Source organism: Pinus tabuliformis, chromosome X (assembly GCF_031772625.1).
Source record: "Pinus tabuliformis cultivar Carrire ecotype Pingquan chromosome X, CPIR1, whole genome shotgun sequence".
Lineage (NCBI taxonomy): Eukaryota > Viridiplantae > Streptophyta > Pinopsida > Pinales > Pinaceae > Pinus > Pinus tabuliformis.
This window is the reverse complement of record NC_142308.1, coordinates 1,747,774,903-1,747,846,991: the sequence shown is the minus strand read 5'-3', so window position 1 is coordinate 1,747,846,991 and position 72,089 is coordinate 1,747,774,903. Positions and strand designations below refer to the sequence as shown.

At 37.1% G+C, this 72,089-nt stretch overlaps 1 protein-coding gene across 1 annotated transcript; it reads left to right on the top strand.

Annotated features, from left to right (window-relative positions):
• The first annotated feature begins 58,333 nt into the window (after positions 1–58,333).
• Positions 58,334–58,915, top strand: LOC149146789 (uncharacterized). Its single transcript, XM_089449994.1, has 2 exons — positions 58,334–58,500; positions 58,584–58,915. Exons 1-2 carry the CDS (start codon positions 58,409–58,411, stop codon positions 58,876–58,878), a joined length of 387 nt encoding a protein of 128 aa, XP_089306120.1. The 5' UTR covers positions 58,334–58,408; the 3' UTR covers positions 58,879–58,915.
• The last annotated feature ends 13,174 nt before the right edge of the window (positions 58,916–72,089 follow it).

Sequence of the window (72,089 nt, the reverse complement as noted above, 5' to 3'; positions counted from 1 at the left end):
AACCCTTGTTTGATTGTTAAGTTGAAAAAACTATAAATGTGAGTGATGAGAATAGATCCTACATTTTTGAAAAATTGTCCTTAATAAATTTCAATATTTATATTTTTGTTATTGGTATGATTTTATTAAAAAATAATTTCTAATAAAGTGAATTAGAAAATAGATATGAGGGTAGGTGAAAAGTCATGGAAGGTGAAAATCCGCCTCACTTTTGTATAAATATAACCTTTTAGTAAGAATACAAGGATCTTGGTTTTTGGACTCTTGAAGGATCTTTGAAAGGAAGAAGCTTGTAATCACCTTGAGGACTATTTTCTAGCTTTATGCACTCTTACTATTGATATTTTTGAAGAAACTGTGATTTGGCATTGAATGTTCAACTGTAATATTTAGAAGCACGAAGGACCATGACAAGGACTTTTATATCATGTGTTATAAACTATTGTAAGAATTTTCTTTATTGTGGTTCATTAATGCATGCTTGTTGTATATTTAGCAAAAGTTAATGAACCATTTTATTAGTTGTAAACTCTTATCATTTTTGGGTCACTAATTTGTCATCATTCTCACTTGTCTTTGTCATTCATTAAGTCATTACTTCCAACCATCCATTGCACCATTTTACCATAATTCTTTATTATGTGCATCTATATGCCTAAGTGGTTAATTAACATCTTTTTCCATTATTTTTAATAGATTAAGAAGAATTGTGCATGGTTTACTAATGACAGTTTGGCCAATTCAAGCTTTTGCAGCTTAGTTAAGCTTTTGTAGCTATCTCCATGGTTGAGGTAGTAGCATCATTCTAGAAGAAAATCTAGCACATGGACATTGTTTCTAAAGGTTCCAATATGGATTTGTATTGGTCAAATTCCACCCAGCGTGCATGTGTGGACCTCTAGCAAGAAATCAAAGGAAAAACGCAACAATTTTGACCAATCAACTTCAAACACATTTTCTAGGCGAATGAAAATGGATTTTGAAAAATGAAAACATGGGTGTTTTTTAGCACAAGCCCAACTAATTTCTTGAGAGCAGTTTCCTTAAATTCAATACCATTTGGGAGATTTTTCGGGTTCTTTGGAACCCTATTTTCTAGATTGTGTGATCAAACAATGTGCCAAAGTGTCAATTAATGCTCAGTCAAGAAAACAGAGGTTGGAATGGACCGTGCTTTAGTAAATTCTTGGCAATGAGGTGTCCTTTCAGTTCTAATTCTTAGCCATCATGATCTAAATGTAATTGTAATGCAAAAAGGATAAAAATTCTTCAGCAAGAAGCAAATGACAGTCAATGTATTAAGTTTAGATTGCTGCTATCATTCTTGAAGGAAGGATCCGTTTCAAATAACACAAACACTTTGTTTCATAGCATAATTTTGAATATTTTATGATTTAATACAGTGATCTAATATTCCTACTTCCTCACACTCAAGAGGAGCCCCCCCTGCAGAGTTGTGAGACAATGTATTTGTTTTTTTTTTGTTTTAATTTAATTATTTCATTATGCGTTCATTTTTATTTAGTTTTTGAAATAGAAAAATGTTTTGATGCTCTAATGCTTTGTTTCGAGCACAATTTACTCATCAATATTTTGTCTGTAATAGAATGAGCGCTCAATATTAAATAAAAAGAAACCACAAAAACATTTACTTTGAATTGTTTTGTTTAGATTTGCTTTTGCTTTCATACTTCAATTTCCATGTTGAATTCATATGATCAGTTTCAATTTCACAATTAGGATTCTTTTCAAGTTGGAATAAATTAAGTTTCCTTCTAGTTTCTTTGTAATTTTGTAGAGTAGTTTTTTCTTTTAATTTCATAGAATAAAATTGTCATTCAAATTTCACTAGAATAGGAGATCTCCATTGTTAGAATAGAATTTGAAGTTCTTTCATTCAAAATAGTTTTCTTTGAAACCACTTCTTAGTTTTGAGTAGAGAAAAGAATATGTGTATGCTTAATTAGATCTAGTCTAGATTTCATTTCCATTTGCAATAGTTCAATCTTCGTTTCCATGATCTTGTCATAAATAAGGTTCATATTCATCTTACAATTGTTGGGTTGTGTTATACTCTTTCCACGACTAACCCACGTAGTTAACCAGAGGGTTAGAAGGGGGGCGGAGCCGCCCCTTCGTTGCGTCGATTGCGTAGTAGGGGGAGTCACAGGGGGTTTGAGGGGTGCAGATAACCCCACTCTATGGGGTCCGGGGTAGCGCCCCAGAAAATTTCAGTTTTAGACCCTATATTAGGTTGGGCGGACCTACCTATGGTTGTGCATGTTTTTCGCACATGGTTTTGGACACGATGGTTTTCGGTCCATGGTTTTGGACGCGATGGCTTTCGGTCCATGGTATTGGATGCTTCGGCATGTATAAATATGTATTGTAACATTGAAAGGAAAATAATGAAAAATCAAGCTGGTAGTTTCAGTTTTGGGATCCAGGGGACAATCTCTGTGTATATGTGTTTTATGTGTTATGCTCTCGCATTGTTTAATTTCTGTGTTTTAGAATTTGTATGCAGGTAAATTTTGTACGAGGTTAAGACCTACATTTGGTATCAGAGCTGTTTTGGCTTCAAGGGGACGCCTTTGATGCTGAGGGGTTTCGCTTGGGCCTGTGGTAGACCCTGATCAGTGGGAGATCTGCGAGATCGATTCTAGTGGGGAAATAAGATAGCGAGCATTGGAAAGATAGAGATCGAGAAATTTAATGGTTAGAGTTTTGAGTTGTGGAAACTCAAGATGGAGGATCTGTTGGTGGATAAAGATCAGTGGATCATGGTAGATCCAGGTACTAAACCAACGGGAGTGTCTGATGAAGAATGGAAGAAGTTGGATCGGAAGGCAAAGAACACAATAAGATTGTGTGTCTTAGATTCAGTATTGCTGAATGTATCAAGGGAAGCTACGACGAAGGCTTTGTGGTACAAGTTAGGGACTTTGTACCAATCTAAGTCTCTGGTGAACAAACTGTTCCTACGGAAAAAGTTGTATAACCTGAGGATGAAAGATGGAGACATGGTGACAGAGCATCTGAATGCGTTTAATACTGTGGTAAGTCAGTTATCATCTATTGATATTAAAATTTTAGATGAAGATAAGTGCATCAGTTTGTTGTGTTCTCTACCACATTCGTGGCATAGTTTGGTTATTACAATAGGTAGCAATGCAACTGCCTTGCAGTTTGATGCAATAGTCTCATCCTTGCTGACAGAGGAAATGAGACGGAAAAATATGGAGAGCCAGAAAGGTGATGCCTTGTCTGTACGAGGACAGTCACAGAACAGAAACAAAAATAAGTCATTGAGTGGGAGATCTAAATCTAGAAGGGGATCTAAATCTCCAGGAAAACTTGTAAAGGTGGTGTGCTGGAAATACGGAAAGGAAGGTCACTACAAAAGGGATTGTAAATCTAAAGCTCCTTATAAAGGAAAGGGATCTGATGATGCTCCTTCTGCAGAGGCGGAAACCACCTTAGGTGAAGGTGGGGATGTGTACTTGACTTCTTCAAGTACACATGCAGATCATGAGGCATGGTTGATTAACTCAGGTGCATCCTTTCACTTCACTCCCGATAGAGAGTGGTTCTGCGAGTATGAGAAATATGATGGTGGTGATGTCTTCTTGGGGGATGACAGGAAGGCTAGAATCGTTGGTTGCGGAAAATTAAAGTTGAAGTTGCAAGGTGGAAGGGTTAGAACACTTCCAGGTGTTCTGCATATTCCTGCATTAGCCAGAAATCTGATTTTTGTAAGCAAGCTGGATGATGCAGGTGTAAAAATAGTGTTAGAGAAGGATACCTGCAAGATGGTTCGGGGGGCACTGGTATTGATGCTGGGAGTTCAAATTGGAACTTTATACAAGCTTCAAGGTAGCACTGTTGTTGATGGGTGCAACAGTTCTGTGGTTCTTGAAAGTGGAGCAGAAAATCTAGTGGTCTCTGGAGAGAAGACCATGCTGTGGCATCAAAGGCTTAGAAATATTGGAGAGAAGGGCCTTCGAATACTTCATGGTAAAGGTGTAGTAGAAGGTATGAGTAATAGCTCTCTGGATTTTGATTTCTGTGAAAATTGTGTATATAGGAAGCAAAATCGAGTGAGTTTCCCCTCTGGTGGTAAGAGGGCGAAACCGATATTAAAGGTTGTGGACAATGATGTGTTTGGACCTCTGAAGGTTCTATCACTGGGTAAGTCTGTGTACTATGTATCATTTATAGATGACTTCTCAAGGAATACATGGATATATTTCCTTAAGAAAAAAATCTGAAGTCTTTGACAGGTTTAAAGAATTTAAGGCTCTGGTGTGAAACTAGACAGAGAAGAAGATAAAGGTGCTGAGGACAGATAACGGTGGAGAATTTTGCAGTAAGCAATTTGAAGAATTTTGTAAGAAGTGTGGTATAGCATGACAGAAGACTACTCCATATACACCTCAGTAAAATGGAGTTATAGAAAGAATGAACAAGACGTTGATGGAAAGGTCAAGAAGCATTCTCAGTAGTGCTGGGTTAGGACAAGAATTCTAGGCAGAGGCGGTGGAGACAACATGTTACCTGGTCAATAGATCACCTTCATCAACGTTTGAGGATAAAACTCCACAAGAGGTATGGGCTAGTAAGAAACCTTCTCTTTCACATCTAAGGGTATTTGGATGTGATGCATATGTACATGTTCGAAAGGAGAAACGAACCAAGTTGGATAGTAAATATGAAATGTGCATCTTTATTGGGTATAAGGATGGTTTAAAGGGTTATAAGCTTTGGAACCCAGTAACAAGGAAGGTTGTGTACAACCGAGATGTGGTGTTCAGAGAGGTGAAATATGTTATTAAACATGAAGTCCAACCAAAGGAACTTGAGAAGATAGAGTTTGAGCTAAAGGAGGAAGAATCAGACTCTACAGCAGAGGAGGAATTAGAAGATGAAGAGCCACAAACTCCAGGTGTGAGAAGATCAGTTCGAGAAAGAAGGCAACCATAAAGGTATAGTCCATTTGATTTCTATTCAAATTTTTCTTTATCTATTACTGATGATGATCCCAGAACTGTGAAGGAAGTAGTAGATTCAGAGGATGGAAAACTCTAGAAAGAGGCCATGGTTGATGAAATGGCATCTTTACACAAAAATGAGGCTTGGGATCTGGTGGAGTTGCCGGCTGGAAGGAAACCCATTGGTAGCAAATGGGCGTTCAAGAAGAAGGCAAATGCAGAAGGAAAGGTGGAGAAATACAAAGCTCGGTTGGTAGCAAAAGGTTATTCCTAGGTGCCGGGAATTGATTTTGGTGATATTTTTTCTCCTGTTGCCAAGGTAACTTTTATTATATTACTTTTATCTATTGCTGCTACTTTTTATTTTGAGGTAGAACAGATGGATGTGAAGACAACATTTCTTCACGGGGATCTGGAAGAGGAAATCTACATGAAGCAACCTGAAGGCTTTGCGGTGAAGGGTAAGAAAGAATTGGTATGCAAGTTAAAGAAGTCTCTGTATGGGTTAAAACAGTCACCAAGGATGTGGTATCAGAAATTTGATACATTTATACGGGGACTTGGATTCACCGGAAGCAAAGCAGATCATTGTGTGTATTTTAAATTAATTGGTGACCATGTTATTTATTTGGTCTTGTATGTGGATGATATGTTGCTGGTTGGAAATGACAAAGAAATTATTCAGGACTTGAAGACCCAATTGTCCTCCAAATTCGACATGAAAGATATTGGTGCTGTAAACTATATTTTGGGCATGGAAATTAAAAGAGACTGGGCAAAGAGGAAGCTCTAGTTAAACCAGAGGAAGTATGTCGAGACAATATTGCAGAGGTTTAATATGCAGGATAGTAAACCGGTGAAGGTTCCTATTCTTGTAGGTGTAAAGTTATCTGTTGAATAGTTTCCCAAGACACAAGAAGAGGAAGAGGATATGTCCCGTGTTCCATATGCAATTGCATTCAGTAGCCTGATGTATGCGATGGTCTGTACTAGACCAGACATTGCACATGCAGTGGGAGTATTCAGTAGGTTTATGTCAAAACCAGGGAAGGAGCACTGGACAACAATGAAGCGGGTTTTTAGGTATTTGCGTGGCACTAGTGATTATAGTTTGTGCTACCAAGGAAGACTAGGACTGGACAAAGTATTGGATATTCATGGCTTTGTTGATGCAGACTGGGCTGGAGATCTGGATCAGAGAAGATCTACAATTGGGTATGTGTTTAATCTATTTGGAGGTGCAGTCAGTTGGATGAGTAAGAAACAATCTGTAGTGGCACTATCAACTACAGAGGTAGAATACATGGCAACCACTCATGCAAGCAAGGAAGCAGTTTAATTGCAGAGATTGTGTTCAAGTATGTGGTTAGTACAGGGAGTTATAAGGATAGAATGTGATAGCCAAAGTGCAATTTTCTTGGCAAATAACCCTGCTTACCATTCAAAGACAAAGCACATTGATGTTTAGTATCACTTTGTGAGGGATATGATAGAAGAAAAAATCTGTGAGCTCTGAGAATTTCTCTTGGTGTAGAGAAACAATGGGCATTGCAGGGTTGGATAAATGACTAAGCTCTCTTGTGGCCCCCTGTGGAAAGAAAACAACAAGTGGTAGAGTGTTGGGTTGTGTTATATTCTTTCCACGACTAACCCACGTAGTTAACCAAGGGGTTAGAATGGGGGTAGAGGCCCCCATTCGTTGCGCCGATTGCGTAGCGGGGGGAGTCACAAGGGGTTTGAGGGGTACAGGTAACCTCACTCTATGGGCTCCGGGGCAGCGCCCTGGAAAATTTTGGTTTTGGACCCCATATTAGGTTGGGTGGACCTACCTATGGTTTTGTGCATGTTTTTCGCACATGGTTTTGGACGCGATGGTTTTCGGTCCATGGTATTGGATGCTTTGGCATGTATAAATATGTATTGTAACATTGAAAGGAAAATAATGAAAAATCAAGCTGGTAGTCCCGGTTTTGGGATCTAGGGGAAATCTTTGTGTATATGTGTTTTATGTGTTATGCTCTTGCATTTTTTATTTTCTGTGTTTTAGAATTCATATGCAGGTAATTTTTGTACGGGGTTAAAACCTACAACAATTAGAATAATTTCCTTTAATTGAAAGTAAATTGCCTAGCACATATATTTCATGTATACTTCACAAGTTCACAGAACCCCAGTTTTGACAATTAATGACAAGTAATTTAACTAACAATTAAATTATCCAACAATCATTCTAAGAATTTCTTATTGATTTTTTTTATATGTTTATGTTGGTCGTTGATTGCAAATTGTTTCCTAATTAATAACTAGTTTACTTTTAGTTGCCATGTAACCTAATTAGAGATTGCTATAGCTCTTTCTTTGAGATATGTGTTTATAATAAATATATTGCAACATTATTTGTACGAATTCATTTAAAGTATTTCCATTAAAGTTGATTTCACTTGCATTCCACCAACGAATTAATTTACGTTTCCTTTCATATATCATTCATCCAAAAATATAACATTCACAAAATCATAAGATAGCATCTAGGTCGAAAAACTAGATGGGACTCTCATCCTAAATGGTGTGAAGTGTAATTTGGCATCATATCGGAGAGATCCCCTTGATTCTGTAAGCAGTGCATCTGGCCTTGTCAAAAAGTGGTTAGGAAGAGCCAATTTGTAAGTAACTTGTCTAATGTGCTAGAGGATCTAATAAGATCCATAGAACTATGGTGCTAGCTTCTGGTGGCCCTTTCCTTTGGGAGATGTATCCTTATATTCCTAAAGGCAAATAAAAAACTAATCTAAATATTCAAATATGCTTGAAGAAATGTTGACATGCTTGTTGCTTCTACCATTTTGAGCCAAAACCAAAATTTTATTTAATGATACTAAGAATGGTTGCTCTAGTGTTAAGTGTGTGATCCAATTTTTGAACCTTGAATGTTCCTAGTCAGTATGAAGTGACTAAGGAAATGTTTTGGCTATAAGAAATTTCATATTGTGACATTTTAGTAGCACAATCATAGATGCTATTTCACACCCTTTCAATAAGTGGTATTCATTGAACCCATTGCCCCTACTAATTTGACGTGAAACATCAAAAATAAGTTTCCAAGATTTTATTGACCATATGCTTTCGATGGTAAGTCATGCTCATTGTCAAGCATGTTCCCTATACTAGTTTAAATAACTCTTGCGAAAATTTGTTGGTGAAGGTGGGATCATGTTCTATTACAATTGAATTAAGCATGGCATACCAACTTAAAATTTGATCCATGAAAACTTAAGCAACAACGAAAAACATAATCAGGTGTTTTAAAGCTCAAAAATAGGCATATTTGGAAAGGAAATCAACTATAGCCACAATCAAGGCTTCTTTGTCAACGTTCAGAAGGAAAAAAATAAAATTCACGGAAATGTCATCCCAAATAGTGGCAAGAATAAATATCTCATAGAATATCTCGAGATTCTTCACTATTCATCCTTGTTCCTTTGACATTTGTCTCATTAAGCCATGAATTTCATTTATCATGCCTCCCCAAAAGGAGTGTTATCTAGTTGGTATGTTTTTAAAATTCTAATTGACCCATTATAGAAGATGAATTCAATTTTTCTAATACCCACTCTTTTAAAGCAAATTTATGTACCAATAAAATATGCTCATTTTACCTCAAGGAGTCCTTCTACCAAATATAGCCTATAGGGGTTGGGGTGTTGATAATGTGTTTCCATTGAAGGTAAATATGATTAATGGTAAAGGCAATGACAAATATTGGAAAAGGAAACTACATTGGTAAATATGTTGTCATCGGTGGCCAAGGAAAATATTGATGGAAAAGGCAATAACAGAGGTGGCACAGGAAAATTCAAAGTCAATGGCAAAGGTGGCTGACGGAAAAAATATACACAGGAAAAAGAAAAGGCAAAGCAAAGAGTGGAAAAACCAATTAAATGGTGCAGAGGCTTTGGAGCTAGTTTTGGAGCAACAAACCATCTCCAATACAGGTGAAATCCACACATATGGAAACAACTTAAAAAAATATTTACGGTGGTATGTGGAAGTTTGAAAATGGCCTCATGGATTGAAATTTGGATCCATTCAAAGTTTTTGAACCGCAATTCAAAGTTAGCAGAGTTATAAGGTGGTTGGATGAGCTTTGATGCGTAGCTAAAGTCAGTGCAAGTGCCAAACCTGGTGGCAGAGCCTCTATGCGAGGCTACAGGTTCACGCGGAGGATAATACAGTAGCGAGAGTGTTTCCCATTGGGTAGGTGGAGCCCACCTGCTAGTAATACCCTAGTGGTATTATTGTTATGCCCCAAGTCTAAGCGACTGGGATAGGTGGAGCAGGATAATGCCATCCTGTTGGAGTTACCCTGGAGGTTATACCCAGGAAGGTTGAAAAGGGAATACAAAGGTAACCTCTCAGGTGGAAGTCATTGGGACATCGCAATAGAGAGCCAACCAATGAGATTTGAGTGGAGGATCCCTCTCTTTCATCTAAGCCCGCTAAGAGCTAGCCCGGAGGAAAAAAAAAGCGGCAGTGCAGTAAGGTGTCGTCCTAGCCGAAACCTATGAAAAACAAAGGAAATGGTTGGTAAACCTCAAAACCAATTAACAACTAAATTACTTGTAGAACAGGTCTCTAGTATCCCCTTTCTCTCTCCTCTAGTAGGATAGGTGGCAGCATGCAATTGGGACAAATGGTGGAGGAAGGTGATGTTAGCACAACTAATAGCAGGGGGACACATGGCAGTGATTTTTGGCATTTTTGGGCACCTTAATGAGCTGTATCTAGGTAACACATGTCACCACTACAGGTTAACAAGTGGAAGGAGTGACGTCATCCCGGTGGTATGAACCCTATTAGGAAACCAACTCACAAAAAGATAGAAAAGATAGATCAACGCCTTAAAATTCAGCCTCTTCGAGGGGGCAACCTCCTTTACATTACACAAATGAAAAATTCTTGGATGATACAAATGACTAAACCTCCCTTATATATATAGGAGTCTAAGGGGTCACAATATAATCAAGCCGACCTAACAGTAATAACATAAGGGCACAACAATAACAATAGTGGGTTTCTATGGGGCACACTAATAACAATATGGGGACAATAGGGGCACAATAATAAAAATAAGGGATACAATAATAATAGTAATCGGGGAATCACTAATATTATAGGGATCTAACATGCCCCTCTCCTTTCAAAAAGCGTTGTCCTCAACGCTTGAGTAATTCTAGATGCTTTTGTATAAAATTCTCATCCTCCCATGTGGAATATTTAGCGGATAAGTTCTTCCAATTGTTGTGGTGTCAACCTTGTAGGTTGTGGAAGGCTAGGGGCAACAACAATTCCATATTTATAGTTGTGAGTGGTAGGCTTCCTGGTTGCCATAATTTTTCTTTCCATTTTTCTTGCTAACCTGAATGCTTTCTCCAATGAATCAGGTTCCCAAAGGTGAACCTCATGTTGGATATTATCCTTTAAAGTCCCTATGAACACATCAATCCTATGTTCCTCTGGAATATCTTTTACCCTTATGTTCAATTTTTGTAAGTCCTCAATGCTCCATCTTTGAACCCTTTTGTTTGAGATTTATTAATTGGCTAAAAAAGGTGTTGCTTTTTGTATCCTCATAATGTTCTATCATTTCTTCCGTAAAAATTGCCCAAGTGACAATTTGTTTATGAGAGCAAAGCCATCGATACCATACAAAATTATTTGGTTCCAAATATAAAGTTGCAATACATATCTTTTGTGTGTTTTGCACATTATGGAGATTGAAAAATTGCTCCATCTGTAGTATCCATGTTCCGGGATCCTTGCCATCATATTTCCTCATATCAATTTTTGGAACATGGTGGGTCTTCAATCAAACATTAGAGTCTATGAAATCATGATTAACATTTCTTTTGTTCTCATCATGAGTTTCCTTTACTACCCTTTCACCATTAGTAACCATTTCTTGTAGCAACTTATTCAAATTTATCTTCAATTCTTCCATATTAGCATCCATGCCATTCATCTTAGCGTCCATGCCATCCATCTTAACTTGAATTCCATTCATATTAGCTTCCACACCATTCATCTTGGCTTCAGTTACCTTTTGTGAGAGTGAAATTTGTTGTACTTGGTCTCGTAATTTTGATATATCATGTTGCATTTCTTCCTCTTCTTCACGAGTCATGCTAGAGCTTTCAAGTTTTTTACTAGGTGTTTCCGTTTTCTTTCTTTGAGACATCAATTAATGCTAATAATTCTTCACTATTGCCTTTGAATTCCTTCAAACTAATTTTTCAAACCAATCTTATGCAAAATTTTAAAAAAACTACACACCTTTTTTTCACTTTGTAAGAGCTAGATATTGAATTTGTTGTATCTCTGTAAATATTGATCTAGAATATCTAAAATCGAATCCTATAGTAGCCCTTTGAGTCCTCTTTCTAACACTGCAAGTTTGATCAAGATTGGATTTTCCAAGGAAAAGTTATGCCAAATCTCCCACAGTGACCTGATTATAATAAGTTCAGTAGAGTGAACTTGTACAAAGTACCATGTGTCACTGTTTCAACCTTAGTACCTTAAACTGATATACAAAAAACTACATGTCATCCTCTTTCTAAAAATTCTTACGAAATTTCAATCTGATGCTCAGAACAAAAGTTATGATAATTTTCCCTAGGTCATTTGTTTGGAATGTAATTCGGGAGTCTGCAAAAACCCTAACTTCCTCAAATCATATCTTCGAAAATATAGCGAGCAAGCTTTGAAATTCGGACCCAAAGTTCAGAATGATTTCGGATAAAATGGGTTTTTGTTTTAGCTTCTGAATCGTTGCAGAAAACATGTTATAGCGAAATGCCACGATGACCTGTTTGGAGCAGCGAAACCCTAGAATCCAAAGCTATGATACCAAATGTTAGGAAACCGGTTCACAAAATGATAGAAAAGATAGATCAACACCTTAGAATTCAGCCTCTTCGAGGGGGAAGCCTCCTTTACATTACAAAAATGAACAATTCTTGGATGATACAAACGACTAAACCTCCCTTCTATACATAAGAGTCTAAGGGGTCACAATATAATCAAGCCGACCTAACAATAATAACATAAGGGCACAACAATAACAATAGTGGGTTTCTATGGGGCACACTAATAACAATATGGGGACAATAGGGGCAAAATAATAACAATAAGGAATACAATGACAATAGTAATGGGGTAATCACTAGTATTATAGGGACCTAACAAACCCCATGGTATGGTTGGTGTGAACTAAGCAAAATCTTTTGGAGACAAGTCTATCGGGACATGGAGGCGTGAAATTTGGTGGATGGCTATCAATCAAAGAGTTGTTGGGACGATCCCACAGGGACATCTCATCCCACTAGACATAGCTTGGTGGTTTATACAGAGGCACAAAATTGTAAGCATCGGGTTTGGGAGTTCCTGGCTCTGCGCCTGGACCCAACCCTTGGGTCATTTCGTGTAGAAATCAACTCAGGGCATGGAGAATAGAGTCATTGAGACTCTTGCGAGATCAAACTTAGCACGTGGACATGCCCTGATATGTTTCACATATAAACAAAGGGTGCGGTGGAATAAAAAGTGATGGGATCTTGCAAGCTTTTTCCTTTGGGCATTATGGTTGGTCATTTCGCATATAAACGAGACCAACAACATGGATTCGTTAACACAGGAAATTAACCCACGAAGGACTTAAAAGGGCTTAGCACCCAAGGCCTAAGTCGGTGGTCGTGGATACGAAGTCTTATGGCAGGAAAGCAAGAAGATGCTAGCGACAAAGGGCCTAAAGGCCAAATTTCGCAAAATTAGAAGTTTAAATGAGTCAACGACATGTTTTAATAACAATTTGGTGGAACTGCCTGTTAAGAGATTGTTTTGGCAGTGAAGCCAAATTAAACATCAGATAAAAATAGAGAAGCACTGCTAAAATCTGTAAAAGCTCCAGATTAACTGAAATAAGAAAAAAAATCAGCAGCTTAACTCATAAATTAAGCACAAAACAACAAATCAAGATTAAATGCAGTCTGAAGGCTAAAAGAAATAGGTGATGCATGCAAAAATCCAAGAAGCCAAAGACAACAAAATAAAAATTATAAAATAAGGCACGATCAAGCATAATAGACACAAATTTGTTTCTAGACATAGCTTTTGGTGCAGCGAGGTGTTGGTATGGTGAAGTTTTTCTCTACAGTGGTGAGAAGCAACATGTGGTTGCAAGGGTTGGGGTGTTGAATGAGAATTCAAGAAGCCGATTTTATAGTGTGCAAAAAAATTTGAGAGTAGTAAAGGGCTACTGGTGGTTGCATGAGAGAGAGAGTTGCATAGTGTTGCAGGAGTAGGTGTGTTCAGTAATGAAAAATTGTTGAACATATTGGTGATTTGTTCAAAAACCAAAGATTGCTAAAGGTTTTTAAGGTGGCTTTGGTGAGAAGTTGTATTAAGCATATTAATTTTTATGTGAGGTAAGTGGTATCTTGGTTCTAATATGAAAATGGATGAAATATGGATCAACAAGGCCAACAAGTGGTAGCTTGCAGATTGGGGGTTGAATCTCCTTCGTGCTAGTAAATGTTCAGGGGCAGAAGTCCCTTTCAGCAGAGACTGATAAATGAGCAGAGGCAAGAGTCGCTTCCAGTGAGTACTGGTAAATGAGCAGAGGTAGCAATACCTTTCAGTGGTAGTTGATAAACGAGAAGGGATTGAAGTTCCTTTCAGTAGCAACTGATAAACCTACAAGTGGTAGCTTGTGGGGCCATGATGTAATCAAGTTGAAGCTTGTAATAAAAAGAAGATCGGGGTATTGTGTATATTTTTCGCATGTGCTTAATGTTTATGATGTTATACATGATTAAGTTGTGTTTTTAATCCATGAATAATTGTTAAGGAGATTAAAAAATGAAATTTGTGAAGAATTATATAATTTGGCCACACTGCTAATTCACCCGCCCCCTCATTAGTGTCTTGGTTTCCATTGTTTCTAACATGGGGTTCTCATTAAGGAATTAAATGAATTAAACCACCCTATCATTAGCCAGTCATTCCTATCTTACCTCTACAACCCAATATGGTACCTATAAGCATAAGGAAAAGAGAGACCCATCCTACTATTTTTGAAGCTAAGCATATGCTACCATATTCTCCTTGCACTTATTATATATGATCACATAGCCATAAGATAACATCTTAGTGACCCAATCCCAGAGGTGTAAATTGTTTGGTGATAAAGTATATTGTTAAGGACCTTTGTGTGACATCACTAGTTCAAACCTCACCTAGTTTGGGTGCCATGCTTGGGGGGTGTGAATTGCACCCTGAAGTTGTAGAGGCAATAGTCAAAATTGAACCCATGTCATACAAGTACATGTATGGCAGATGAGCTAGGTCGGATATGATTAATGATGTCGCATGGAGTTCCTTAACAGTACACTCTATCACCAAATGATCTACACCCCTAAGGGTGGGTCACTAAGATCTTAGGTTATGGCTATATCTATATCTATATCTATCTATCTATCTATATATATATATATATATATATATATATATAGATAGATATAGATATAGATATAGATATAGATATAGATATAGATATATCTATCTATATATATATAGATATATAGATATATATATATATACACACACACACACACACACACACACACACACACACACACACACACACACACACATATATATATACATATATATATATATATATATACATATATATATATACATATATATACATACATATATATACATACATATATATATATATATATATATATATATATATATATATGTATATATATATATATATATATATATATATATATATATACATATACATATATACATATATACATATATATATATATATATACATATATACATATATATATACATATATATATACATATATATATATACATATATACATATATATATATACATATATACATATATATATACATATATACATATATATATACATATATATATATATCTATATCTATATCTATCTATATCTATATCTATCTATCTATCTATCTATCTATCTATCTATCTATATATATATATATATATATATATATATATATATATATATATATATACATATACATATATATATATATATATATATATATATATATATATACATAGAGAGAGAGATAGAGAGAGAGAGAGAGAGAGAGAGAGAGGAGTGGGTCACTAAGATGTTCATTTATGGTTATGAGATTGTATACATATCTGTGTGTGTGTGGGGGGGGGGGGGGGGGGGGGGGGGGCGCGCTCACTAAGATGTTATGTTATGGTTATGAGATCATATGTGTGAGTTTATGTGTGAGCAATGATCTACTAACAAGAACCATTGTTCAAAACGGAACTTTAACCTATGATGGTTATCTTGATTTCGACGTGCCTACCAATGAGATATAGGTGCCATGTATTGAATACATGAAGGGTGGCCATCATTTCTTTCTCATAGGTGGACCTTGCTAAGGTTTAATCCCACAATTATTTGTTATTAAACACCAGTGTATGCCCCTCTTGCATCAACATTCAAGACCTTTTTCAAAGTCATCAGGTTCCATAACAAAAGTATCACTGAGTTGAGGCACTTCTAAGGGTGGTGTAGAAAATGTAGCTACCTTTAAGGCATAAAAGGCTTTCTTTATTGCATCATTTCACAAGAAGGTATTCTTCTTAAGCAAGGTGATTAATGAGGCTATAATTTTCCCATAAATTTTCACAAAGTTCCCACAATAACTAGTAACTACTAGAAACAACTTGATATTTTTGGAGTCTTAAGCCATGGTCAATATTTCATAGCCTCAATTTTCTTGGGATCCACTTGTATCCATATCCTATTACTATGTGACCCATATTTTTTTTTTCAAAGTTCCAATTACACATATAGAAATTTTTTGGGAAAACTATTTATCCGGGAGTATTTGCAAGGCGTTGTTGATATGCTCTGCATGTGCCTCCTAAGTCTTTCTATATATCAAAATATTATCAAAGAATACAAGCACATTATTGTGTATAAAGGGATGAAAAACTAATTCATGAAAAGTTAACAAGCCAATAGGGTATTACAAATATTAAAACATATCACCAAAAAGTCATAATATCCTTCATATGTGTAAAATACCTTCATAGAAATGTCTACATCCCTTATCTAGACTTGGAACTACCAAGAGAAAAGGTCTAGTTTATTGAAGAACTAGGCACCATCAAGCTCATCCAAGGGGTAATCAATGACTAGGATCCATGTGGTTAAATATAGAGGGCTTAGTTTGACAAATAAATGCTTAAATAAGTTCCCAAACACATGCAAACAAAAAAGTAAACTTTGTTTTTATAAACTAGGGTTTTAATCAACAATTTACATCATGAAAATATTTTATAAAAACAGTAATAACCCCAAAATCAATAATAAGAAAGTGTAAAATTAGGTTTGATCAAAGAATAAACAAGGAAATGAATTACAACAAATTTCTATGAATTAAAATACATATAATAGCAATAGAAACCCTAGATGTCAACCATAAATTGTGGCTAAAAATGCATTAAAAGTGATATTTTTATTTTTCCAAATGAATGTATGAAAATCTTGACTCTAGGTCAATAAGGTCCATGGAAAAGATGAAAATTGATAATTTTGTTGTAAACTAACCCTAATTTACCCTAGAAAACATAAAATGTAAAAAATTAGGGATTTATTTTATTCATTTATGGGATTTGCACAAGAGATAAGACTAGTGTCTTTCTCAATCGAGGGATAATGGAGTCTAAAAGAAAATAAATCTATGGAAGAGGACCAATAGAAGTGATTTAAAGGAGAGAGGGAAATGCAAGCTCATGTTTCTCAATTCAATAAACCCATGTGTCCTTCCATATTCTTTAGAGATTGAAAGGGAAGAAGCTAAACCTGGGTTCCTCAAGAGAAACTTGATGGAAATCCTATTCAAGGAGATGTTAGAGCCACAAATCATCAACAAAAATTTGGTTAAAATTTCATTAAATCCTAATTCTTGAATAAGTACAATATGGAAGAAGATAATTACAATAAATTAGCACATATAATCATAGAATCAACAATAATCATCCAATAGAGAGAACCATCCAATAAAATATCCACCCTAGAAATTTTGTTGTACATTAGTGCTCCATAATGCATAAGAGATATTAGACAAGTAATGTGAATTGATCTCCAAGTGTGTGAAAATTCTCCTAAGAAAATCCAGACTTTGTTTATTCACATGAAGGAAACTAATTCAAATTTATCTTAATTAAGTTTAAACTCCCTAAAATAATATTTAATTCTGATTATAATTTGGAAAAGTCACAACCAACCCGTAAGGATAGCTAACACAATGATAAAACATTAATATAATACTCAATTAACTCACATGTGTGAGTTATAAAACCCTCCAACGTGGACGTAGTCCTCTAAATTTTGAGTTTCTCATCAATAAGTGTAATGGATGGCTCAAAGGGGTGCATCTCATCCCAAAGGTCACATATCCTCATCAAATGTCATTCAATCATAAAGCAAGGCTCTCTCATCCAAAATTTCATCCATAAAAATGTCCAATTCATCAATCCCAACATCGTGAAGGGGACACTATGGAGACAACTCATGACATCATCATGTAGAGTAGTGTCTTGGCTATGGAGGATAGTGTTCAAACTTCTGAAGGGACAGAAGAGTGTCATCAACTATGCTGAGAAATCCCAAGGTAAATCCTCCTTAATAAGTGATCAATGTACTAGGTCAAAGTGCATAGTGGAATCATCCAGTGGGGTTATACATCCTCTTTGAAGTGTTGGAGAAGAATCATACAATCCCTCAAGGGATGGTAACTATGTTTTGAAATAAAGAGGGATATAATTGAAGTGATTTCTCTTAAACTTGATAACTGCTTGTGATGTTATTTTGCCTTTCATTCTTATTGGCTTCTTCTTCTCTTATTATTATGTTGTTATTATCATCAAAAAACTACCAAAAACATGAATATCAATAGTATAGAAGGACACAATATGCAGGATGCTAGCGAGGGCCAAAACCTCTCCTAAAGAGGAAAACCCACAAATTTTTTTTCTTATAGATTCTTCAAATGAAGAATTCCAAGACATCTAGACCAAGACCAAGAACCTTCCAAGACCATGTCAAACCTTCTATAGGATGTTCTTATCACCAATTCCAACCAAGTCAAATCTCTTTCAATTGCAGAACTTTGACCCTCGGTTTTAGATTTCGGCCCTTACTGCAGCTCTGAAATTTTTGCCCCCCTGCAACAAGCTGCAATTTTGCATGTGTGAGTGAATTAGGGTTCCTTAGGCTTCCTCCTTCCTTTTCTTGGGTTGCTTCCTCTTCAAATGCTTGTAGGTGATCAAATATACTTCTTATCTTCTGATTTCGGCTCATCTTTGACGACTTGAAGACTTCGTCCTCATAGCTATAGAAACCCTACCCTTCTTCGCACGTGAGAGAGAGAGAGTGTATAAAAATTAGAAATTTCGTCGTCCTTCTTTGTTCTAGACCTTCTCTTGCCTTTTTCCTTATTTTTCTTTCTTCCTTGATGAGTGAGTAAGTTATTCTCTAAAAGAGTTTGAATGGTCTCTTATATATAACCCTTCCATGAGGACGAATTTCCCTAATAAAGGTCGACTTCTTTACTGCCATGTCGACTTGGCCTTGGAGGGGTAATTTGACACTTTTTGACTCAAATTAATTATTTTGACTTGTTACAATATGCCCATTGTGGTATTTTACATATGTCAATGACCTTATTGATTTCTTGACTCTATGACAAACCCTAGAAGCACCTAATGGGTGCTTGACCTAAAATAAATTGACCTTGAGCATGAAACCCATGCTATAAAATATAATAATAATAATTTTTCTTTTCTTTTTACAATATACAAAAGTCAAGAGTACATTATATATTATGAATACTGAACCTAGTTTCATATTTCAACGCTCACTCTTAACTAGGGAGGTATTCATAATGGTACAATGACATTCTCATATTGAAGATATCTCATAAGAAGAGTCATATTGGTAAGCCATCTCATAATCTATATTTTCATCTTATATCAATGCATCTCATCATATCTACCAACATTTTCATATATCAATGCCTTGACTAACAACTCTATCTCTCCACAAGATTAGAGTACAATGTTGGGAGTCAATGACTTATAGACACCATTATCATTGTCTCTCAAGGAACATACCCCATCCAAATGTTCACAAGGTATGTACTTTTAGGACCATTTCTGTCTTGGATTAACACATACTCAAGGAATTTCCTCTTCGACTACTCCTACATATTGGATTCCCTACCTCATCCTCAAAGAGTATAAGAATTCAGATGCTTACCCAATCCTCCATTCTTTCTTCATAATGTGAAGACAAGAATGATGTGTCTATATCTCCCTCTCAACTAGGGAGGAGATATCAACTAGTCCAATATTGTTTCTTAGATACACAAGCTTCTTATTAGGAAGAGATTTTTATCAAAATATTAGCTACTTTCTCATCGGTGGCGATATATTGTAGTTGCGCCACCCCATCTTGCACAATTTTTTGTATGTAATGATACTTATTGTTTATGTGCTTCATATTTGCATGGAATATCGGGTCTTCATACAACCTTATGTAACTTGTGTTGTCACAATGTATAATTGTAGGGTCCATCGGTCCTTAAAAAAAAATGGATATCATCTTCCTCAACTAGAAAACCTCTCTAATAAATTCATATGACGCAATGTATTCAACTTCAACACTACTAAATGCAATTGATTATTGCTTTCCACTCATCCATGAGATCATAGAGGATCCCAACCTAAAACATCCTCCCGCAGTGCTTTTTCCATCTAACTCACTTCCTCCCCAATTTAAATCAGTATATGTCATTAGTTGGATATTGTTCCTTCCATCATACTTCAGGCAGTAATGTAGTGTTCCTCACAGATATCTCAATATATGTTTGGTTGTTATCCAGTGGTCATGTGTAGGCTCCATCTGAAACTGACTGAGAATATTCACTGCAAAATAAATATATGAATGTGTTTTCATAAGATACATCAGCGAGCCAACCAATTGAGTATAAATTGTAGGATCCACAAGGCTTGATTATAAACTTCTTAAACTTTTCAAATTTGTGACCATGGGAGTTGTTATTGGTTTTCTATCCATCATGCCAAACCTTTGTAACATCTTAATTACATACTTTCCTTGACCTAGATATACTTCACCTTGTTTTTTGCCAAATTTCCAACCCCAAGTAATAATGCATAAGCCCTAGATCCTTCATATCGAATTTTGTTACGAATTATTTCTTGCATTCTTGAATACAACTTTCCACACCTATTATGAGAAGGTAATCAACATATAGAAGAATTATCACTAGTTTATCCCTCACTACTTTGATATAAACATTTTGATCTACAAAACTCTTTGAAAAACCAATTCTTTGCAGATATGTATCCATCCTAGCATACCAAGCCCTTGGGGCTTGCTTAAGGCCATAAAGTGCCTTCTTTAGCCTACAGACGTGAGTTTCTTTACTATGTACTTCAAATCTCAAGGGTTTTCAATATATACTTCTTCATCAATGGTGCCATTTAGGAAATTTTTCTTCTCATCCATTTGATGGATGTTCCATCCCATATTTGCTACCAAGGAGACCAATGATCTTATAGTTGTGTATCTTGTTGTAGGTGCAAAGTTTTCTTCATAATAAATGCCTTCTTTTTGAGAGAAACCCCTAGCCACAAAACTTTCTTTGAACTTGTCAATTCTTCCACATGTTGCATTCTGAATCTTGTAGGGCCATTTTGAAATCATAATAGATTTTACATTCGGCCTAGGAATGATTTCCTAAACTCCATTTTTCATTATAGACTGATATTCTTCTTTCATGGCATCTTTCCATTCTTGATGTTTGACAACTTCCTAAAAAGAGGATGGTTCTAATTCAATAAATTTTGTCATATAGGTTGCATACACTAAATATATTTTAGGATTTTTACTATCCCTGAATGTTCCTTTAGCTACAACATGTCCTTTTGCTTCTTGAAGAGTTGATGTTAACGAGGCAGGTCTCTTACGAGTTTCAGGGATTATGACTTGCTACACAGGTTCATTGGGACCTTATTCTTCATGATTAGGTATAGTATCTTCTTCTTCCCTTGAACCTTCTTCAAATATAGGTAGTTCTTCATCATCAAAATCAATCGGGATATCTTTAGATTTCTTGTAGACAATGTTTTCATCAAAAATCACATGTCTACTTACCTCAATTCGGTTACCTTCCTTGATGTAGATCCTATATGCCTTTGACGAGGTACTATAGCCAAAAAATATGCCCTTCACGCTTGTAGGATCCAATTTCTTCTTGTTATATTTTTGAATGTGAATGTATACAAGGTAGCCAAATATTCGAAGACGATCTACACTAGGTTTTATTTTGGTAAACTCTTCTTCAAAAGTCATGTTGTCAAATATCTTATGAGGACTTAAAATTTGAATATAGATTGTTGTATTGGATGCTTCACCCCACAAGAATTTATGTAATTCTTGATCATGTAAAATATCTCGAATGCATTCTTCAATTATATGATTCTTCCTTTCTGCTACTCCATTTTATTCTGGATTATATGGAACTATCAGCTCCTTCTTAATTCCAACCTCCTTACAAAACGATATGAGTTATTTTGATGTATATTCCCCTCCATTGTCAAAACATAGTACTTTTATCTTATTTTCTATAATAGTTTCTGCTTCTACTTTGAATTCTTGAAAATTTTCAAACACTTCATCCTTGGACTTAAATAAATAAATCCAAGTCTTTCTTGAGTGGTCATCAATGAAAGTAACATAGTATAGATGACCTCTAAGAGATTTTTTATCCACAGGATCACAAACATTAGAGTGAATGAGATCCATGATTTCCTTAGATCTTGAAGCATTGCTTCCAAAGGATTTCTTTACATTTTTACCTAGTGCATATCCCTTACAAATTCCTACATACTCTTCCTTCAATTTAGGGATGTCATTTACCATAGAGTTTAAGGATGGTAAGATTTTGTAATGAAGGTGTCCAAACCTTCTATGCCAAAATTCACATTGTGAACCAAGGATTGAGAGAGAGGTGTAACTGATCTATAGAGCCTTCCCTCACAAATACTAATTATTTTTGCATTGTTAATGCTAGATCCCTTGTCCCATATCATAACTTTTCCATCTACAAAAGAAATTCTATCCCCTTTATCTTCTAAAAAAGAAGTAGAAAGTATTTTTTTCTTTAAGCCTAGAACATATAAGATGTTGTTGAGATGCATGTTCCCTTTATCTTCTAGCTCTAACATGGTTGATCCAATTCCTTTGACTACATAGTTCTTCATGTCTCCAAGTTTGACTGAATGATAAGATATTCATTTTGATAGAGTCTTTATTTTTCCATGTTCACCTATCATATGTCTAGACGCTCCACTATCAATTACCCATACACTTTCATCTTCAAAAGTACCTGTAAGTGTTGAGAATAACCCTTTGTTCTTGGTAGTGGAGGTCTTGTTCATATAGTTCTTGATAGATAATAAGATATCCTCAACTGTTTTTGTTGACACCTAATCATGGGGATTGGTTGAATAGCTGTAAAATAGAGTAAATAATAAACAATGGAAAAGGAAGAGTCATCGGGAGATGAAACTCAAGAGTCACTCCCTCATGTATATAACTATGAGAAATCTAAATGAATAAACATATTTCAGTTGAGGAGTTACTGTTAGCCTCACTCTCACACTAAAAACAATTCTAAGTCCAAATAATTAAATTAATTAAAATCATGAAAGTTAGGATTTAATCCTACCTTTCTAGATTGAGTTTGTTCCTCATGGTTAGGAGTCAATTTGGGCTTAGTTGGTTGAGAGATTCTCTCCAACTAGTTAGGCTCCTAGATTAGTGTGTTGTTGAGATATTTTCTCAACTGTAGTGTCCAAGATAGACGTATTATCATGAGACTTATTTCCTCATGTATTTATATGTATCATAAACATTATTTTAATAATGAATGAAATTCATGAGAATGAGAGATTACAGGAAAGTCTCTCATGCTTTTTCCACCATGTCTAGTTTTTCTATATGTCTCATATTTATTTTATGAGTGTGAGTTTCCTTCATGTGGCATTAGAGCAGTATGGGCTGCGACCTGTAGAGAAGTGACAGATATATATTTATTAGAGATGTGAGATGTTGTTCAACTATTTTTGAATGCTACACCACCACAAAGATTCAAGTCGCAAAAGTATGGAATTGTGGGTGAAGACTCCAATAAAGTTTTGTTGAGAATCGAATCCATGGGTTGGTTTGTAACATTCAGGAAAGCTACATCGCTTGAGTTGAGGGCATGAACCTATAACTTCTGAATGAAAGAGCATCTGATCTTCATTGTGAAACAATGGAAATTGAGGTATGCACCACTGTTTGTAAGAGGTGTTGTTTTTTTTGAATGGGCATCCAAAGAGTCGTGATCAAAAGTACATTCAGTCCCTGTGACATTTAATCTCTCCAAGAGCAGATCGAAATCATTTACAGGAGGAGAAGACCGAGCGGGCTTAGTAGAATCATTTGAATCGGCGTTGTCATCGTTATTTGATTGAATTGCATAGCTTTTGACTCGGCTTTGGTGACCGCCATGTTGGGTTGTGTTATATTCTTTCCACGACTAGCCCACATAGTTAACCAGGGGGTTAGAAGGGGGGTGGAGCCCCCCCCTTCATTGCGCTGATTGTGTAGCGGGGGGAGTCACAGGGGGTTTTAGGGGTGTAGGTAACCCCACTCTATGGGGTTCGGGGCAGCGCCCCATAAAATTTTGGTTTTGGACCCTATGTTAGGTTGGGCGAACCCACCTATGGTTTTGTGCATGATTTTTGCACATGGTTTTGGAAGCGATGGTTTTCAGTCCATGGTATTGGATGCTTCAGCATGTATAAATATTTATTGTAACATTGAAAGGAACATAATGAAAAATCAAGCTGGTAGTCCCGGTTTTGGGATCCAGGGGAAAATCTCTGTATATATGTGTTTTATGTGTTATGATCTCGCTATTGTTTATTTTCTATGTTTTAGAATTCATATGCAACTAATTTCTGTACGAGGTTAAAAGCTACATTTGGTATCAGTGCTGTTTTGGCTTCAAGGGGACACCTTTTGTGCTGAGGGGTGTTGCTCAGGCCTGTGGTAGACCCTGTTCAGTGGGAGATCTGCGGGATCGATTCTGGTGGTGAAAGAATATGGTGAGCAGTGGAAAGATAGAGATTGAGAAATTTAATGGTCAGAGTTTTGAGTTGTAGAAACTCAAGATGGAGGATCTGTTGGTGGATAAAGATCAGTGGATCGCAGTAGATCCGGGTACTAAACCAACATAATTTTTTGATGAAGAATGGAAGAAGTTGGATCGGAAGGAAAAGAGCACAATACGATTGTGTGTATCGAATTCAGTATTATTGAATGTATCGGGGGAAGCTACGGGGAAGGCTATCTGGGACAAGTTAGGGACTTTGTACCAATCTAAGTCTCTGGTGAATAAACTGTTCCTACGGAAAAAGCTGTATAACCTGAGGATGAAAGATGGAGACTCGGTGACAGAGCATCTAAATGCGTTTAATACTGTGGTAAGTTAGTTATCGTCTATTGATATCAAAATTTCAGATGAAGATAAGTGCATTAGTTTTTTGTACTCTCTACCAGATTCATGGGATAGTTTGGTTATCTCATTAGGTAGCAATGCAACTTCCTTGCAGTTTGATGAAATAGTGTCATCCTTACTGACAAAGGAGATGAGACGGAAAAATGTGGAGAGCTAGAATGGTGATGCCTTGTTTGTATGAGGACGGTCCTAGAACAGAAACAAAAGTATGTCATCGAGTGGGAGATATAAATATCCAGGAAAACTTGTAAAGGTGGTGTGCTGGAAATGCGGAAAGGAAGGGCACTAAAAAAGGGACTGTAAATCTAAAGCTCTTGACAAAGGAAAGGGATCTGATGATGCTCCTTCTACAGAGGCAAAAACCATCTCAGATGAAAGTGGGGATTTGTACTTGGCTTCTTCAAGTACACATGTAGATCATGAGGCATGGTTAATTGGCTCAGGTGCATCCTTTCACTTCACTTCACTCCCCATAGAGAGTGGTTCTGTGAGTATGAGAAATATGATGGTGGTGATGTCTTCTTGGGGGATGACAGGAAGGCTAGAATCGTTGGTCGCGGAAAAGTAAAGCTGAGGTTGGAAGGTGGAAGGGTTAGAACACTTCCAGGTGTTCTGCATATTCCTGCATTAGCCAGAAATCTGATTTTTGTAAGCAAGCTAGATGATGCAGGTGTAAAAACAGTGTTCGATAAGGATACCTGCAAGATGGTTCAGGGAGCACTGGTATTGATGCGGGGAGTTTGGACTGGAACTCTATACACGCTGTAAGGTAGCACTGTTGTTGATGGGAGCAACAGTTCTGTGGTTCTTGAAAGTGGAGCAGAAAATTTAGTGGTCTCTAGAGAGAAGACCATGTTGTGGCATCAAAGGCTTGGAAATATTGGAGAGAAGGGCCTTCAAATACTTCATGGTAAAGGTATGGTAGAAGGTATGAGTAATGGCTCTCTGGATTTTGATTTCTGTGAAAATTGTGTATATGGGAAGCAGAATCGGGTGAGTTTCCCCTCTAGTGGTAAGAGGGCAAAACAGATATTAGAGCTTGTGCACAGTGATGTGTTTGGGCCTGTGAAGGTTTCATCACTGGGTAAGTCTATGTATTATGTATCATTTATAGATGACTTCTCAAGGAATACATGCATATATTTCCTTAAGAAGAAATCTAAAGTCTTTGATAGGTTTAAAGAATTTAAGGCTCTGGTGGAAAACCTGACAGAGAAGAAGATAAAGGTGCTGAGAAAAGATAACGGTGGAGAGTTTTGCAGTAATGAATTTGAAGAATTCTGTAAGAAGTGTGTTATAGCACGACAGAAGACTACTCCATATACACCTCAACAAAATGGAGTTGTAGAAAGAATGAACAAGACGTTGATGGAAAGGGCAAGAAGCATGCTCAGTGGTGTCTGGTTAGGACAGGAATTCTGGGCAGAGGCAGTGGAGACAGCATGTTACCTAGTCAACAGATCACCTTCATCAGCGTTGGAGGATAAAACTCCACAAGAGGTATGAACTGGTAAGAAACCCTCTCTTTCACATCTGAGGGTATTTGGATGTGATGCATATGTACATGTTCCAAAGGAGAAACGAACCAAGTTGGATAGTAAATCTGAAAAATGCACCTTTATTGGGTATAAGGATGGTTTAAAGGGTTATAAGCTTTGGAAGCCAGTAACAAGGAAGGTTGTGTACAATCGAGATGTGGTGTTTAGAGAGGTGAAAGATGTTATTAAACATGAAGTCCAACCAAAGGAACTTGAGAAGATAGAGTTTGAGCTAAAGGAGGAAAAATTAGACTCTACAACAGAGGAGGAATCAGAAGATGAAGAGCCACAAACTTTGGGTGTGAGAAGATCAGTTCGAGAAAGAAGGCAACCAGAAAAGTATAGTCCATCTGCTTTCTGTTAAAATTTTGCTTTATCTATTACTGATGATGATCCCAAAACTGTGAAGGAAGCAATAGATTCAGAGGATGGAAAACTCTAGAAAGAGGCCATGGTTGATGAAATGACATCTTTGCACAAAAATGAGGCTTGGGATCTGGTGGAGTTGCCGACTGGAAGGAAACCCATTGGCAGTAAATGGGTGTTCAAGAAGAAGACAAATGTAGAAAGGAAAGGTGGAGAAATACAAAGCTTGGTTAGTAGCAAAAGGTTATTCCCAGGTGTCGGGAATTGATTTTGGTGATATTTTTTCTCCTGTTGCCAAGGTAACTTCTATTAGATTAATTTTATCTGTTGCTGCTACTTTTGATTTTGAGGTAGAACAGATGGATGTGAAGACAACATTTCTTCATGGGGATTTGGAAGAGGAAATATACATGAAGCAACCTGAAGGTTTTGCGGTGAAGGGTAAGAAAGAACTGGAATGCAAGTTAAAGAAGTCTCTGTATGGGTTAAAACAATCACCAAGGATGTGGTATTAGAAATTTGATACATTTATACGGGGACTTGGCTTCACGAGAAGCAAAGCAGATCACTGTGTGTATTTTAAATTAATTGGTGACCATGTTATTTATCTGGTCTTGTATGTAGATGATATGTTTCTAGTTGGAAATGACAAAGAAATTATCCAGGATTTGAAGACCCAATTGTCCTCCAAATTCGACATGAAAGATCTTGGTGCTGCAAAATATATTTTGTGCATGGAAATTAAAAGAGATCGGGCAAAGAGGAAGCTCTGGTTAAACTAGAGGAGGTATGTCGAGACAATATTGCAGAGGTTTAATATGCAGGATAGTAAACCGGTGAAGGTTCCTATTCATGTAGGTGTAAAGTTATCTATTGAACAGTGTCCCAAGACACAAGAAGAGGAAGAGGATATGTCCCATGTTCCATATGCAAGCAGTTGGTAGCCTGATGTATGCGATGGTCTGTACTAGACCAGACGTTGCACATGCAGTGGGAGTATTGAGCAGGTTTATGTAAAAACCAGCGAAGAAGCATTGGTGTTAATTTTAGGTATGTTCTATGCTAGAGCAATTTATTTACATTTTCACAGTTAGCAATCACATCAGCATTAAAGTAAACTGCAGATAGAACATAAATATAAATCACAGAAGACAAGCCAAGATAAGAGGACACAAGATGTGGCACCAGCCAGGGACAAACCCCACAATGTGGGGAAACTCTTGATCAATTCTTCTTTTATGTTTTTCAAAGTTCAGCAGAGAAAGTGAGAGAGATAGTACATTTACAATAGAAGTCCATACTTGAATTTTGATGTCGCATGAGATTAGTTGAAGACATATTGCTTCAACTGATTCTCTGAGGTGACTCCTTCACTTATCATGGTGCTGCATCTCGTCCATTTGCTGCACATAACCGTGTGACACCATGCTGTACTGTCACATGTGTTGAACCATGATGATTGAGCTACTCTCATCTTCATGCTGCTCATCATGCTGCATCTTCCATGGTCTCATCCATCATTAAGCTGCCCATGCTCATGATTACATTCATCATGATCCTGTCCATGCTCCATGCATCATTGTGTTGCCCATGCACATGATCTCATACATCATGATGCCCATGCATCATGCATCATGCTGCTCATATATCATGTTGCCCATATACATCATGCTGCATGCTGCCTATATACATCGCTCATAGTCGTGTCCTTATGACTGCACCTAATATGTCCTTTTTGCCTACATAGATATTTATTGCCATAGCATACGTATATATACCTTGCCATTTCGTATGTGTATATATGTTGTACTGCAGATTTTCCTACGTATATGAGCCTCCATTTACCAGCATATATGTGTTTCATTTTCCAGTGTATATATGTTTCATTTTCCAGCGTATATATGTCTCATTTCCCAGCGTATATTTGCTACGGATTTACCAGCATATATGTTACTCATTTTCTGCGGATAGGTCAATGTATATGAGTCTTGATACACAGCGTATCACTATCTGTTGACCAGCATATACATACACAGCGTATAACTCATACACCACGTATCACTCCAGCGTATATATGAACTCATACACATCATATCATTGTCATTGACTTGCATATGTATGTTTCATTGAACATTGGAATATCCTCAGTGTGTATTTTCTCTTCATGAACTGTATATGGGTCTTTATGATTAGCGTATGTGGATAAGGTGACTCCATTACAACATGTATATATCTCTATTATATATTTCCATTGCTGCGTTGAAGGAGTCTCCATTGACTGCGTAGATTAGGGCCTGCGTGCCTGTGTATAGGACTTCTGGAAAGCATATTAGGTCTCTGTCTGCTGCTCATCCTCATATGCCTGCGGCTTCCTGCGGTTAGGGCATCACCCTTGGGCCAGCATATCTTTTGTCCTCTCCTTCTCCAAAAACCCAGATGTGGAGAGGAGATCACCTCAAGAATACATGTTCTAAATGACTTCAAAGCCTCACCAATTTATACTAAAACGTGGATGATGAATAGACACGTCTATTATGCTTCTGAGCATACTCAAGTTGTTGGTCAACTTGATGATAAGTCCATAATAAAAATAAATTCATATCTCCATAAATACTTATCAGAATCAGATGATCTTTAGATCAATCCTACACCACTCGATGGGAGGTATCCAATAAAAAATATTAGCTGCCATAAATAAGCTGACCCACATGGAGTTTGGCCCTAGTTGCCAATTTAACACTCCCTCTCAACTAGGGAGAACTCCATCCACTGATCCATATGTCTGACTGTACTATCTTGGCCATTAGTGCCTTGCACTGCTCTGCCCAGCTCTCGTTAGCTCTAGTCAGCTTTGGTCAGCTCTGCTCTACTCAACTCTGCTGGCTCTGCTCTGCTCTGCTCAACTCTACTTAGCTCTGCTGGCTCTGCTCTGCTATGCTCAGCTATGCTAAGCTCTGCTGTCTTTGCTCTGCTCAGCTCAGCTTTGCTCAGCTCAGCTGGCTCTGCTTTGCTTAGCTCAGTTAAGCTCTGCTGGCTTTGCTATGCTCAACTTAGCTCTACTGAACTATGAAGAAGAAGAATTGATCAAGAATGTCTCATACCATTCTCCACTGACCCGAAGTCAGTCTCAGGGTGCGTACCACTGGTCCCAGACCAGTCTCAATCGACCCAAAATCAGCATCATAGTGGGTACCACTCCTACCATTGGTCCCAGACCAATATCATTCGTCTCAGAGTGTGTACCATTGGTCCTAGACTAGTCTCAACTGACCTGAAGTCAATGTCATAGTAGGTACAACTCCTACAACTGGTCCCAGACCAGTATCATTGATCCTAGATCAATGAAGGTCATCCTATCATAGGGAGTACGATAGATACATCGATGCATCCATCGGTACTACTATGGTCCCTATCCTCATTTCCCTACTCATTGATCAAATGAGATGTACTTTCCATGAATCCCAGGCTGCATGGGTAGGATGCCTCGACAGGAGAACTTAATCAATCCTGTCCTCATAGGAGAACTAATCATCCTGCTACACAATCGCCATGGAGAACACATCATCTAGGCCTCACAGGAGAACTAATCATCTTGCTACATATTCGTCATGGAGAACACATCATCCAGACCTCACAGGAGAAATAATCATCTTGCTACATAGTCGTCATGGAGAACACATCATCTAGACCTCACAGGAGAACTAATCATCCTGCTACACAGGAGAGCGAATGATCCTATCCCACAAGAGAGTGAATCATCTTGTCTTAGTGCGCACCACCAGGGGAGGGTGAGTCACCCTGTGGTCATATGTTTCTCCAGTAAGAATCGAAAGCCCCCAGATCTCTCAGAGCTCAATGTATGCAACATGTAGGACCCTTGTAGAAGGGTCTCTCGACAACTCCAAGTCATTCAAGAAAATAAAAAATTTGATCTTTCCTCGAGGTTCTGACAAAGTGTAGCGACCTATACATCATCTTAATGCGATGGAGCCTCCTTTCTCATCGACTTACCTTATCCCAGATAAGGTAATATCTGATGTCTATCTACTGGAGCAATAGTTGAATATGGGATTCCTCAATAATCAAATCCCACCTTTGGTTGTCACAGAGAATCACAGTGGCATTCATCATGTGTACTCACTGAAGAGTTTCCACAACCAGGCAACTTCATACGAGGTCATACTCGTAGTTATGTATCTGGTCTCAACAGTACTTATAACAACCGACTTCTACTTCCTGCTCATCCATGATATCGAAGTAGAACTCAAAGAGAACCAGGACTGAGAAGTGCTCCAGTGTTCCTCCACACTGCCTGCCCAGTCAACATTCGAATAATCATGCAATTTTCATATTTCTGACAGTGTATCTTAATCCATGAGAGATTGTTCCCTGAAGATATCTCAAAAGATTCTTGGCACCAATCCAGTGAGGCTCAACCAAATATGGACTCACCATGCTAACTGCAAAACATATGTTCAGACGAAAGTTCACCAAGAACATCAACGTGAATGAGTTTATGAGACTCAGAGGCATTTCCAAAATCTGGTCCGACATCACTACCATATAACTTCTGAAAGTTGAGATCCTCAAGGTAGTCACAGGTTTGTGGTTTATCATTCCACATCCGGAATCCAACTCCCTCTGTCTCCTACAAATGAGAGGGTCTGCACCTGTCAGACATAGTTCATCCGCATAAGGTGCTGGTATGAGAGGTCTATCATCCACAACCTTCGGATAATGGTTTGGATTGGCTTCACTCCTAGTGAATCTCAGCTTCATCAAAAATCTATCAATCCTCTCATACTACACCCAGGGTGTTTTGCTTCAAGCCATAGAGGGCTTTCTTCCACCTGTATACATGAGATTCCCATTCATGAATCTCAAACTCCACGGGTTGTTCCAAACCTGTGGTCCTGCTACATGAGGGGAATGGTCCCCTTGTAAGATTTTCCTTTGGTACATCTCAGACATGTACCTTCATGCTCTTTTTGAATTCAGGCATCCCGGTCACCATCTGACTCACAGACCTCCGGTGCTGAGTCAATGGACATGGTCCCTAGTGGACTTGATACAACCCTAAACTCTAAAACATATTTGAAAAATCTATTTTCAAACACGTACCTTTTCCATCAATCAGTGCCACCCTAAAACCTTTGACTTCCATTTCCGAGATGGACACCAGGTTCTTCTTGCGATCAGGTACTTAAAAGAGATTCTGGGGTTCCTTGCTCTCTTTGAAGAGTCGACCATTTCCTTGATGACCTGTATTACTTATCATTCCTTTGATCATTGAAGATGTCCTTGGAATGATTATTATCTTCATCAAGGGATGTGTCCTTGTCCTTTGGACACTCCTTCACATGATGGCCGAACTTATTGCAACCAAGGCATCTGCCTTTCCTTCCACCCTTAGATCTGGACTTCCTAATGAAGTGATCTTTAGATGGGCCATTAGGAACTTTTGTCATTCCATTATGATAATATGCTCTGCTTCAACTTCCCCCTTTGTGAACTTAGAAGAGAGATGTGGAACCCATTGATCCTTTCGTCTTGTCTCTATTGTCTTTGGTGATTGCTCTTTCACTCTTGCTTGGACATTGTGTTCACATCACCTTTGATACCATGTTAATTTTAGGTATGTTCTATGCTAGAGAAATTTATTTAAATTTTCACAGTTAGAAATCACATCAACATTAAAGTAAACTGCAGATAGGACATAAATATAAAGAAGACAAGCCAAGACAAGAGGACACAAGATGTGGCACCAGCCAGGGACAAACCCCACAATGTGGGGAAACCCTTGATCAATTCTTCTTTTATGTTCTTCAAAGTTCAACAGAGAAAGTGAGAGAGATAGTACATTTACAATATAAGTCCATACTTGAATTTTAATATCGCATGAGATCAGTTGAAGACATATTGCTTCAATTGATTCTCTGAGGTGACTCCTTCACCTATCATGGTGCTGCATCTCGTCCATTTGATGTACATAACCATGTGACACCATGCTGTACTGTCACATGTGTTGAACCATGATGACTGAGCTGCTCTCATCTTCATGCTGCTCATCATGCTGCATCTTCCATGGTCTCATCCATCATTAAGCTGCCATGCTCATGATTACGTTCATCATGATGTTGTCCATGCTCCATGCATCATTGTGCTACCCATGCATATGATCTCATTCATCATGATGCTCATGATCTCATACATCATGCTGCCCATACCTCATGCATCATGCCGCTCATATATCATCCTGTCCATATAAATCATGCTACATGCTGCCCATATACATCGCTCACAGCTGCGCCCTTATGACTGCACCTAATACGTCCTTTTTGCCTGCATAGATATTTATTGCCATAGCCTGTGTATATATACCTTGCCATTGCTTGTGTGTATATATGTTGTACTGCAGATTTTCCTGTGTATATGAGCGCCCATTTACCAGCGTATATGTGTTTCATTTTCCAGTGTATATATGTTTCATTTTCCAACGTATATATGACTCATTTGCTAGCGTATATTTGCTGTGGATTTACCAGCGTATATGTTGCTCATTTGCTGCGAATAGGTCAGCGTATATGAGTCTTCATACATAGTGTATCACTTTCCATTGACCAACATATACATACACAATGTATAACTCATAAACAGTGTATCACTCCAGCGTATATATGAACTCATACACAGCGTATCACTGTCATTGACTTGCGTATGTATGTTTCATTGAACAACGGAATATCCTCAGAATGTATTTTCTCTTCATGAACTGTATATAGGTCTTTATGATTAGCGTATGTGGATAAGGTGACTCCATTATAGCATGTATATATCTCTATTATATATTGCCATTATTGTGTTGAAGGAGTCTCCATTGACGGCGTAGATTAGGGCCTGCGTGCTTGTGTATAGGATTTCTGGACAGCGTATTAGGTCTTTGTCTGCTACTCATCCTCATATGCCTGTGGCTTCCTGCAGTTAGGGCATCACCCTTGGGCCAGCGTATCTTTTGTTCTCTCCTTCTCCAAAAACCCAGACGTGGAGAGGAGATCACCTCAAGAATACATGTTCTAAATGACTTCAAATCCTCACCAATTTATACTAAAATGTGGATGATGAATAGACATGTCTATTATGCTTCTAAGCCTACTCAAGTTGCTGGTCAGCTTGATGCTAATTCCATAATCAAAATAAATTCATATCTCCATAAATACTTATCGAAATTGAATGATCTTTAGATCAATCCTACACCTCTCGATGAGAGGGATCCAATAAAAATATTAGCTGCCATAAATAAGCTGACCCACATGGAGTTTGGCCCTAGTTTCCAATTTAACAATTGGACAGCAGTGGAGTGGGTTTTCAAGTATTTGTGTGGTACTAGTGATTATGGTTTGTGCTACCAAGGAAGACTAGGATTGGACAGAGTTTTGGATATCTGTGGCTTTGTTGATGCAAACTGGGCTGGAGATCTGGATCAGAGAATATCTACAAGTGGGTATGTGTTTAATCTATTTGGAGGTGTAGTCATTTGGATGAGTAAGAAAAAATCTGTAGTGGCACTATCAACTACAGAGGTAGAATACATGGCAGCCACTCATGCAAGCAAGGAAGAAATTTGGTTGCGGATATTGTGTTCAAGTATGGGGTTAGTACAGGGAGCTGTAAGGATAGACTGTGACAGCTAATGTGCAATTTTCTTGGCAAAGAACCTTGCATATCATTCAAAGACAAAGCACATTGATGTTCAGTATCACTTTGTGAGGGATATGATAGAAGACAAAAGGGTGTTGCTGGTAAAGGTGGACACTTTGAAGGATGCATTGAAAAAATCTGTGAGCTCTGAGAAGTTCTCTTGGTGTAGAGAAACACTGGTCGTTGCAGGGCTGGATAAATGACTAAGCTCTCTTGTGCCCCCATGTGGAAAGAAAACAACAAGTGGGAGAATGTTGGGTTGTGTTATATTCTTTCCACTTCTATCCCACGTAGTTAACCAGGGGGTTAGAAGGGGGGCGAAGCCCCTCCCTTTGTTGCGTCGATTGCGTAGCGGGGGTAGTCACAAGGGGTTTGACATAACCTTCTAGCTAGATGTAGGATTCCTTTTGGTTGTATAGTTTTTCCATAAAGGGGTGAAAGTTAAAACTCTATCCAACAGTAATATAATAACAAACTACCCAATGCATGATTCAAAGATAATATTCTGAGTGGAAATTGAAGAAATTCATTTATGCCTATTGGGATTATTTGAACTTATTTATTTTTAGTGGTACATGATACCAACATGTCCTTGGGCACATTTTTTCTTTTTTAAAGAAACAATTATTGATTTTTCTATTAAATCGATCTGGTTTGCTTTTACATCTCTGAGTAATTCTTCTTCCTTTAAACTTAGAAGTGCCCAAAAAGGACTAGATTTTCTAATTCTATGACTAGATACTTATATTCTAAGTTGGCTTAACTTATATACTTGCCAAAAATAACTCCTAATATGACTTGGTATTTGCATAACCTAAAAAGAAGCTAAAAAAGAAACTATCCATCATTATCCACTTTAGAAGTAGGGATGCATACACTCTTAACATTTTTAGGCCTTATCTGTGGGAGGGAAGAAATATTCTCATTAACTGCCTCAACTGCGTCCCCCTGTTGTGTGGTTACCTTTCCCTAATGCTTATCGCTTTCTACATTCACTTCCAATATAACTCTAGATGCAACAATTCCAATCGAAGGCGATGTGCTTCCCAACTTTAAACTTAATCTCTCAACAACCACTTGTAATCTGTCCAATTTCGACTGCATCAACCTAATTCTTTGGTGCAAAAGTGTTAAATGTGCTCAAGATTTGACCAACACCATTTCCCCTCGTTCAGAAAGCAAAGACATAATGAAATTGACTGATGTCACCAGCTGAGCCAAGCGACTGAGAATTTCATCTTTCTCAGCAATGGTTTGGTGCTCCATGCATACCTTTGCACCCGTGGCCTTTCCTCTAACAAATATGATATGCCAAACCAATATTCTTAGGGGAACAATACACCACCACCTTTTTTATAAACATGCAAGCCAAACTCGAGTCCATTGGTTACCACGACATTTCCCATATGTTAATTAATCCCTTGCAATGGCTGGACAAGGCATACCATCAATGAGTTATTGGCTCTATAATTTGTGACCTACTCCATTAAGATTGAGCAACTTGAGCGTGTATGTCACATCTCATGAATGCAAGAGCGGGCGCTCTAGATCCCTATGAATTTAATAACAAGCTGATTCAGAGACCACCTGTCCCTGTCATGACACCTATTGCAAGGAGAGGCCAACTGGGAGAATGATTCCGTCCTTCAAATAAATGAGAGGGCCACCAAAGAATGTATGGAACAATAATCATGCTTGACATTCCTTGGTGGATTATGACATATTTGTGTCGAAAAATCCACCATTCTCTTCCACACTTATTTTTAATTATTAATCCCGAGATTTGAATTAAGAATGGGAATTTCATGGAATGGGTTTAAAGACTATGTTGTTGCCATTTTGGACCAACACTCCTTGTTTAAGGGAGACACCCTTGTTTGCGAAAGAGTCTTCTTCCAAATTTAGATGTCTTTTTACATGAAAAAATTCAATTTTCTCAAACTTTTAATTTGCAATTTGAGTGTATTTAGGGTGGGGGAATTATTTTGAGCAAGATCCTCTTTAATCTTACAAACTTGTTGTATGATGACCATCAAAACTCCAAACACCAATAATTGCTGAATATTCCTAGATATTGCCAAGTCTAATCCATACCAAAAATCTAGGAATTCTGCTTGGTTGTTAGATGAAATCTTCAAACCCCAGGCATATTGAATATATTTTTCTTCATAGAGGTGAAAACCAACCCCTCATGCTCCTACCTCCCCAGGGCCTTGGGCACAATTTGTTTAATAAGGAAAATGATATTATATAATTGATGTGAGTGGTACAAACTAATTCAAACTCGCATGAGGGGAAAATAGTATAAACCAATGTAGATCCATCTTAACTCTAGATCTACCAAGCGCCGAGAGGGATCAAATTTTTTGAGATGCAAATGACTTTTAAAGTTTCAAGAGATTCGATCCCTCTCAGCGCTTAGCTGATCTGGAGTTAAGATGGATCTAGAATGATTTAATTATTAATTATAATCAATTATAATTATAATTGTAAATATAGTTATTAAATTTATGTTTTTTAATTAAATTTTAATTTTATTTTATTTCGAGCAAGTCAAAATGTTAAACAAGACATTACAAAAGCCCCAAGGGTTAGTTCAGTTGGTCGAGTTCTCGTTGTAAGTATTTCGCCAATTGGGAGGTCATGGGGTTAAATCTCCTCAACGCCCTTGGGGTTAGGGCCTGCTTGTTTGGCCAACAAGTACTAGATCCCTTTGGGTTGATCTGTTTGGATTTTCCCGTGGATGTAGCAGCCACCCAATATCTAAGAACCACCCTTAAACAAGACATTACAACATATCTACTATACCGGGCTATATATATATATATATATATATATATATATATATATATATATATATATAGATATATATATAGATATATCTATATATATATATATATATATATATATATATATATATATATATATATAGATTGTAAGCTTGGTAGTGCCTTCCTTTTCATTACTTTAAAAGAAAATTACAACAACATAACAGTTAGTTAAGTGGTCGGAACTTGCCCATAGGGAAACCAAGTTAACCGACCACCTAACAACATTATAGGCCAACCAGTAGCAAAAAATAAGGAGTTTGTCACACCAGGCTAGATATGCCTGCAAGTCTAGACTGTATCTAAAAACTACAATGCCTTCAACGATAATTACAACATATTGAAATGTAAAAGCTAGCCGCATACTGCTATTCAAAAAAACAGAGAGAGATCAGCAAGAAAACTAGTCAGCGCCCTCAGCTGAAACTAACTCGACTGGAGCCGGATCCTTCACATTCGAGCCAGGGAGTTTTGTCGGAGTACAGATGCACGAGATATGGTCTTCAATTCTCTTGAGGCGACCATCCTGCTTCTGCAATTGGAAGTGGAGTTTCTGGAACTCCTTGTGGTAGTCCGGGAAGCTTTGGACTGTCGCTGCCATGTTTATTGCAACCTGCTCTAGTGCCTTGCCCAAAAGGCTCTTCATCGACCAGTATAAAAACAAAGTTCGTTATTTTATATTGTTTTTTAAATTTAATTAACTTTTTATTTAATTTAATTTTGACTGAGTCAAAATGTTTAACAGGACATGACAACATCTCTACCATACTGGGATGGAGAGCGCCTCTTAGTGGAATAATCTCTTCATCTATGTCTCTTAAGCTAAATTTAATATAGACATCTTATAACATATCATGTATTGAAAGGTACTGTTCTCCATGATTGTGGCAAAAGAAAAATTTGAACTTTCAATTTGTATTTTTGCCTCAAGAAGTGACCAAGTTGGCTCTCCAAGCCATCATGTCCGCTTGCCCAAAGAGATACCCATTCACATCACTCGAAGGCTATAAGTAGCCCATTCGATCTCCTTCCAAGAGATCGAATCTCTATCTCTCATATCTATATTCTAAGCGAAGAAGAAAAGGAGTATAAAGGCCGAAAATAGAATGAAGAAATACACTTTATTTACCCTAGCTCTAATAGACAAAGGAGGTTGAGTTCTATATAAGTTTCAGTGGTATACTTTCGGTGGTATAGTGCGAAGTATGAGGCCATGTTGCAAGCTGAATTTCATCCCTCTTGCAGACCTAAAGCATACCTTGTTGTAGAGATCCTGTGGACAGATTTGAGGATACTTGTCTTGGAATTTGTGGAGGGTTGTCTTTGTTTTTGGTGGATGGTCATCTTGCTTCTATAATGGTTAGTTTTTCTATGACTTTGATGTCTCTTTTTGCATTGATTTTATAAGGAAGGATTGTAGGGATTCCCCCCCATGTGGGTTTTCCCAGGGTAAACTTGTGTGTTCTTTGTGTGGTTGTCTATTCATAATCCTAATATCATATATTGTTGATGTTTTCTGTATTATTGCTTAATGATGGAATAACGAGTAATAAATAAGGATGTGGAAAAGTGGAAATCATTAGAAGTAATTATCTATATAGAAGACACCATAAAAATCAACAATATGAAGATGACAAGTGTGTATGTTCAATAATTCTATAATGCATTTTTCTTCTAATTATTAATCCTAAGATAAGACCAAGTTTAGAAGTACTTTAGGATCATCATTGCTAACATTCCCTCATTTGATTCAAAAGTACATTTGAACAAATGCCAAGTTGAATTCTAAACTTAATAAATTTTATTTTGCCTAGGGGTTTTGTGAAAATGTCTGATGTCTGATCTTCAAAAGGACAATACTTTAGTTTGATGATGTCCTTTGTGAAGAATGTTTTATAAATATACTTGATGTCAACATGCAATGTTTTGGAATGAAAAACTAAATTTTTAGGAAGTTTTATTTCTAATTGATTAACAATCAATAAAAAAGTGGCTTATGATTGAAAAACTTCAAGATCCTTTAACACCCTATATAATTAGACTATCAAATGTTGCTTTCCATGCTCAAATATATTATGCTTTTCATGAAGAATTTGCAACTATAGTTTGCTTCTTGCAACTCCATGAAATTACCGTTGATTGCATGCATTAAATAATATGATGTCAATGCCCTATCATTGATATTTTTGAGAAAATTAACCTTTGAATATTGAGTAAGTACAATTTTTTCCTTCTTATATATAAGGCCATGATCTTTTGTACCTTGAATGTATCTAAGAGCCCTTTTAGTTACATTCCCCTGGTTGTCTCTTGGTTCTTGTATGAATCTTGAAACAATATGTTATGAACCATGCATACAGGGCTTAATAGAATACTACTTGTTTTTGGAAAATTTTGGACAAGTACTTGTCAAGTAAATTGAGCTACCAATTGACTATCTACAGTTAATACTTTTATCAATTTCCCCCTTAAATTTTTAAAGTTCTAAATTTTGCTCATTTGAGGTAAGAACAAACTTGAAATCTCCCATGGTAAGTTTTTTCGATAGTTAAGATGCATACTTGCATTGAAAAATAAAAACATTATTAGGTTTTTGCAACACTTCAATTAGAAAATAATAGTGAAGTAGTCCCAAAGTTAGTGATTTTAAATCTATCCGGTAGTTCCTGCTTAACTTGTGCAATATTATTATCATTATTCCTAGAGTTAATCAAGTCATCAACATGTTACTTACTAACTTTACCATGTTTTTACCTTGTAGACACATGTACAAGGTATCATCAAATTTAATTATTTGAAAACCCACTTATGAAGGTAATTATCCATTTTTGTATACCAAACTTTAGGAGCTTTCTTTAAACCATACCATGCTTTACTAAATTTGCAAACCTTATGTCCCTATAATATTAGTGTATTCCCCCTATTGTTATTGTTGTTCCCATGTATCCCCCATGTTGTTATTGTTGTGCCCCATAGAAACCCACTACTGTTATTGTTGTGCCCTTACATTATTATTGCTATGTAGACTCTGATTATATCGTGACCCCTTAGAATCCTATATATACCAAGGAGGTCTTATCATTTGAATCATCCAAGAATTGTTCATTTATGTAATGTAAATGAGGTTTCCCCCTCGAAGAGGATAATTTTTAAGTCGTTGATCTATCTATTTGTGAACTGGTTGCATAACATAGATATTTTAGATCTAACCCAGAAATATTATAGATCTGATATGAAAATATAAGAGAATGCAAATAAACCCAGAAATAATATGAAATGATTCTTTATTGATCAAACCCTTAAGGTAGGGTAACACCATACATTCACTCCTTAAGGAAGGAGAACACTCCACAAGCCATATGCCCGTTCATACAATAATCCTTGACATTATTCCTTGACGTGGAGTCTCTAGCCTCTATATAGGCCTCATACATACAATACCATGGGTCATTACCATTGTTCCCTCATACCATCAAACTAATACCATGGGCCCATTACATTATTACTAACTACTTGTGGTCCCTTACATGATATGGGTTAACCACCTTATTTATTACTATGGCCCATCCCATTATTATATTATTACCTTGGGTACCTCCCTTGGTACCCCATATTATCCTCCCTAGGTATATAACATTCCGCCCCCCTTAGCATGTTTCGTCCCCGAAACATGGGAAGAACACAAATAATAAGATCTACTCAAAAGAGTAGTCCACTGGTACCATGCACGTGCATCTAGCCATCCAAGAGAAAGGTGAACCCTCGGTCTCGCTAGTGCCTCGCTCGCTTGAGATGGAAGTTGACTGTGGTAGCTCTTCTGTGTTGACGTGTAGTAGGTGGATCTTCGCTCCTCTCTATCTGTCCTGTGGGGGTTGTTATCCGTGTGGCTAATTGGTTGCCATCTTGATGGTTGTCTTGTGGGGTGATGTGGGTGATGATATGTTGAAGTTTTAACCCATGACGGCTTTTTCTTTAATTCACCCTTACGGGAGCCTGACTGTTATCTAGTGCATGTTGTGGTGCCTGCTGTGGTGTCTTATCTTTCAATATTACTTCAACCACTGAGCCCTCATCTGATGTATCAGCCCCTGTAACCTTTTCTGCTTTAGCCTCTGTTTGTGTTTGATTGTCGATCATCAACTGCTCATCATCTGATATGTCAGTCCCTGGAACATCTTCTGCATCAACGTCCGTGGACTCTACCTGTTTATTGATGGAAATATCCTGTAATGTAATTTTCTTCTTTTTATACCAGAGCTTTAGGAATTTCTTCTGCATGTTAATATTGATAGTACCCACAGATTCCATCCAAGAATATCCTAAAACAACATCCATATTATCCATCTTTGAAGTATGAAAATCACCATGCAACACATACTTATCCATAGAAATCTTCAAATCCTTATACACTTGAACATCCTCATCATCCACCTGTGTGTTTTCAATGTGTTTTGCAGGAACTTGCAATTTTTTTTCCAAATTAACATTGATGAAATTATGCTTGCAATTAGGATTTATAGAAACAATGATCTTCTATTTTTGAATCAATCCATGAACCTGCAATAAAGAGATACCAGCATAAAATAACTCTTTAGGTTCCTTGGTTTCCTTCTTTTCTGTAAAAATAAAATCTTTGCTAGGCTATGTGTCTGTCTGTGTGAGATTATCCACAAGATTAGTTTTACAGTCAAAGTGGTCCATAATAGCTTTTGTGAATATGTCCCAAGTCAAGGGCCTTCGATAGTAACGTTGATGCCTTTGCCACCATTGCCATCTTTCATTGTCCAAGTACATTTTTCTCATTCTTAGCTGAGTCTCATCATCCATGATGTAATTCAAACTAAAACATTTCTCCTTTTGTGCTAGCCATTTGGCTTGATGAGAGCCATCAAATCTATACAAGTCCCTCAAACTCTAATCTTGGCTCGCCATCACAAAAAAAATTGGTGAAAATTTGAAATGACCACAATTCTGTCAATATTGCTCAGAATCCCTATTGTAACATGTTTTCAGAAATGGAACAATCATTTTGCATCTTCCCAGGTGATAGAAATCTTGATCCAAGCACTGGAATTTCAGATCTGCGCTGCAACTCTCCTGCCGTCACCAAAATTTCTACAAAAAGAACTGATTTTAAATCAGCAATATCTCCCTCATCCGGACTCCGATTCGACTGATTGTTTTTTTGAAATTGGGTATTTTTTCACAAAGAATCCAGATATGCAATTAGATTTTGTAGATCTTACACCAAGACGTCCAAATCTGCGCCGCAAACTCGCTGCCCTGAAAATTTGTCTGCAACCCCACTGATTTTTAAATCAGCGATATCTCCTTCATCCGGACTCTGATTCGACCGATTTTTTTTTTGAAATCGGGTATTTTTTCACATAAAGTCCAGATCTGAAATTAGATTTTGCAGATATTGCACCAAAACATATAGATCTGATCTGCAAACTCGCCGCCCCCGAAATCCTGCAAAAAAAAAAAAATCTCCACTGTTTGCCCAAGAAAGTGCTCTGATACCACTTGTTATAGATCTAACCCAAAAATATTATAGATCTGATATGAAAATATAAGACAATTCAAATAAACCCAGAAATAATATGAAATGATTCTTTATTGATCAAACCCTTAAGGTAGGGTAACACCATACATTCACTCCTTAAGGAAGGAGAACACTCCACAAGCCATATGCCCGTTCATACAATAATCCTTGACATTATTCCTTGACGCGGAGTCTCTAGCCTCTATGTAGGTCTCATATAGACAATACCATGGGTCATTACCAAGGTTCCCTCATACCATCAAACTAATACCATGGCCCATTACATTATTACTAACTACTTGTGGTCCCTTACATGATATGGGTTAACCACATTATTTATTACTATGGCCCATCCCATTATTACATTATTACCTTGGGTACCTCCCTTGGTACCCCATATTATCCCACTTGTTATAGATCTAACCTGGAAATACTATAGATCTGATATGAAAATATAAGACACTGCAAATAAACGCAGAAATAATATGAAATGATTCTTTATTGATCAAACCCTTAAGGTAGGGTAACACCATACATTCACTCCTTAAGGAAGGAGAATACTCCACAAGCCATATGCTTGTTCATACAATAATCCTTCACAATATTCCTCGACATGGAGTCTCTAGCCTCTATATAGGCCTCATACATACAATACCATGGGTTATTACCATGGTTCCCTCATACCATCAAACTAATACCATGGGCCCATTACATTATTACTAACTACTTGTGGTCCCTTACATGATATGGGTTAACCACTTTATTTTTACTATGGCCCATCCCATTATTACATTATTACCTTGGGTATCTCCCTTGGTACCACATATTATCCCCCCTAGGTATATAACAATAGACACATGTACAAGGTATCATCAAATTTAATTATTTGAAAACCCACTTATGAAGGTATTTATCCATTTTTGTATACCAAACTTTAGGAGCTTTCTTTAAACCATACAATGATTTAATAATATGGCAAACTTTATGTTCTTGTCCTTCGAGTTCAAAATATGAAGGTGGAGTCATTTAGGACTTCTTCTCACAAATCGCTGTTGAGAAAGACACTTTTTGCACCCATCTGATTTAACTTCCATCCATTTTGAGTTGCTAAAGCAATTACCATCCCTATAATATTCCATTTTGTTGTAGTTTCTTTGTAATCAATTCCTTCTTTTTGAGTCAAACCCTTAGCAACTAATGTTTCTTTATACGTATCAATCATTCCATTTGAATTGTATTTAATTATGTAAAGTCATCTACATATCAATCATTCCATTTGACTTGTATTTAATTATGTAAACCCATTTGCATCCAACATATTTCACATTTGAAGGACAATCAACAAGCTTCCAATTGTTATTTTAATCATAGAATTGGATTCATCAACCATAGCCTTTTGTCATTCTTCATGTTATACATTTTTAAAAGTGGAAGGCTCAATAAAATCATTGAAAATTAAGGCAAAATCTTTTTGCATTTTGGTGGAACTCCTTGTATTTGTTTTGTTCATTTGATTTTACATCTTTGAAAAGTTGAGTGGGCCACTTAGGCATTCTATGCTCATCTTGAATTGAATTGTATTCTTAATTTTCACATGAAGAAGAACCATCATGTGATTTTTTTTATTCTTCATCATTTCTATTTTTCGGTGAAATCCAAACGATTCCAAACCAATTTTCTTTACTTGTTTATTTTTCACCTTTTTTTCTTCTTATCCACTTTTTAGTATCATTGATCAATAAGCTTCTCAATCTTAACAACTTTATTTTTATTTCATGAAAGCTAAATCTCAACCGACAACAAACTTACAATTAGATAAGCCTTTGATATCCCTTCTCATAGGAATATCCAATCATCATACACTTCATATTATGAGACTCCAACTTAGTTCTCTTTCCTTTAGGAACTAAAGCATAGCATACCAAACCAAAGACGTGAAGATGCTCAACTCTTGGTTTAAAATTAGACTAAGCTTTTAATAGTGTGATGCTAGTTTACAAGTATGTACTATGGACACGTTTAAAAATAATAATGATTCATTTATAGCTTACATGCATGTACATGTTTTTCAAAGGTGACTACTCAATGCATATGCATAAATAAAAAAGAGTGAATATATAGTGTTATAACTCATTTATCTGATTCCTATCTTATAATTTCTATTTTTGTCTCTATTTAAATATTTAATTTTTGATATCTTTTTTAATATATATTTTTGTTTTCTTAATTCATTAGGGGATACCTCTCAATCCCTACAAACTTGCGCAATAGGAATCTTAGAGGAGTGATGAGTAGTTCTCAATGAATGCACTCCTTAATTAAATGAAGATGTTCTTCACTGATGCAATCTTCCTGAATATAAGATAAATAAGATAATTATTTTGAGTGAAGTTTTTGTCCCTAAAACTCATTGCAACATAAATTTTAGGGGAGTGATGTCTCCTTTTGAATAGATAAAATCTTTAATTCAGTGTATGCAAACTTCATGGATGGGTGTAGTTCTCATGCAAGAGAAGAAGATAATTATTTTAGGTGAACTACTTGTCCCCAAAATTCACTACAACATAGATTATAGGGGAGTGTGGAGTATTTATATACAAATGCACTCTTCAATTCATTGTACACGTGCTTCATTATTGCAATTCTCCTTAATATGAGAAATAAGAGAATAACTACCCCTCTTTTAGCAGTGGTGCCCCAATTTTTTTTGACAAAGGACCATGCCATTTGTAAAGCTCAAATGTGTCAAATTTATGGCTCTGTAGGTCATGTGGGAAGATGTGTGAAAATGTATCCTATTTCCCCTTGGGTGGATGGTCATGACCGGTCTTCTTAATTCATCTTCATGGTGCTTGGTTTTATGGCTTTGTAATTGTCTCATGGTGAGTGGTAACTCCATACCTCCGAATGGACATTCTTATGTCCTAGGTCATGGAAGTCGATCTATTAGGACAAATGGCTTAAAGGAAAACTTGTATTAGTCCTATAAAGGTGATTACTCTATGTAACAGTGGAAACACCCATCTTATCATTGTCTTAATGCGCCTGTTTTTTGTTTCCCACATGGGCCATTTCTCTTATGTATGCACACCTCTTTGGCCATGGCCATCATGTTGATTTGCGTAGATTGGGAGGTATTCCAAGCCCTAGGATTTAGGGTCTGGAGGGCAAAGCATCACAAGGGCACCCATCGTGTTTTGGGGAAAAACAATGATAGATTCACAACATGTGATGGATGAGGATGATAGTGCTCGGAAAGAAGATTCCAATGCATCAAAAATCGTCTGGCTCTGAGTTGTCCTTAGAGAGATGAATTTTTGAAGTTGACTAGTAATTATTGGTTGTCAAGTAGGATGACTTGAGAGCCAATGGATGTGTCACTTCAAATGTGACGTTGAGCCTTCATATCTGTATAAATATGAAGTGATATGGAGTCATTTGGACAATCCAATCTTGTGCAACACATACCTTAGAAAGAGAACTTGTTGGTGGGTTAAGGTGTGTGCAGGGGTCCGTTTTTTAGGATAGATGTGTTGGTGGGAGGGCTGAAGCCCTATTCTTGTAGGCCACAACCAAGTCAGGGACAAAAATTTAGTTTGGAGGCTGTTTGGTGGGTGGACAGTCCTCATAAGAGGCAGTTGCAGGTCTGTCTATACACCTATAGGATGTTGTAGTCTTTTAGGAGGATAAGTCTGTGTTTAAGAGCTTGAACCTGCCCTAAAATAGTAGCGTGAAGGGGCAAACTCCCGTCAAAGGACAAACACATTTCAAAAGGGAAATTTTGGGCCAGATTTGAGGATGGTTAAGGAATGTGTTGTGTGCCCTAACCAGTCCCAGAAATTGCAGCAGTGCAGGAGTCACAAACAACAGTGTTTTGGTATGTGTAGGGTCAAAAGAGTTGACCAATTTTGGATCAATTTATCTAGAAGCATGTTGGAACCAATTGGAAGACATTCAGGGAGGGAATGTGTTTTCCTAGGTGTAGATTCAATAGTGAAGTATTGGGTGTCATAGAGCTAGTTGGAGGGCAGCGAGTTGGCTAACCAAAGTAGCCCTAGACGAGCTATCTTGAAGGACAAATAGCAGCTGAAGGTTGGGTGAAGATTGATGCCGAAGTGCAACACTTTGATGGACGAACGTTGTTGCTAGCTTGGAAGATTGGACATTGGGAATTAGGCCTACTTAGAGAGCAGTTGATGAACCCATTTTCATTGCAGCAAATGTGACTTGCAACAGTGATAGGAGGCAACCCTCTTGGAGTCTCAATGTGTAGATGCTTTGATGGACTAAGGCACTACTACTGAGCAGTACAGAAGCTAAGGACCGATAGGACAAGATATAACAAAGAATCTGCGACGAATATTGTCATTATATCTTGTATACCATAGACTATTTTATTATTCAGAATTTGGTTTAATATAATAAAGATTGGGATTGTACATATTGTACAATTTTGTTTAAAATTGTGCATATTGTGCATATGTGATTTACTGCTTTATATTTCCGTTGTGAAAAGTAGTTTATGGTTGAGATTCTTGGCTTGGTAGCGTTAGTGATTTTAAGACTCTAACCAAGACCCAAGGTCATGGAAATTCAACATGGTATCAGAGCGTGTCTGAGCTACTTTGGAAGTAAGTAAACCAGAGTTGTGCACAACGAAGTACAACATGAGAGGGAGTTGGTCACATTGTGAGTGAAGGGTTCACTACAATGTCGAAGTTGCAGGAAGGTATCCATTATGAGGACAATTTGGAGGGGTTGTTCAACTATAGTCCATGGAAGGAAATTATCTATTTGATCTTGCAAGTCAACAAGATATGGGATTTTACTGAGAAAGAGATCAAAAAGCCAATCGACCCTAAAGATATGGAAATATGGGAAGATTTGGATTCGATGGTGAGACTGATCATCCTAGATGGTTTGAGGGATGCCCTAATACCTCATTTGTCCTGGAAGAACACTGCACATAAGATGTGGGTATCTCTTCAGAATTTGTTCTAGAATAAGAATGAGAACTGCGTATTGGTATTGGAGGATAAGTTGAAGTCCACTAAGATGTTAAAGTGTGACCTCGTATTTGACGAGATTGTATCAGGTCAAAGATGAGCTTGCTGCCATCAGTGTGACTGTCTCAGATGGAGATATGATAAGGATTGCCTTGAAAGGGTTCACCGAGGAATGGAATCCCTTCATCAATGTAATCGTTGCTAGGGAGAAGTTTCCAGACTAGGATAGGTTGTGGTATGACTTCATTCAAGAAGAGTTGCGAGATGAGGATCTTCAGCCAAAGCAGAAAGCTTCAGATGATGACGTGGCACTTGCATCACAAATGAAGGGTAAGCACACAGACTTGAGTAAATTCAAGTGTTTCAATTGTGTCGAGATGGGTCATTTTTCATCGAGATGTCTGATGATGAAGAAGGGAAATGATGAGAAGAAGAAAGGAAAGCAGGTCTCCGGTGTTGCCTCTTCAACAGAGATGGACGATCTCTCCAAGAGATTGTAAGAGGAGGAATTTGCTATGATTTCTCATTTCTAGCAGAGTACTAACACTGAGGATGGATGGTACGTGGACAGTGGTGCAACGAAGCATATGACAGGATCACAGGATGTTTTGTAGATTCTAGATGGATGGGACTCAAAGTTGCACATGGTGTTGGGAGACAAGATCCAGTTGGAGATCCGGGGATTGGGTGTGGTGCCATTTAGGATGGAGACAGGACGCATGATGCGGGTTCAGGATGTATTGTTTGTACCAGGACTCAGATATAATGTGCTCTCCGTCTTAATGATGGATAAGAAGGGGTTTGAGGTCTTGTTCCAGGATGGAAATGAAAGACTTAGGCTCAAAGGCTCTAAGTCCGATGGGATTGTACTCGGAGTTAGAGAGCATGGTCTCTACAGGTTGATGGCCAAACTTGTGGATCATTGAAAGAAACATGTACAACTGGTACATGTTCCGGAGAAGAAAGAGTAGGTGCAGGTGTAGATGCAAGCTTTAGAGGAGAAGTTACAAGTTCGCAAGAAGGAGGTACACTTTCCTGAGAAGGTCCAGGTTCCAGAGACTCATAGGGAGTATAGTTTGAGAGGTAGCTTGCAGATTCAGAGGGAGACTTTGCAACCCTGGAAGAGCGTGTTGTCAGTGGTGAGCAAGGGTGCTCCTACAACTGCCAAGAAGGAATCATGGAAAGAGTGGAAGATGTTACATGATAAGAAGAAGAAGCAGGTTGCTTCCAACAATGACAATGAAACTTCCGAGAAGGGCGTAGTTCACCATACAGGGATTGCTACGATTGTGAGCACCAAGAGTTGGGAAAGTGTTGCGAGGAACGATGATGATGACAAGATACTTCCTAGTCGTGGAACCCAAGGGTAGCTTGTGGGCATGGAACCCAAGTGTGGGGTTTTATCACCCATCGTGTTTTGGGGAAATGCCATGATGGATTCACTAAATGTGATGGATGAGGATGATAGTGCTCGGAAAAATGATTCCAACGCATCAAAAATTGTCTGAATCCGAGTTGTCGTTAGAGAGATATGAATTTTTGAAGTTGACTAGTAATTATTGGTTGTCAAGTAGGCCGACTTGAGAGCCAGAGGATGTGTCACTTCAAATGTGACGTTGAGCCTTCATATGTGTATAAATATGAAGTGATATGTAGTCATTTGGAAAATCCAATCTTGTGCAACAACTTAGAAAGAGAACTTGACGGAGAGAAGAATTCTGTGCCTTGGCCACAACGAAAGAGGATTTGAAACAATGTGGGTTAAGGTCTGTTCAGGGGTCCATTTTTGAGGACAAAACTGCTGGTGGGAGGGCCGAAGCCCTGTTCTTGTAGGCCGCAGCCAAGGCAAGGACATCGAGTTAGTTTGGAGGCTATTTTGTGCATGGCCAGTCCTCATAAGACACTGCCACAGGTCTGTCTATACACCCGTAGGATGCCACAATATTTTAGGAGGATAAGTATGTGTTTAAGGGCTTGAATCTGCCCTAAAAGAGCAGTGTGGAGGGGTGTCCTCCCATTGAAGGAAAACCGCATTTCATAAGGGAAATTTTGGGCCATATTTGAGGACGGTTAAGGACTATGTTGTGTGTCCTAACCGGCCCCATAAATTACAACAATGCAGGAGTCACAAACAACAATGTTTTGGTATGTGTTAGGTCAAAGGAGTTGACCAGTTTTGGATCAATTTATCTAGTAGCCTATTGGAGCCAATTGGAAGACATTCCAGGGAGGGAAGGTGTCTTCCTAGGTGCAGATTCAACAGTGAAGTATTGGGTGTCATAGATTTGGTTGGAGGGCAACGAGTTGGCTACCCAAAGTAGCCCTAGATGAGATATATTGAAGGAAGAAGAGAAACTGAAGGTTGGTTGAAGACCGATGCTGAAGTGCAACACTTTGACGGATGGAAGTTGTTGCTAGCCTAGCAGATTGAAGATTTATAATTAGGCCTACCTAGAGAGAAGTTGATGAGCCCGTGTTCATTGTAGAAGATGTGACTTGCAGTAGTGATAGGAGGTAGCCCTCTTCGAGTCTCGATGTGTAGATGCCTTGATGGACTAAGGCACTACTAGTGAGTAGTATGGAAGAAAAGGACCAACATGATAAGATACGACAAAGACGCTGCAACGAAGATTGTCATTGTATCTTGTATACCATAGACTCTTGTATTATTCAGAATTTGGTTTAATATAATGAAGATTGGGATTGTACATATTATACAATTTTGTTTAAAGCTGTGTATATTATGCATATGTTATTTGCTGCTTTATATTTCCACTACACAAAGTAGTTTATGGTTGAGATTCTTGGTTTTGTAGCGTGAGTGATTTTAAGACTCTAACCTAGACCCAAGGTCGTGGAAATTCAACACATCATTCTTCGTGGTAGTCTCACAATTCACAATGATTTTGTGCCCTACGAGGCACTGTTTCATTTTCTCGAAGGCAAGGTGGAAGGTCCATTGCACTCTCCAAGGAAATACAAGTCATCTCCAAGTTAAAGCACTCAAAATTCTTTGCTCAAAGTTCCTTTTCAAGTATGTTTTCATCAACAAAGGGGGGGAACTTCTCTTGGGGCAGCTGTGAGGGTTAAATGAGGCAATTGAATACCTATCATGAGAAAATTGAATATCACATTAAGTAAAGGTCCCTCTGATAGTCCAAGATAAAGAAAATCAAGCAAGTAAAGCCTTAAATCGCTAAAACACACATGTATTGGAAAAACTCAAAGAGTTTTCCACCTTTTCCTAGCCATTGAGATGTCAAAGGTTAAATTAAGGGAATGGTGAGCATATTGAGGAGAACATTGGGCATATTTAGAAAATCTAACACATTATGAAACATTCCATAATCAAGATCCATTGTCCCTTATCTGTACTCTCATAGGTGTGTTGTATTCCATCAACATAGGAGGTCTAGAACAAGGTACCATGGAAGAAAAATAATTTTTTGATGCAATCATATGATTAGAGGCACCCAAGTCCAGGATCCATTTGTTAGGTTATGAAGCAATAAAAATCAAAACGTGACCCTTCGCTTGAACCTTTGGTTGATTTTATTCAAACTTGTTCTTGATATTGTTTGGTATGAAATCTTCTAGGTTATGTTTCTGAAATAATTTTGCCACATGATCAATGGTCTTCACCATATAAGAAATTTTTGGATGAGACTGTGTATTATAGTAGCTAGACTTTGTTCTCTCCATTCAATGTTTTATCCATCTGTGTGATCAAAGATCTGTTGTATTTTTCTTGTTATTCTTACTGTTATCCTTCATTTTAAGCACAAGGGATTTGGAGGAATTTAGATCCCCCATATGAATGAGCTTACTCTACTCTTGAATCAACGATTCCATAAAGCTATTCAAAGAAGGAATCTTCCAATCTTTACCCATGAATATTTTAGTAGTGTAAAAAGGAGAAACAAATATGGAATACTCGAGTCCTAAATCTGAAAGAACTAAAAGAATAAGTTTCTTTTCCTTTCTATCAATGCCACAAAATTTTAGCTATTGAAGAAAAAGTCTTGAACTTGGAGAAGAAGGCCTGTAGGGTCTTGAACTTTCTTGGGTTCAAAGATATAAGTTCATTCTCCAACTAATTTCCTCTCAATTCATCTATCTTTTCAAATAAAGACCCCAACTTGGTCCATACTTCATTAGGAGTTGAGCAGAAAAACATAGAATCTGATAGGCGTCATCCATTGTGTTGAAGTTCATTTCCTTCTCTACAAATAAGTTGAGTTCAATTTCCATCTCCATAGTGACTCTATAAATCCCCTTACTTCATAGTAGAAGTAGGATCTTTGGCTTCCACTCAAAGTAGCCGATGCATTTTAAGAACAAGCACAAAAATATAGATGTGTAAAAAATATTACACTAGTAATTGCAAGAAAAGAAAGAATAGAGTGAAATTAAACTCAAATAGACTAAGTAGCTCAAAGCACCAATTCAAATTACTTCATGAATAGTTTGCGCATTATTTCTTGGCATGAATACATATAATTTATAGCAACCCCTTGAGAGGGAACTATTGCACACTAGGTTGAGTGCATGCACACTAGAAAATAGAAAAGTACTTTCCCTATTTAGCAACTCGCCCAAAAATGGAGTTTTAGGGCCTAAAATAGAGGAGTCTATAATAGGGTTTACTAGAGAGAGCATGATTTAAAATTAATTTCAAACTAACTTTGAAAATAGCAAGAAAACTCCAAAAGTAAGACTAAAATTAAAAGGAAGGTAAGTGTATAAGGTTATGGATAAGATAGTTTGCCAAAATAATAAAGGAAGAGAACATTCATGGACAAGGTGGTTAGAGAATAGGAAATTCATACTAGTGGATAGGAAATATCCATGTCACTACCCAATTATTGCCTAGTGACTACCAGATGTCATCCTAGGTGCCCCTACTAAAAATAGGCTTATTGAAAATAAAAAAAAAATAAAAAAAATATAAAGCGACCCTAAAGAGTAGGGAATTTCTATTAGCTTATGAAAAGTGATCCTAACGTTCATGTACCCCAACATTGAGTATCTCCCACTTAGTTAGTAGCGAGTCTCCCGTCAACTTAAGTGCCTTGATATGGTTCTCTGGCAAGGTTTCTACATGGTATTCTAGATTTAGTCTAGAAAAAACTATTTTGTGCTCCTCTAATACATTATGCACACTAAGATAGAATTTCTATTTTTGCAACGAATAATTCAATTTATGTTTATCTATCTCACCTTTGTAGTGTTTGATTTCAACCTTCACTTCCATTTTAAATAGGTGCCAAGAAGATTAGCTTCTGATATCCTATTTTTCAAGATTTAATTCTTCCTCTCTTTCTTGAACTTCTCATGATACTTTATCTTTTCATGAGAATTGGGGTTCTCGTGAAAAGACCAATTATTTTTAGAAGAGTAGAAAAAAGGTTGACCATGCAGAAAGAAACATCAACTAGTTGAGCTTCCAATCTCATAAATCTTACTTTGGCTTCTTCTATGGGTCTTTCCTGATGCTCGTTTTCTATTTCTTGGGTTTGTAGCTACTTCTTAACCTTTCTTGGGCCAATCCTAGGATTAGGGTACAACTCTCTTGGAACTTTGGATTTGAGTTGAGAAAGAACTTACTGTGTTGAAACTACCAAATTGCCTAATAAGCCCACTTTGATACCAATATGATTTGTGAACATCTTTGTATATTCAAAGGGTTGACTTACAAAAAAATATTTTAACCTAAAATGACTACAATGAGCCTATGCTCCACAATGACTATCATTTTTCATTTTTAACACTTCAACATAAAAATAGAAACAGAGTTCAAATTCTTTAACTAGTGCAACATATGAAATATAATATATTAGTAACAACACACGGTTGAACACACATATACCATGGAACTTCCATATAGGAAACCCATCATTCAATTAAGGATTGTTTCTTCTATCTTCTTATATGATAAGTATTACAATAAAAATTATGAAGATTTCCAAGGTTACTAGAAACACTACAGTCTTGTATAGTCCTCTACAACATGCTTTTCCCATTAGTATCTCCTCACAACCTCACTCATACTATGGAACAACTAATGACTAGAGAAAAGGTGATCCCCTTAAATTTAGGGTTTTGAATTTGCTTTAGAATATGCGAGTTTTCTACAGTTACACCATCTTTCTTTTATGTTTTCCCTAACTTATCCGTCCTTATAGGGTCTCCACTCTTTTGAAGAAGTGAACTTAAGTTCTCTTCCTTAGAAACTTCACTCCAATGTTTGTGTTATAATATTCCATTGTCCTTGGGATACATGAGCTTAAAATTGCACAAAATCCCATTTTCTCTGATTTTATTTGGCCCTTCGTTGAGAAAAGATCAAAGACATGATCATAATTTCTATACAGAAGGGTGTTTAGATATATTTCAGAATGCTTCTAGGGAAAATGAGGTTCTTGGAATGTTATAATGTATAGGTAGAAACATTTTTTTTTAATAAATTGAGGAATATGATGCCATCCTCCCAAAGACAATAGAAACCTATACTATTCCATAACCTTTTCATTGATGCTACAAATTCCTCAGGAATCAATCAATAACTCACTTGGAATTCGATACCCCTTTTTCGACTCTCCTTCACTAGGGTCTTGTCCTTGTTTTCAACACTTACCTCCGTAATTTTGGAAAACGTTGTTGAGTTGGTGCTTGTTCTACCTACTATCAAAATATGAGTTGTCTATTATAACATTAAAAACCATTCCCACCTCAGGTTTTCCTAGACACATTTCTCTAAATTTGGCCTTTGTTTTACTTTCCTTTGAGTTTTGGCTATTATATTTTCTAATACCCTCCTTTAAGACATTGTAAATCTAACATCAAAATATTGGCCCCCTTGTCTTTTCTATCAAATTTTCTTGACATATGGATCTCTTCTTCTAATCACTCACATATTTACCACCTTACTCCTCCCCAACAATTCCAAAATTCTCTTACATTTTAGGAAAACTTCTATTTTAGAAAACCTAACCATATTCCTTGATCTTTACTCAATAAAATACCACTATCTTTAATCATCAAAGTATCTAGGCTCTCCTCAACACAATGATTTAGATCTTGCTTAATATTATCCACACTGATTTAGACCTTGGTTAATGTAATCATTTTCTACCACTAACTTGTCTTACCAAGCAAAACCTCTTTATTTAACTAAAATCTCACCTTATCTTACCAAGAAAAACCTCTTTATTTAACTAAAATCTCACCTTTGCTTATTGAATATTATTTCATAGTAAATTATCCTTCCTTTTGCTTGATGAATTGTCTTACTGATGCAGGAGCATCCAGCTCCGAGGAGACAGAAAGCGGGTGACTGTCTCGTAAGGAAAGCAAGAACAAACAAAGACTACATGCAATAGCCGGACAGGTTATTAGACTTGTCGTTGTTTTTTATTTTCTTTATTATTTATTTCATTTTTCCAGAAGGTCGGTAGAGACCATAGAATTACTATTGTGAGTTGTTTTAGTTTAGGAGATAAACAACAGTTAATTAACATTTTTGTAAAAAGAAACTAGTTGGCAGTTGTACAAGTTCTGGTTGGACAGTTCAACCGAAAAGGGAAGCAGTTATGCTTTTCAGGTGTTAAAAACAGAGAAACAAAATAGTGAGGGGGAGAACCTCCGGCACAAGAAAACACACAGCAAAATAAATCCTCTGAGATACAAAACAATCAGATATTTTTACTTTTGCCAACAAATGACTCACTGTTAATTACTCTGTACGTATGCATAAATTCTTTCTGTATGTTTTAAGCGCATTTGGAACAACAAGCTACTAGCTGTAACAGGACACGAGAAAACCAAAGGGAGATTCCACTGATATTCATTTCCAGCAAACAAAAGTGAAGAACCATTCAACTGTCGCGACAACAACCAGGTACCGAGAACACAATCTTTTGTTTCATTCCTTTTAAAAGTTAATATAAGTACAGAATGCGAGGAAGGGAAAATAACTTAACGTGATTCACCACACAACCGTTGGTTGTTACAAACAAAATATATATTACAAAACTTTCTGAGCACTCGCCCAAAAACAAACGTTTACAAAACGCGGCCATTCAAATTATTACAGTAGAGCAGGGTCATACGAGTCACGGAACGCCGAGAGAAGCACGGCCAGCTACGACTAAAAAAAATTGTAACCACAACAGAACCAGAACCAAGACTTCCAAACCCTCCATAGCCTAGCAACTAAACTAATGTCGGAAAAGACCCTACCCATTTTGCGAGACTGGTTGGGTTCGAACCGATGACCGAGTGTTGAACGTGGCAACCCCTCGACGGCCAGCCACCATAGCAACCTGCAAGTGAAACAGAACAAGGGTTAGTGCAGAGCATGGGTAACGAAAGGTAAGCTAACGCAAACGGAAGATTGGAACTATGAAAACCCACAACACTTACAAATAGTTGACAAGGCGACCCGACGGAACCGAACCCAACAAGCCAAGCCTGAGACAAGGAGCAGGGACCGTAAGAAGCTGCAACAGAAGCGGAGGCAGAGTAAAACATAGAGCCATAGCTTACCTTTGGAGGCGAGGACGAACGCAGCGAACCGGAAGCACCAAGGTTGTGGATACCCTGTCACAGTGCAAACAACTAATTATCAAAGCGAGGAATACCCAGGTGACCGAAAACGCCTACAAAACAATAACCTACCATTACTTATCAAAGCAAGGAATACCCAGGTGACAGAAAACGCCACAAAACAATAACCTACCATTACACAGAGTAGGGAACCAGCGAGGCAACGCGTGCCTGGAAAGTTCATATTCAGAGCAGAGAAAGCCCGAAGGCGCAGTAGACCATCAGTAACCGCAACGGAGCAGCATTCAGGAAATGAGTACAGTGAACCGCCAATAAAAACCACCGCGGAGCAGAGTCTAGGGCCGAGCACGGTGAATCACCAATAAACCCACAGAGCAGAGCTCGAGTCGAGCACGGGGAGGAAGCAAAGTGACACGAAAACGAAGATTAGGGTTTAACAAAAGGCGGGAGCAGATAGACCGGAAGAACCGACAGTTGGCAACCCGTAACCGGAGCAGAGGGACAGTAATCAAGACATACAGATTGCAACCAAGGCGTAGCATACGGAGATTAATATCATTGCATGTGGATGTGACAGTAAACCTAACCGAGTGTGGTCACCGAAGGGTCGAGAGGGCCTGTAAAGTGTTGGCGGGATTCCCGTTATACACGTCACGTTTCCACACGTTGGTAAACGTTGGGGCTGGGCCATCACTTACCTTCCGATCTATGTTTGCATTTCATCCTTTGAGTCTTAGCATTGAATTTGCCTAGTTGAGCACCCTTCCACAAAATCCGTTAAATTAATGTTGCCTAGTAATCTCAATAGAATTTTGATCTTTAACCCGATCTCTTGAATTTGCCTAGTTGAGCACCCTTACACATAATTTAATGAGCACCCTTACACAAAATCCGTTAAATTAATGTTACCTAATAATCTGAAGAGAATTTTGATCTTTAACCCGATCTCTTAAATTTCACCAATTACTCAATTTTCAATCTTTAGTATTAACCTTAGAATAGGTGTAGACATTCCTCATGCGAAAGTGTTACCCAGAAATTTGAAATGTAACCCAGTTTTTTTTAAGGTTTATAGTTTCAACTGTAGTTGAGTCGATTGTTTGGGGTCTTCAATCGGTTTAATTTTCATAGATGATAGGTTTAATTTTCATAGATGATATATTGTCATATTGCAATAAGTTAAAAGGTAGATGCTTTCAGTTTATACTTTTGATATGACTAAATGTTATGATTGACACTACCTTTTGTCAACATGTTCCAACTTTTCAAACGAACTTTTTCTTTTTATAGATTGTTGGTAGTGGGTTCGATCCGTAGGACGAGATTCTCGAATAAAAATATATGAAAGATGATGAGAATGAAATCAAATCTCGCACCAATCACTTCCATCTAATGTTAAACGGCCGCCTATAGCAGGTTACGTAAAGTTTCAGATGTCTCCAAAAATCAATACGGACTACAGATGCTTCACGGGATGAGCGTGATCCTAACGTACCCCTGCCGCAAAATAATATGAGATGCAAGGCCCAGCCCCGCGTCCGAAAATGCATGTTGGCAGACCAGCCCAATCTCGACAGAGCTTTCTATTCTCCATATTTCTATTCCCCATAATTACGTTGTTTTTTAATTTGTTTGTGATTTTTTTGGGTATTATATAAGGTTAAAGATAGTTTTTGCGACAGATTACCTTTTCACCTTTTCATTTGGTTAATATATTGGATTTTTTTTCTATGAAGTTCAACCTAAATATTTTCAAAATTTTCAATTAAATTAAATTATTATCGTCGTCGTCCCCATCCATTTCTCCGTCGTCAGTTAAACTTAATACGCAACCAGAAAGAACACCATCCATCGGAAACTCCTTTTTGAAGTTATCGAAAGCCAAGACAACGTCAGCGGGATAAGCTTTCAATAAATTGCGACAGCGAATCGGTTAGTTGATTACGAACGTCTAGTCAAAAGTGACGTTATTCTGTTAGAGGAGGAACGGATACTTAGTTATAGTGTCTCGGATTGCTTCAATATCCAATACAATAAATACTGTGCCCCGCTCCCTGATCATTTCGCCCATATAATTGCAGTTTTGCCACACGCCCTGGAGGAGGACGCAATTCAATTCAATGGAGATGATAAGGTTTATAAGTATGATCATGCAGGCCAGCCTGCGCAGGAATCCACAAGTGCCCATTTCTCCACCGAACTTCTCTTCCAGGTAAATTCTTAGTGTATATTATTCTAAAGCGCCCCTTGCTCTCTCACAAACACTGAAATTTTAACATTTCTCACAATTTTCAGGGGCCGTTGGTCTCATGGATGGGCTTCCCCCGATATTAACAAAATAGTTTGCACGCCTGATGATGATGAAGAAGTCGACGATTCTCAGAATTTTTCCAAAGAGGAGGCATGGTGGGCTCTTCAGCCAAAAAAGGGCGGTTTCTATCGGCCGGAATGTGACCACAAATGGATTGAGGACGTCAATAATCGCAAAACGGTGGATGAAGAAGAACAAACGCACTGGTTTCGATCATCGGAGGACGTTCAGAAACCACCCCACCATATTGATATCAATGCTTATATCAGCTCCGATTAACTCTAATTTTCATCCTTTGCGATGGTATTACTGTACACTCCTATGATGTTTTTTATTTTCTAATAATTATGGTATTAATCTCGAATCCCTAGCTTGCTGTACAGTATAAATGCCACTACACACCCCTCTGTTTCTCTTGTTTATACAAGTGGGACGGGGACGCGCTATATGAAGGATCTGTTAGAGAGATTTCTATGCATGAGAGGGAGGGTTGATCCCATAATTATCAAGTTCGAATTAGAATTCAGATTGTATTTGATATTGAATTTTTTTTTGTGGTTTAAAATTTAATATTAATTTTCTTTTTGGTAATATTTTTTTATAAATATTTAAATATATTACTATTTGAGTATATTAAAAAATTATTTAAATATATTATTGTTTTAGTATATTAAAAAATTTAAATATATTATTATTTTAGTATATTAAAAAACTAAATGAACATGGTAACATTGAAACGATTAAAAAATATTTAAAAATTGTTTTTAATTATAAATGTTGTACGAAAGCTAGCAGTTTCATATTTAGAATAGCTAGTTATGAGAATTTGTGTTTTCATTTATAAACCTAAAAACGTGCTATATGATACTTAATATAAATTTCATTTTCATCTAAATTTCATATTACAGTGAACTATATAAATTTTACATTACCAAGTATTTTATGTTCACAATAAATAGTAAATAAAAATGACTATAATGAGCCTATGCTTCATAATGACTATTTTTTTTAGGTTTTAACACTTTAAAATAAATAGAAACACAATTCAAATTCACTAACTAATGCAACATATGAAATATAATATATTAGTAATGATACACACAATTGAACACATATACCATGGAACTTCCATAGAGGAAATCCATCATCCAATTAAGGATTGTTTTTTCTATCTTCTTATATGATAAGTATTACAATAAAAATTACAAAGAATTTCAAGGTTACTAGAAACACTACAATGTTGTATAGTCCGTTACAACATGTTTTCCCCATTAGTATCCCCTCACAACCTCATTCATACTATGGAACAAATGATGACTAGAGAAAAAATGAACCCTTTAGATTTAGGGTTTTGAACTTCCCTTAGAATATGTTAGTTTTCTATAATTCCACCATCATTGTTTTGTGACTTCCCTAACTTATCCCCCTTTTAGGTCTCCACTCCCTTGAAGAAATGAAGTTAAGTTTACTTAGAAACTTCACTCCAAGGTTTGTGTTATAATATTCCATTATCCTTGGGATGTGTATGAGATTAAAATTGCACAATGTCCTATTTTCTCTCATTCTATTGAGCCCTCCATTGAGAAAAGATTAAAGACATGATCATAGGTTCTATATAGAAGGGTGTTTTGACATATTTTGGAATGCTTCTAAGACAAATGAGCTTTTTGCAATGTTTTAGTGTACACTTAGAAAAAGAAAAAAAAAGTTCTTGAGGATTAAGAAGTCATCCTCCCTAAGAGAAGAGAAACTTATATTATTTCATAACATTTTCATTTACGCTACAAATTCCTCAAGAATCAATCAATAACTCACTTGAAATCCCATACCCCTTTTTTTGACTCTCCTTCATTAAGGTCTTTCCCTTGTTTTTGACACTTAGCTCCATAATTTTGGAAAATATTGTTGAGTTGGTGTTTATTCTACTTACTGTCAAAATATGAGTTGACTATTATAGCACTCAAAACCTTTCCCATCTCAGGTTTTCCTAGACACAATTCTCTAATGTCTTTTGCTTTACTTTCCTTGAGTTTTGGCTATTATATTTTTTAATACCCTCACATAAGACACCATAAACCTAACATCAAGTATTGACTCCCCTTGTCTTTTCTATCAATTTTTCTTCACTTATGGATTTCCTCAACTTCTAATCACTCACATGTTTACCACCTTGCCACTCCCAACAATTCCAAAATTCTCCTACATTTTAGGAAAACCTAACCATATTCCTTGATTTTCACTCAATAAAATACCACCACCTTTAATCATCAAAATACCCAAATTCTTGCTAAAAAGATGATTTAGTCCTTGCTTAATATTATCATTTTGAACCATTAATTAATCCTACTCAGCAAAATTTCTTTATTTACATAAAATCTCACTTTTACTTATTAAATATTAATTCATAATAAATTATTCTTCCTATTGGTTAATGAATTGTCTTACTTTTTGCTCTATGTTTGCATTTCATCTTTTGAAAAGCATTGAAATTGCCTACCTTGTTAAGCACCCCAACCCATTAAATTGACGTTGCGGTAATCTCAATAGGATTTTGATCTTTAATCCGATTTCTTCAATTTCACTAGTTACTCAAATTTCAATTTTTGATCTCAACATTAGAATAGATATAGATATTCTTGATAAGCGTTACCTAGAAATTTGAAACATTCTTGATAAGTGTTACCTAGAAATTTGAAACTTAACACGGTTTTTTTTAGGGTTTATAGTTTTAGTAGTTGAGAGGATAGCTTATTGCCTTCTGGTCTTGGTTTAATTTCTATAGATGATATATTGTCACATTGTAGATGTTAAAAAGGTAAATACTCTTAGTTTGTAATTTTGATATTATAGCTGGTACGACCTTTTGCCAACCTGTTGCAATTCTTCAAAAAAACTTTTCCTTTGTTTTTTTTAACGTTGTTTAAAGTGGGTTCGATACGTTAGAAGAGATTCTCGATTAAGAATATATGAAAGATGAGAATGAAATCAAATCTGGTACCAATCACATCCATCTACTGTTAAATGGCCGCCTACACGAGAGTACTTAAAGTTTCAGATATCTCCAAAATCAATACGGATTGCACTTGCTTGCTTCAGGGGCAGGGTTGGAATTTGAAAATAAACTTACTGGTTAAATTTGATCGTTTTTACATTTGATTTGTTGGAAGAGATTCTCGAATAAGAAAGAATATATGAAAGATGAGAATGAAATAAAATCTGGTACCAATCACATCCATCTACTGTTAAATGGCCGCCTACACGAGAGTACTTAAAGTTTCAGATATCTCCAAAATCAATACGGATTGCACTTGCTTGCTTTAGGGGCAGGGTTGGAATTTGAAAATAAACTTACTGGTTAAATTTGATCGTCTTTACATTTGATTTGTTCTTAACACGCATGTGATTCCTTACGTATTATTATTGGATAGCATATGTCGATGTGGGTTTTCTGTCGGCGCGACGCTTTGCTTTTCGCTTTTCTCCTTCAATCTTTTGACTTTGAACAAGCATAACTGAAAATTCACATCTCCATAACCCTTAAATGATTCTGAACATAGCTGAAAATATCAAAGGCTTATAATTTATACTTACTCAAAATCCTAATAAATATACCTATTTTAAAAAATTACATGTTCTTACTCTAGAAATAACGACCATACTCTGCATAGTCTATTCTCTAACAATTATATAAATCATAATCCATATATTTAAATACTTGTTCAGGAATTTCTCGTAGAAAAACGTATGCCATTTCACCGATCCAGTACAAAAACTTATGCCATTTCATATCGATCCAGACGGAGGTTTTGAAGAGTAGATTATATAAAGCATAGCTGGTTATATTGGTTATGGTTACTTGTTTCTTAATAAAATACAGTGCTTCTAAAGTACAGGCCAATCATGATGTTTATCTTTTCAAACCCACACCTTTCATTTATGTACTTGTTTTTCAATCTTCTTCATGTCAATCTTGCGAGGGAGGAATATATTGACCGGAGAGGGGTGACACCTTTACCATATCCACAGTTAAACCATCTTTACTAACCCTATGTGCTTGGACGATGCATTCAATAACTGTTACATGTCTTGAATAGTTCATAAAATACATGTCACTCATTTATGTTTGTCGTTGTTATAAAATTTGTAGAATATAAAATGGTTTCTTTAAGCAAATTGATAAGTTAACATAATTATAAAGAAAAGCATATAAAAAAAATTAACAAATAAAACACACTGTGTGAGCTCAAACTTGCTAAATCTCATATATTGAATTAAACCATTAACTACATTGTTATATACTAAAATTATTACTAATATGATTATTATTCAACTCTCAAACAAACAAATCTACTGACACTACCAATTTTCTGAAAGCTAATTTTGAGCACTGACCACGAGAACACAAAATCTGTTAACTAATTTGTGAGAAATTTACATAACAAGATTAAACATTATTCCCAACACTCCCCCTTAATGATTAATGAAGATTTACTATCTTATCTCATAGTGCCAAAAACTTAGCTTTTGCAACTGCGTTGGGGAAGATATTTGCTAGCTGATCCTGAGTATTTATATGTTTCAATTCAATATCCTTCTTTTGCACCAAATCTCGAATGAAGTGATATTTTATGTCAAAATGCTTTGTTCTGCTATGATGAACCATATTCTTTGCTAACTTGATGGCACTTACATTATCACAATAAATCAATCACTGTAGGCTAAATTTTTTTCTCCAATTTTTTCCAAAAATTTTCTGAGTTAAAGAGCTTGTGTACCTTCTGAGGTAATTGCAACATATTCCACTTCTGTGAATGAAAGGGCAACAATGCTTTGTTTTTTTAGCTCCATGTAATCAAACCAGAACCAAAAGAGAAACAATTTCCAGATGTGGATTTATGATCATCAATACTACCTCCCCAATCTGAATCACTCAATCCAACAAGATTGAACTTTTCATAAGAGTAGTAATGAATACCAAAATTTAGAGTGCCTTTCACATACCTTAAAATTCTTTTGGTTGCCTTCATATGTATTTCGGATGGATTTGTCATAAACCTTGTAACAAGTGAAACTGAATATGTAATATGATGCAGCCCAGGCCACTCCCAAGCCGCTACTACCATGATCTTTCTCTCTTCATGCACATAATGCTTGATTCATGGCTTGTAATATCATGATTAAAAAACCCATGCTTTGCATCAATCCAATTCATAACTCATTATCCCATAAACAATATCAACATGTATATTGGCTGCGCTTCAATTAAAGAGTGCGCCCTTACGACTCTATCTAACCAGAGTTCAATTGGCAAATAACACAATAGTATAAATGTATTTTACCATGGCCGCAGGCATATATATATGCATACTAATCCTCCACTATGCATATTATCTCCAATTCCTATGATTTATGTCCAATTCATATTGCACCGTTTTATACAGAAATTAATATGCATTCATCTCACCTTGTCATGCTGCCCAACGATCCACCTGCGACGGTCTGGAGATTCACACCGGTTGTAATTTATATTAAATTGCAGACTTATCTGAAGCCTGAATCGATATGCCTCAGGCATACAACCTGGACATATAGCAACCTTTCCCCTTAATGCGCTCGCTGCAATCTATATTGGTTGGGCACGCAGGCTTCAAAGAGTAATCGGTGATCATATATGCGTATTAACAGAATTCGATCATATGCGGCCTTTAATATGCTACTGCTCAACCGGGACTAATGTACACAGTCACAGTTCCATTGTTCGGTGGTAAGTACAATACGCATTCCAACTATATCTATATCTTTCCACCTTCTACCAGAACTCTCCTTTATCTCTGAGAATTCCGTCCAGATTTGCACAGCTCACACGATATCTTCAGAGGACGTAAATTACCACGCGTTAACAGTCAATACCTAGACCGATTGCGTTAATATACAACTGTTTTATGATAAAACTAGAACCATCAGCAGCGCTGCCATTTCAACATTCTATAACTGTATATATGTGCGAGTTCACCATTATATAACTGCATATAGGTGCGCCATATAAAATCAAGCCTGTCTATACATTAAACGAAAAGAACCCCGATTCATCATTATTACACAGCCAATGCGCATGGGAAAATAAACACCATTATGCAAATTCATGCAGAACCATATCTCGGAATTCATTAAACTCAAACGTGCTGCAGAACTGAATTCAACATATCATATTTACATAAAAACAAGCAATTATAAAAGTTCTATTCATGGCCAGATATACAAATCCATGGCCCTTTTACAAACTGCCCGAAGGCTCCCAAGGAGAATCCTTGCTCCCTTCTCACACTCAATCCACACACTTTCTCAATGCCTTTGAGGCTCCCTAATTTATTAAACTTAGCATGATAAAAAATCCGAAAATCACTCAACTAAAAGCTCTAACTCTACATGCAATGCATACACATGGAAAACCATCTTTTCAGCTTTATTCCATTTTTTTTTTTTTCTGTTCTAAAATAGAAAACTATCCTTATCCCTTAAAGATCCACATCCACTCCTTTATGCCTAAAAGCTCTCCTAGTTTTATTTGAGAATATCTAATTAACTAATGCATGACCCCTATTTCTATTATTTACAATAATTTCCTTTTTGGCTGGATGCTCCCGCATCATACTCCCAAGGTAGAAAAATTTCATGATCTCCTGATCATGTGTTTAGCTCTATGTTTGCCTGGATCCCATATCTTGTACTGTAACTTTCCATTTGCCACTGCTTCTGTCTGTTGTTCCTCTCCAGGTCTCCACACTTTATGCTTCTTTGCTCCACTAGCCGCACTCTTGCAATCTTCTGCTGTCTTCCTCTTGCTGCTTCTGCTACTTCTCTTCTTTGCTGATGTCTTTTTCTGAGACACTTTCAGCATGATTCTTCTGATTAATTCAATTTCCTTGTCCAATAAATCTTCAAGCTACTGATTTCTTGCTTCTATGCTGGTCTCTGTTCTGACTACCACCCGATCATCCACCCCCTCTTGTCTTCTAGAACAAAGAACTTCTTTTCCATTCAATTGACTGTTCAGTTGAGTCAAATGTTTCTCAGCACCGGCGACCATTCCTGCATTCACAAAACACATGTTAAAACAAAAATCACAAGGCATCAGTGCCTTACTTCCCTCTGCCAGTATCTCAGTATGCTGTTCCATCCTAATCAACACATCAGTATGCTGATTTGCCTTCACCATGAGACTGTTAGCTAGTCCTTCCTTCTTACCATCTTCAGCTTTATGATTGTCATTCATAAAGAGTCTCTTCCCTTGTTTCTCCATCCAATAAGTCCTCTGTCTCTCCAACTCTCTTCTTTGGAGATCTAGTTTCCTATACAATTCAACAACTTCATTAGGAGTAGACCTTGGAAATTTCACATGATTTTCTATACCTCCACTAGTTTTTGACCAATCATCAGCTGGTCCTTCTCTTTCTCCCTCAACATCCTGATTAGACTCCTTCTTTTCCATCTGCTTCTGAGATCTTGCTAACTAATTATCGATCTGAACAACCTTCAGGTTCAACTCTTCTTGCACAAACTCTAAAGCTTGTTTATCTTCCTGTTTTGTACCTGCAAACATGCGCAACTCATTAGTTTTAAAACCACAAGACTTTTCAGTCTTGACTGCTTCCTTCAACATTTTCCTCTTAATATATCTGCATGTGGGAATTTCAAACTCCAACTCTGGTGCAAGAACTCTAAGTCCCTTTTTCAACAAGGCAATCACAATTTGCTTCAACCTCCTCTGCAACTGTCGCCAAATCACTCTCTTTCCCCTCAGTGGAAAGATCCATTTTCCTTTTTGATTTTTCTGCTCTTGTAGCCATTCTTCCAGTACCTGCAATTGTACCTTCATTACTGCAATCTCTCTTTCTCGAATTCCTGCAGTCATCCCATCAGCTAATTGTCTTTCACCTGCAAACATCCACAAATTGTCAGATTTAAAAATATATGACCCTTTGGTCTTACTTGAAGTTTCAGTCTTCAAGCCTTCATCTTCGCTATCCCCCAGAAATTTTCCTTGTTCTGGTTCACAAATGTATTCTTCAACTTCCTCTAGACTTATCTTCTTGCCATTTACCTTGGCATCCTCTTTCTTATGTCCTCTACTGTGGCTTTTTCCTGAACCTCTGTTATGACTATCAATAGTCATCTTCTCCTTCGCCATGAGTTCCTCACCTATGAGTTGCATGAAGCCTCTACCACAACAACCTCTCTTGCTGCCACTTACCTCACCAATCCTTCCCTCCAGATCTGGTCTTTTGGTAATCATTGGTCCTCTGCTGGAACCTTTCGAGCATCCTCTACTGCTCCTGTAAGCTTCTCTTATCTGCAACTTTACTCAACCTCTGTTGAATCTCCTTTGCAACAAGCCTCTGCAACAGCTAGTCCTCCTGGCTGCAACCTTACCTCACTAAGCTCTCCTTACTTAGTCTTTTGGTAAGCACGGTCCTTTGTCTGGAACCTTCTCCTGAGCAACACCTTTGCTCCCTCTAGGCTTCTGCAATCTCCTTCTCTCTCTCCTGAGAACACTTCAGTTGTCCTCTTTATCCAATTCTTTATTGGATTCTTCAGGTTCACTGCCACTTCTCTGCAACCATAAACTTCAATTACAAATTTTAAGTCAGAAAAATAATCTCACCTCTTAAAATCTTACATGATCTTGTCCTCCTTCCTCTTCTGAAATCCTGTTCACTTGTGTAGTTTACATATCAGATAAAAAAATCATTCATCACACATTCAAAGAAACATACTTCAGTTTTCGACTGTACTCATTCAAGAAACAAACAATCTTCAACAAAGTATTCCTGCTCTGATACCACCTGATGCAGCCCAGGCCACTCCCAAGCCGCTACTACCAGGATCTTTCTCTCTTCATGCACATAATGCTTGATTCATGGCTTGTAATATCATGATTAAAAAACCCATGCTTGGCATCAATCCAATTCATAACTCATTATCCCATAAACAATATCAACATGTATATTGGTTGCACTTCAATTAAAGAGTGCGCCCTTACGACTCTATCTAACCAGAGTTCAATTGGCAAATAACACAATAGTATAAATGTATTTTACCATGGCCGCAGGCATATATATATGCATACTAATCCTCCACTATGCATATTATCTCCAATTCCTATGATTTATGTCCAATTCATATTGCACCGTTTTATACAGAAATTAATATGCATTCATCTCACCTTGTCATGCTGCCCAATGATCCACCTGCGACGGTCTGGAGATTCACACCGGTTGTAATTTATATTAAATTGCAGACTTATCTGAAGCCTGAATCGATATGCCTCAGGCATACAACCTGGACATATAGTAACCTTTCCCCTTAATGCGCTCGCTGCAATCTATATTGGTTGTGCAAGTAGGCTTCAAAGAGTAATCGATGATCATATATGCGTATTAACAGAATTCGATCATATGCGGCCTTTAATATGCTGCTGCTCAACCGGGACTAATGTACACAGTCACAGTTCCATTGTTCGGCGGTAAGTACAATACGCATTCCAACTATATCTATATCTTTCCACCTTCTACCAGAACTCTCCTTTATCTCTGAGAATTCCGTCCAGATTTGCACGGCTCACACGATATCTTCAGAGGACGTAAATTACCACGCGTTAACAGTCAATACCTAGACCGATTGCGTTAATATACAACTGTTTTATGATAAAACTAGAACCATCAGCAGCGCTTCCATTTCAACATTCTATAACTGTATATATGTGCGAGTTCACCATTATATAACTGCATATAGGTGCGCCATATAAAATCAAGCCTGTCTATACATTAAACGAAAAGAACCCCGATTCATCATTATTACACAGCCAATGCGCATGGGAAAATAAACACCATTATGAAAATTCATGCAGAACCATATCTCGGAATTCATTAAACTCAAACGTGCTGCAGAACTGAATTCAACATATCATATTTACATAAAACAAGCAATTATAAAAGTTCTATTCATGGCCAGATATACAAATCCATGGCCCTTTTACAAACTGCCCGAAGGCTCCCAAGGAGAATCCTTGCTCCCTTCTCACACTCAATCCACACACTTTCTCAATGCCTTTGAGGCTCCCTAATTTATTAAACTTAGCATGATAAAAAATCCCAAAATCACTCAACTAAAAGCTCTAACTCTACATGCAATGCATACACATGGAAAAACATCTTTTTAGCTTTATTCCATCTTTTTTTTTTTTTTTTTCTGTTCTAAAATAGAAAACTATCCTTATCCCTTAAAGATCCACATCCACTCCTTTATGCCTAAAAGCTCTCCTAGTTTTATTTGAGAATATCTAATTAACTAATGCATGACCCCTATTTCTATTATTTACAATAATTTCCTTTTTGGCTGGATGCTCCTGCATCATAATATCAGGCCTTGTGTGGGTTAGAAATATCAAGCTCCCCACAATACTTCTGTAAGTTTTCTCATCAACTAAATCAACACCATCATCTCTACATAACACATCTCCATGAGAACTTGGAATAGGGGATGGATTAAAATCAAGCATATCAAATTTATTTAGCAGATTCTATGCATACTTTGTCTGAAAAATGAAAATCTCATCCTTACTTTGATAAACCTCCATTCCTAGAAAATATTTCATGATGCCTAGATCTTTCATCTCAAATTCATTCATCATAGCAACTTTGAATTTATCATTCATCTTAGAACTAATACCCATATACAATAGATCATCAATATACAAACTTATGATTAGAATATCAATACCTTCTTGTTTGTAGTAAAGGGTAGGATCACTCTTACTTCTCTGTAAGCCATTTTCCTGAAAGTATCCATCAATCCTAACATACCACACTCTTGGTGCTTGCTTGAGACCATACAAAGCCTTCTTCAACTTGTAGACATTATTCTCCTTTCCTTCTACTTAAAAACCTCATGGCTACTCCACATATACTTCCTCTTATAAGTACCCATTCAAGAAGACACTTTTCACGTCCATATGATGTATGCTCCACTTTTTTTGAGATGCTAATGAAATCAACATTCTAATGGTCTCATGTCTTGCTACTGGTGCAAATGTCTCTTCATAACCAATTCCACACTTCTGTGTGAATCCTTTAGCAACTAATCTTGCTTTGTGTCTTTCAACACTCCCATCGCTATTAAATTTAGTCTTATAGACCGATTTGGTGCCAATCTTTTTCTTGTCATGTGGAAGCTCTGTCAACTTCCAAGTGTCATTCCTTTGAATGGAATCCATCTCTTCTTGCATGGCTTGCATCCAAACCTCAATAGTACATGCATCTTCAAAACAAGATGCTTCAAAATCAACCTTGGCTAATAAAGCGAAATTGACTATCTCACCTATTGGGCTTTCTTCATGTGCTTGATTTTCACTCCTCTCATAAATATCACTCAATCTTCTTACCTTCCTTATAGAACTTAGAGAAGAAGTTGGACTTGAACTTGATATTGAAGAAATTGATGAAGGGCTTGTTGAAAATTGGCAACAAGAAATTGCTGAAAATAGAAGTGCTAAAAATAGCAATTTGGGCATGAATGCTGGATTGGGCAACGCGGAATGAAAAATGGAAATGCTAAAAATAGAATTTCTATTTTTAGCAGTTCAAGTTGGATTCCTATTTTTAGACAGTCCTTGGTCTAAAATAGGAAGTAAAATTCGAATTTGGTCTTACCAGCAGTTTGAATATTAATTAATTAATTCTCCATGAGTTAATTAGTTAAGGAAAATCAAACTTGAAGTCTTTGTGAGAACATGCAATAGTTTATCTACTGATTGGGGAATGTGTCCTTGATTTGCTCCACTGATTGAGGAATTAAGGATGAGTTCTATATTGAGAGGATTAGTTTACTTAGTTTAACTTAGTCAAGTTCAGTTAGATTAATTTAACAAGTTGTTAAATTAATGAGATATAGTTTGTTGATGCTTGCATGCATGTGACAACTATTATTTTCAGATAACTGTGTATTCACTCTTGGATAACTGATGCATGGAAGTTCAGATAGAGACTCAGTGGAGATCAGAGAAGGGACAGTGTACTATCAGTTGGATGAATATTTTCCTATAAAGGAAGCTCATCCATGATGAGGATTAATCTCCTTCGGGTTTGTGTAGTTAGATCAGAGGTTAGTGAGTGTGTGAAGAGGCCAATTCAAACATGTGACATCACTCGACCCCAAGGAAATAGGAGGCTTGGAGGGCAGAGGAGAAGGTTTGTGAGAAGCCTTTGACTTTCTATGAGCAGTAGTGGGATTGTACTGAGAGCTGGATAACTTCTGAGCTAACACTTTGTGTAATCCAGACTATATTTCCACTTGTATGATAATACAGAGATGGGGTTTTAGGCAGGTGCTTTCCCCGAGTAAATTCTTCTGTGTTATGTGTGATTGATTCTGTCTTATCGGTTATATGCATTCTTATTGATGTTGCTCATGGTTGATTAAGCTTCCGCTAAATTGTTTGTAGAAGTAGATCAAGTGTTTTTCTTTAGTACATTGCATTACCAGGTTGATCTACAGGTGGGAAATTTCTACATGGTATCAGAGTTAGTTGATTTGTAGAAAAAGTTCTACATGGTATCAAAGCTAGCTGATTTGTAGGAAAAATTCTACAAAATTCTACATGGTATCAAAGCAAAGGTGATCAAAGGAGAGAATAGTATACTGAGAGGAGATTTCAAAGTTTTGAGTTTTGGGCTGAGAGTTTGCAGAGCAGATCTAAAAATTTTTGTACAAAATTTTCAGAAATAAATAGATTTGGATTCCTTGAGGAAAAATACCCAAAAAAAAAAAAAAATCGGCTGAATCGGAGTTCGGATGAGGGAGATATCGTTGATTTAAAATTAGCTCTTTTTCTAGAAAATTTCGTGATGATGAGAAAGTGGAAATAGATTGGTGTGCTAGCTAAGAATCTGTATGCACTTGAGGTACAAGATGCATGCAAAGCCTTGAGGAGCAAGGCAAAGGTTAGATACTTGGTGATTTAGAGGGAGAGTAAATTACCTCTCAACATGCAGCGCCAGAAGAAGTCTCAAACGATTGTGGAGGAGCCACGATTGGTGCAACAACTTCAGGAGGTTATGGAGCAGCCACAACAGGGGAAGCTGAGTGGAGATCTAGTAGAGACATCTACTCATGCAGAGACCTCCAGTAGGTGGAAAATTCGAGCCAGGTGGGCAGAGGGATCACATGCAGCCATACCTCCATGTAGGAGGTGGGGCGATGTGGAGTGATCGTCCCATGGAGGAGGGGCAGGATCCTTGAGGTACCTAAACTCTTGGATGAGACCTTGCTACGGGAGCCCCGATGTGGAGTAGAAGGAACTGACTGATTGGGTAGAGACAGATGCGGATGGAGTGACAGAGAGAGCTACAGTGCAGGGAATCCTAGGACAACGCAGAGCATGCATGTTGCAACAATGCAAGAGGCACAAGTGTGTTGCACTATGCATGGTAGTA

Bases quoted from the DNA above. Each gene is read 5' to 3' on its own strand.
- LOC149146789 (XM_089449994.1), top strand. From the start codon at position 58,409: ATGGAGATGATAAGGTTTATAAGTATGATCATGCAGGCCAGCCTGCGC. The intron at 58,501-58,583 runs GTAAATTCTTAG...CACAATTTTCAG, and splicing joins CCACCGAACTTCTCTTCCAG to GGGCCGTTGGTCTCATGGAT.